Source organism: Mustela erminea, chromosome 11 (assembly GCF_009829155.1).
Source record: "Mustela erminea isolate mMusErm1 chromosome 11, mMusErm1.Pri, whole genome shotgun sequence".
Lineage (NCBI taxonomy): Eukaryota > Metazoa > Chordata > Mammalia > Carnivora > Mustelidae > Mustela > Mustela erminea.
This window is the reverse complement of record NC_045624.1, coordinates 23,225,883-23,287,462: the sequence shown is the minus strand read 5'-3', so window position 1 is coordinate 23,287,462 and position 61,580 is coordinate 23,225,883. Positions and strand designations below refer to the sequence as shown.

Genomic DNA, 61,580 nt, shown 5'->3' with positions numbered 1-61,580 from the left:
ACGTAGATGCGTATATCACACATATTCTCAGAGAATGAGACATCTGTCACACTATACAGTGCCTGTAACAGTGTGCAAATTACAGCTATTAAAGCACACGCAGACACAGATCATACACAATCATTCTTCCAATAAATATTTACTGAGCGCCTACTATGTGCCAGGCATTAGGGATAAAACTGGTGAGCTAAAACAAGACAAGATTCCCTACTCTCATGGAGAATGAAGTCTAGTGGGGGTAGACAGACATTCATTTTAAAAACTTACAAATAAATCATAGCAGGCACCCTACAGGATAACAGAACACACCCAAAGCAAACATAACATACACTGAATGCAGGTCCTCCCAGAAACAGGAGAAAACCTTCCCTCCGGTCAGCTTATCAGACAGACCCAAGGCTGAGGGATTTCACCCACCAGCAGGAGATCTGGGTGCTCCTGGAACCTGGAAGGCAGAGACCATTAGCCATTCCACTGGGTTCAGGAACTGACCTGGTGCAAGACTGAAGCACCCTGGAAGGGTTCCAGCTGAGAAAAGCTCCAATGCACTTTTTTATTTTAAAAGATTTTATTTATTTATTTGACAGAGAGCGAGAGAGAGAACACAAGTAGGCAGAGGCAGGCAGAGGGGGAGGAGGAAGTAGGCTCCCTGCTGAGCAGAGAGCCTGATTGGGGGTTCAATCCCAGGAGGCTGAGATCATGACCTTAGCTGAAGGCAGAGGCTTAACCCACTGAGCAACCCAGGCACCCCATCAATGCACTTTTAAAATAACTTCTCAATACTATAACCTGAAAATTCAGAAAGTACAAAAGGTACAGTGAAAAGTAAGTTTCCGCTTCTCTTCAAAACCCATTTGCTTTTGATACATTTGGATGGAAGGGATGGCTGGTTGACAGTAACGGGGGGGGGGCAGAACACAACATCAGATTTATGAAACCCTAGTCCAAGTATATAATGTATGCTCAAAAGAAAACACTAGTTATTTTTACACACATAACTCAAGAGAGCAAGTACTGAAATACAAAACAGATTTTTAAGGCTATGGGGTTAATCCTATCCAGGATAAACAGAGACAAGTAGACAAAGGAAGTGGGATGGGTCATTTGAATAAAGTCGGTTTGGGATTCCACATTCCTCCTCTTTTTTTCTCCTCCTCTCCTGCCCCCTCTCCACTTTAGAAATCAAAATTATATCCCCAAAGACTTAACTGCAAGCTTTGGGGCTCTAAGTATAGGCGGCCTTCCCAGTGCTGGGTGCAGCATATCCAGGAAAAGAACCCTAAGAATGCTGTTCCAACACCCCTTTGGGATGCCCCTACTCTGCTGTTTAAAATACGTCACTCAGACCTTCCTTAAAGAACAAAACAAAACTGTGTGCCTGTGCCCATCAGGGGGCAGCAGCCACCCACAATGCAGAGGAATTCTGTGCCCCTAGGAGTAGATAATAATGCTGCTGACCCTTTCTACACTTCCGGAGTTTCAGACCTGGGCGGGGGCGGGGGGGGGGGGGAGCGTGTGCATCTCAGACTCCCAACCTCAACCTCAGCCCTGTCCCCTCCTATCCCTGCACATCAGGGAGACCACATGGTGCTTCAGTCAGGAATATTTGCTCATCCATCTCCCCAGGACACACGCAGCGTTCTTTATTAAATAGCGGGAGTTGTGGTCCCCTGCACCACATCAGCAACGTGGCTTCCAGGGGAAATAAACTGTAGCCTTCTCCCTCATCCATCACTGTGCAGGAGCCCGGGAAGGAAGGAAGAGAGGCCTGGGCTGTGCTCTCTCCCAGCCAGCCTCTCCCAGGCCCCATTCCTCAAGTCCCACTCCCCCTTGCAAGTAAAACCTTCTTATTATACCACTTACTTCGTGTGCTTAGCACTTCTCACAGCTGTAGTTAGTGCTATTGTAATTATTTATATGATTTGTTCTTTTTTTTTTTAAGATTTTATTTTTAAGTTGGGGCACCTGGGTGGCTCAGTGGGTTAAGATTTTATTTTCTTTTTTAAAGATTTTTTATTTATTTATTTGGCAGAAAGAGAGAGATCACAAGTAGGCAGAGAGGCAGGTAGAGAGAGAGGGGAAAGCAGGCTCCCCACTGAGCAGAGAGCCCCATGCGGGGCTTGATCTCAAGACCCTGAGATCAAGCGGAAGGCAGAGGCTTAACCCACTGAGCCACCCAGGTGCCCCAAGATTTTATTTTTAAGTTATTTCTAGACCCAACATGGGGCTCGAACTTACAACCTCAAAACCAAGAGTCATATGCTCTACCGACTGAGCTAGCCTGGTGCCCCTACTTGATTAGTGCTTCAGTGTCTGCCTTCCCCCCAAAGACCTTCAAATTCATACATTCAGGGCTGGTGTCTGCCTCGTTCACCTCTCTCTGCTCAGCACCTAGCATATGGTAAGCATTCCATAAAATGTTTTAAAGAGATTGAGTGACTGTGGATGAATGACTTTGTCACTCCATCCCCTGAAGTACTAAGAACTGGGATTGAAGGGTGTGTGCATTAGGATATACCTGGGCTCCTCTGGGAAACCTGCTTCGGGTAAGGGCCAAGGCATGGGACAAAAAGGAAGGGTTGTTTCACCAAAGTCTTGGCCTCTTTATAGTCAAAGTGCTGAAGTAATCCTTGCAGAGGAAAACCAAAGAAGTGTTGGAGTTGGTGAGCACTGAGTTGTCTTCCTCTCCCCACACTTCCCCGTCTCATCAGCCCCATTCACAGCTTCTAGACAGAAAAGGAGTTTGTGTATGAGTGTGCGTGTGAGGGAGAGAGAGACAGACACACACGCCGACAGACTGACTCAGGGCATGTGGGGCTTGGACTGCCCTGTTGTGCATGAAGCCAGGTCCCCTGGTGAGGAAAACGAATGAGCCAGCTGATAAGCATTAGGGCGAGGAAGAGGGGGCCAAGAGGAGTTGGGTGTGAGCAGAGGCAGATGGAAGGGTTGGTGGGGGGAGAAAAGGAACCATTTTTTCCAAGCAGCAAGAATCCCTTCCATGATACAAAGCAGCTCCAATGCTGGGTCTGCTACAGCCACTATGACACCAGTGAGAAATGCCTATAATTAGGAGGCTGGCAGTTCCCTGGGCCTCAGCCCAGAGTGACGATGCAGCAAGAATTTCTGAGCCAGGCTGAGCCAGGTGATGGAGGAGACACAGTCAAAAAACCACTCCAGTTCCATTCCTCAGTGGCTCCTGTCTCACTGAGCTCCCTACCATGACCCTCACTCTCTCCAAACATCACTGACTCTTCCTCCTTCCGAGGTCCAAGACCCTGGACCATCTTCTCAGGCAAGACAGATCTTCACGTGCAAGGAGAACAGTGCTCTAATTCTTCCACTAGTGCATGGACCTAGCCTGGTGAGGCCCCACCCCTCGGGTCCTCCCTGCCTGCTTTCCTCTTGACTCCCCCTGCCTCCCTTCTCCAATCCCCATGAGCTGATGGGAAGACTTGGGAGAAAAACCACTTCTATTCCTGTTTTTTCATTTCAAGCCTGGGATGTTGGGCCCCTGTCGGTTTTCCTGTGACATGCAAGACATCTGCCAAAACACTGCCAAATTTTTATTTCCAAACCTAATCTACAACCCTGTTTTAGTGCCATTCTGAACTTAATTGCATTTTAGCCAAATGACGAATGCACACCCCAGAGCTCAGAGCCAAATGCTCTGGACAAGGGAGAGGTTCCAAGGTCCCCGGAGGCCTGGGTCTCTGCATTGTGAACTCTGCTTTGGTGGGTAGATTGGGGCCAGGGTTTGGGGGAAGATAGGCTCCCGTTAGGGAGATGAGTGCAGGGAAAGAGGGCTTGTAAGTCCAACCTTGAAGAGGCCTTGTTGGTAGGCGGAGTAGGTAGTGTCCTCTGTGAGTTCCTCTGGGAACATGGCAGGGGAGTTGTTGGGGATTCCAGCTCAAAGTGATCAAGCCCTTGATGTGTGTATCAACATTTCCACAGAGGACTTCACCATGGACTCACTCATCCCTAGCCAGCTGTCCCCCACAACCTGCAGCCAGGCTCCTAGGAATGCAGAGGTTTCTACCAATGGGTGTAGAGGTCCCGCCTCACTTCCCAGGGCCTGCTTCACCTCTGACAAGGCACTTCCCAGAGAGTCAGAGGGTTTTCACAGGGTCACTCCCAGGGCCCTCACTCATGCCAGCTGTAGGACAACAAGGCTCCTTGCAATCGGGAGTACAGGTCACCCAGGTGTGAGATGAAGCCTCCCCACCCAAACACGGCTTGTCTTCCAGTTCTGATGGAATGGCTGCTGCTGTGGGCTGATCTAAGCTTTTCCAAGAAGATTAGACCTTTCTCTGAAAATATTTTATTGATAAATTAACTCTGGAAGCACTCACCTCCCACCCAAGACTCCTGTGGAGTCTCCTGGATGGGCCATGGACCCTTCTACAGGGAAGGATCGTGTGGAGGACAGGGAGTCTCACTCACACAGGAATGGGATTCCTGGACATGGCACAGGTGGGTGTGGGGACTGAAGCCAGTCTCGAGGTCCTTGGAGGACAGCCCCTCTCACTCAGCACCGGAGTGGGGAGTTGGTGGTCAGGAGTGGAGCACCTTGGAGCTTTATTGCTGGTGAATGCCAAGGCAAGTGGAACCCCTGCCAGCCTAGAATTGCAGCAGAGGGCATCCGTGCCCAGGGCTCCAGGGGAGGTGGCACTAACCCCAATCAACAGAGCCTGGCTGCTGACCCACCCACCCAGCGACCCCTGGATGGGGAAGAAGCCAGGAGCGGTATCTGAGCCAGGCAGGATTGGGAAAGGGCTACAGTGTGCAGGTCTCAGGCAGAGCAGGCGCCAGGAGGGGGCGTAGGCTGGGGCCGCCAGGGGGCCGCCTCTTCACAGGTCTATGGTGTCGCTGCCCACACTCAGCTCGTCGATCTGTCGACAGGCGTCCAGAAATTGCTCCTGCAGCAAAGCCTCTGCGGCCTGCAGCTCAGGAGTAGGCTCTGGGGAGTCGCGGGAGGGTGGGGACAGGGCCTGGTAGGAGCCTGAGCCCGGGAGGCTAGGGCTGCTCCCCGAGGGTCGCGGGGGACTGAGGACGCAGACCAGCGGACAGCGTGGGGGCCTGTCGGGGCTGGAGCACAGTAGCATGGACGAGCTGTCCCGCGAAAGTCCGCACAGTGAGCCCGAAGAGGCGCTGCTGCCCATGGGCCAGGCCCGAGGAGAAGGGAGCTCCAAGGGCACAGGGGAGCCAGGGGCCTCCTCAGACTTCCCCTTGGGCCCGACCCCCATCTTCGCCACCAGCGAGGTGGTGCGGTAAAGGCCGAGCCCAGGCGCGGTTTCCCCGAAAGCAGGGCCCTGGAAGAGGCCGGGCGTGAGCAGCGCCTCGCTGCAGAGGGCCTCCTCAATGCTGCGCCTCAGGTTGATTGGGGAGGGCGGGCGGAAGTCCACGGTGTAGTCGCTGCAGGGGGAGGAGGCCGGAGAAGGGGCCGGGTTGGCCGCCGCGCCATCGAAGCCCCGGCAGCCGCCTCCCTGGAGCAGGAGGTCGGGGCCAGGCCCTGCCAGGGCGCACAGCTGCAGCAGCTCCGCGTCGCCACGCGCGATGGCGCCACCCAGGGGCTCCTTGTCCGGGGGCCCGGTGACCCAGCTCCCGGGCAGCAGTGGGGCTGCGTGGCCCGGCGACAAGCGGAAGAGCTTGGCCCAGCAGCGCGGCGGCACACGGTGGCTGCTGAGCGCCGGGTAGAGGCCCAGCAGCGCCAACGGGATCGCGACGCCCACCTCGCCCAAGCGCAGGCCTAGCTGGAAGGCCCACCAGGGCCAGGGTCCCTCCAGGCCAGGCTGGCCGCCATAGCCCAAGGCGTGCAGCACCTCGTAGCCCTGCAGGGCTCCGCTCAGCAGCCCGAAGGTCCCCGCCACTGGAGCTGTGCGGGCCGCGCGCCGCCAGGATTCGCGCGGGGCGAAGGGGCTGCGCGCCTGCGGGAGCGGGGTGGCGCCCTTGAAGCCCGACCCTCCCAGGGGCGCTCCGGCCCGCCGCCGCCGTCCTCCCCAACAGGAGAGCGCCAGTAGGAGCCCGGAGAGGAGGGCGGCGAGGAAGGCGTGCAGCCCGCGGGAGGCGAGACGCAGAGGCCGCAGCGGGCGGTGGGCTGCGCTCCCAACGGCGGCGGCGGCCGCCAGCCCCAGCCCCAGGAGCAGCAGCGCGGCCAGCCCAGCGGGACACCGCGGCGGGCGCGGCCGGGCCAGCAGCAGGCAGGCCAGGCCCAGGCCGGCAGCCAGGCAGGGCAGCGGAAGGTCCTGCAGCAGCAGCCAGGCGAGCGGGGGCAGCCGATCGCGGTGCCCGTAGGCGTCGTAGAAGAGCGGGAAGGCCCGCGTGGTCCCGGCCGAGAGCAGGAGCAGGTCTAGCAGCGCCAGGCAGGGGGCGCCCGGCGGGCAGCGCCAGGGCAAGAGGGCTAGGGCCAGCAGCGCCAGCACGGCCACCAGGCCGAAGAGCGCGCCTACCCCGTATACGTGGGCCTCCCAGGCCAGCCCCCAGCGAGCTCTGGCCTCTGCCCAGTTGGCTTCCAGGGTCAGGAAGAAGAGGGGCAGCGGAGCCACAGGAGGCGGCCCTTCGGGTTCAGGCAGTTCTCCCATGTGGCAGGACCCTGACCCACACTCTGGCTCCACCGAAGGCTTCCCAAGGCTGGCAGGAGAGGAGTCATCTGGGCCAAAGGTGGGGATGGTGGGGTCTGTGGGCAAAGAACATTCGTCTGAGGCAATTGTACAGCCTTCCCCTCCCTTCCCCACAGCCAGTAGCCTGTGTACCAGAGAGTCTTCATAACATCTAGGACACACGTGTCTCCCCCACCCCCCACCTTCAGGGAACCTGATGCGGGATTCGATCCCAGTGGGATCATGACCTGAGCCAAAGGCCAGAGGCTTAACCAACTGAGCCACCAGGTGCCCCACACTTGCCTTTAGTAGAGATTCACCGGTCTCTCATCCCCTTGTCTTCCCCTCCCCATCAAACTCTTCAACTCTCATCCCTCCGACATCCCTAACCCACCCTTAGCTCTCTGCTGTTTATTTCCGCTCATCACTCTGCGATTCTACTGAAAAGGGGTTTTCTTTTTATATGTATTTTATTTATTTATTTATTTGAGAGAGAGAGTGCGCATACAAGCTGGGGGAGGGGAATTGGGAGAGGAAGAAGCAGACTGCCCGCTGAACAGGCAGCCCCATGTGGGAGTCTATCCCAGGACTCTGGGATCACGACCCCAGCTGAAGGCAGATGTTTAAACGACTGAGCCACCTAGGCGCTCTGAAAAGGGTTTTTCTTAAGAAGCTACAGAATTTTACTGAGGGAACTGGAGAAGGTCCCTCTAGTTCAATCCTCCCACCACAAAGTAAGCTTCATAAGAACAAAGATATCGGTCTGTTCTGCTTACATCTGAATTTCCATGCCCAAAATGGGGCCTGGCTCAGAGCGGGCACTGAGCAGATATTTGTTGAATAAATGAATCCTCTTGTTTCTCCAGTGAAGACACTGAGGCTCTACAGAGAGGCAAAGCGACTTGTCCAAGGTTACAAATCGGCAGATCTCAGAATCCAGATCTGAGTACTGGTCTGAGCCCCTTCTCACAATTCCAGAGTTTTTTCATAAGACTAGTTTGCTTATCTCTCATACTGCACCCCTAACTCCCAATTCCCACGTTGGTGCTAGGAAAAACATCCCCTGCCCTTTTTCATCTGCTTCCTCCTTCCCCCATCTCTTCAGAAAAAGCCCCTACACTCACATGTGGACACATGCAGCAGCGGGGGTTGGGGGGGAGAGTTAAGACACTCCCTTCCCAGCATCTGAAGAGAACACAACCTTTCCTGATCACTGGCCTTCCTGTCTACCACACCCCCAACCCTTAGCTTACCCATGGCCATGGTGCCCATCCCAACTCAGTCACAAAGTCATTCATCCAAGGCTCTTAAGGTACATAGCCCCTTGAGTTCTCACTCCACTTTACAGAAGTTGACATTGAAATGGACTCCGCTGGGTCTCGAGGCTACCCTTGAACTCTCCAGAAGGAATTACTGGGGTGAGCACAGCAGGATAGATGCCTTCTTAGTGAATGAGCTCCTCAGGTGCTCTATGATTTGCTAACTTAAGCTCCCAGCCCCGGTGTGGGCTCCAAGACCTTCCCCACATCCCTTCGGAAAAGGGAAGTCACAGGGCACCAGAGGTGGCTCAGTCAGTTGGGTGTCTGACTCTTGGTTTCTGCTTGGGTCATGATCTTGGAGTCATGGGATTGAGTCTGCTTGAGATTCTCTCTCCTCTGCCCCTCCACCACTACGCTCACTCTCTCTCTCTCTCTCTCTGCCCGCTCTCTCTCTCTAAAATAAATAAATACATCTTTAAAGGTAGGGGAGGGGGGAGTCAAGTAAAAGAGGATGAGGAGTAAGATCCCTAATTTACTTTCCTGGAGCAAGAGAAGAGCTAAAAAGAGATCCAAGGATTCTTCCCATGGCCAGGCAGCAAAGGAAGATGCTTCCGGCTCAACCTCTCCCTCCTCCACCTAGCAAGCTCAGCAGATCTGCAGCTGCAAAGGAGTATGAAGGGAGAAAGATGGTGGGGAAGAATGGAGACACCCTGGTGAGGGTGGAGAGGGGCACAGAAGGCAGACATAGGATGAGGAAGGGAGGGTCTCCTGACAGCGAGACTCCTACCCCAACCGCCTGGCCGCACTCCTGCCTGGTGTCAGGCACACACTACAGGAAGACCCCAGATGCACTCCTCACCCAGGTCATGCCAGTTCCTGCTAGGAGCATGCAAAACAGCAATCCCCAGTACCAGACAAAGGGGTGTGGAGGGGTGTGCAGAAAGCGGCTCTGGAGAGAAGGGGGGGAAGACAGAATCAGACATCTGGGGAGGGCAGAGAGGGAGCAGCCAAAAAATTAAGTCTACACAGCTCACTGCCTCTTACAAATGGAAGCATGGGCCCTGCTTCCCCTTCCATCGCCTTCCCCAAGTCTGAGATGGGAAGAGTCCCTTCTGCCTAAGGCTGTTAAGAGGATAAATGTTCGACGTGGACAGAGCTCTTCAGAGTGCCTGGTGCGTAATAAGCTTTTGGTATGTGTTTGGTGTTGGTATCATCATTATTGGATAATGTGTATCACTGATCAATCCTCAACTTGTGTTTATGCGACAGTGACTATTTCTGGCCTCAAACTAGTTCTTGATATAATCAACAAAAGATTGTTGTCTCTGGGGGTGCCTGGGTGGCTCAGCCAGTTAAGCGCCTGCTTTCAGCTCAGGTCATGATCCCAGCGTCCTGGGATCAAGCCCTTTGTGGGGGGCTCTCTGCTCAGCGAGGAGTCTCCTTCTCCCTCTGCCTGCTGCTCCCCCTGCTTGTGTGCTGTGTGTGTGTGAAATAAATAAATTAAATCTTTTAAATAAATAAATAAATAAAATCTTAAAAAAAAAAAAAAGACTGTTGTTTCTTAGCCCATACTAATCTTGCTTAGAAAGGCAACACATTGTTTCACCTTGTGAACCCTATTTAAAAAACACCCTTTAGTTGGACTGACTACCCCTGAACACTTAAGGAAGACACAGCCATGAGTTAAATGAGGTTCATTCAGCTGGGATAGCTTGTTGATCAGGGGTGGGTATCAGTCTGATGTTAGCAGCATCAAAAACTTGCAACCCCTCTATCAGCTTCATTCCTTTGCCCCTCTGGAGCTCTGGCCCAACCCACTTCAGCAAAGTGGATGACTTTGCTTGGCTTTTCCTCAGCGTTGGCGGGCTCTGCAGAAAGGCAATGGGACCGTGCCCAGGAGGACTATGGCTGGAGCCAGACTGCCACCCTTCACAGCCTCCTCTGAGCCTCACAGCCTCACTGAGCAGACAAGCACAACTCTCAGAGATTTGCTCTGCCTTGCCTTCTTCCAGCTCCACTTCTTACCCGAGGGCCACAAGAAACCCCATCTCTCACCTCTGTCCCCCAAGCACTACGGCAACTAGAACAAATTTTTAATGTGACTAAGAAGCCAGGAATAAAAGAGGAAACCCAGAAAACAGACAAAGCACAGGCAGAGCTAAGGGAGGTGGGCCTGCCCTGTGGACCCAGGGCTGGGCCATGTCATGGATGGGGACAGGCAGAGAAGACCCAGCTTCTTCAGCCTTAGAAGAATCCACTTGACCTCATTCCCCTATCTCCCCACTTGAGGCTTCCCCAGAAGGAGCCCTCAGTCTCCCCCCAGAAGATGGTAAGTTCCTCCGATCCCTCTCCTGAGCAGCTCTCTCTTACAAGGTGATCCCCCTCTGGCCCCGTGGCCCCTCTTGACCTCAGAGGCAAGAAAGGAGGTAGGATGTCAATGTGAGGGATTGGTGAGGTCATAGCTGGCCAGGGAGGAGTCAGGGAGCAGGGCCTGCTAGATTTATGGAAAAGTCAGGCCTGATTATGTACCAGCTGCCCAGATCAAAGGGCTGGGAAATCACTCTCCCAGTAGAAGTGGTAGCCCATGCAGCTGCCTGGCCCCATTCCTCTTCCCCACCCCCTCCTCTAGGATCATGGAAGATTGATCCTCTCTGTAAGGGTAACTGACATTCGAAATATTTAACCACTAAAAATGGCACAGACGGCAGCCAATCAGAACAGATGTCACCAAGGGTGGTCTAGTAGAGGGGAGGGCTCAGGGGGCTAAGGCCAGTGGGCACTTATCAACCGGGTTGAAAGTCTTTCAATATGTAAATGACCAGCCCAACTTCTCCTGCGGTGTACTGGCTGCATACTAGCTGTGCCCCAGGTGATGGGAGCTAATGCAAGAGAAGAGACCTAGATTCAAAGCTTAAACACACCTAGGTTAGAAAGATCCTAGAAGAGACACACAGAGGCTCCCTTTGTCCCCTAACTGCCTCACACTACCCTCTACACATACTGCTGGCTAGAGCAAGGCCCTGGACCTTCTGGCCAAGGGGCCTGTAGCCCTCCTGGGTTTATCTGAGAGAAAGAGCCAGGAAGTGGCTGAGTTCCTGCAGCCATCAGTGAGGAGGGGGGAGGGGTGGGGCAATGAGCTGGACTTCCTCTGATACTGTCCAGACTCATTAAACCTGCCTGGCCAGCACTGTCACCAAGGCTGACAGACTGCCAGCCAACATCCTTCCCCAGGGACCACAGAGCACCCCCCCCCCAGCAGATCCGGTCACTACTACACACTGGGCTGAGGGGGGAAGGGTCAGCAGCTCCCCCCGCCCCCCCCCCCACAAGCCCAGGAGTACAGCGACTGCTTGGGAGGGAGCTAGAGTCAGGTTCTGTGTTAAGTCTGGAACTGGAAGAAGCTAGGAGATCAGCTCCACTGCTGAGCTGGTTCCTACTGTGAAGTGGCCAGAGAGGCTTCGCAACAGTATAAAGGCTTTGCAGAACAAAACTGGGCCTAGTGGTTCCTCTCCATGGCTCCCTTGGCCTCACCTACTAGAGACTCTCCCTGAGTGTGCCCCCTGCCCTGTGGGTTGGGCTGGTTGGCCTTGGGGCCAAGGGTACGGTGTTAGGTAGGGTCTGGAAGTGAACTTGGGAAAAACCAAGGTTAACAGCTCACCCTTAATAAACTTCTACTTCATGCCCAGCCTCCTGCCAGGAGCTTGCATTATCTGGAAGCTTCATGATAACAAGATAGGTACTAATATTAAGCCCTAGGTAGATGAGAAAATTCAGCCTTGGGAAGGTTAAATAACTTGCCCAAGTTCACCCAGCCAGTTAGTAAGTGAACTGGGATTCCAAACCAAGTCTCAAGATTCCAGAGGCCCTGCTCTTTCCTCTGCATCACCAGCTGTCCATGCACATATTCGGAAAGGTTTCCTTGAATAAAGATGGCATCTGTCTATTCAAAGTCTTGTCTTCAATGTCTTCCCAATGAGGGGCCCAGCTCTGCTCCTAACTGACAACATGTCGTGTCAGATCAGACAGCAAAAGAGAGAGCCCCCAAGGTGGAGGGAGAGGGGTGGAAAGGCAGGCCAGGCAGACTGGCGTGAAGGGTGAAGTTGGTACTGAGGCTGTGGGAACCAGGAGGGAGTTCCTGTATCTGTCAGCCTCTCATACATCTGTCTACATCCTGCTTTGCCTGGGATTACAAATCTCTCGGAGGACTGTTACTTAACTCTGTGTGGGACTGCCCCCAGTGACACTTGTTCTCAGACCGTTAATATATATCTCCATGGTGGTGATGAAGAGAATGGTGATTATGATGATGAGGACAAGGAAAGAAAAGAGTCCCAGAATGCAGATGAGTGGCTAGCACGGAGTAAGTGCTAAATAAACGTCAAGTTCAAATGAATCATACACTTACCTACTGATGCTGTTGCCATCGTGGCAGAGTTTAGGGAGGCGGCTGGGTCCCACGGGCCTGTGCTTGGGAGCTTTCTCTCCAGGGGGGATGGGGGCGGGGACAGAGTGGTGCCAAAGAACCCTGCAAAGGGAGCATGTGGGGTTCAAGGGCCATCCTACCAGCCAGCCTTGGCCTCTGGGGCTTTGGAGAAAATCCTGTCCTTCCCCCAGGGCTTACGCTGAGAGAGCCAATGTACACCAAACAGGCATTTCCCCATGGGAGCAGTGGCCCGTGTCCCAGGCCCTGGGAGCAGCAACACAGAGTCAAAAGAGAAAGGGAGGTGCTGATTAGGCCCACAGCACAGTGCCTGGCACATAGGAGTGTTCCCTAAGTTTTTGTTGCAGTGAAATCAACACTCACCTGGAGAATCTGAAACTCTAGACGAAGAGCTTGGGGATGGAGTTGGGCCTGGAGGGCTTGGGCCTGAGAAGTTCCGCAGTGGGGACAAAGTAGTGCCAAAGAAGCCTGCAAAAGGAGCCCAGGCTGAAGCTTCCTCCTACCTGCCAGGCTGCCCAGCAGGGACTCTCCTCCAGATGGGGTGGGTACTCACCAAATGGTCCCAGGCGCCCTGCAATCTCTGCCAGACTGGCCCGCAGGCTGGGCAGCAGGGGCAGGGTCCGATGCCCAAGCGTGGGGGCTGCGCCTGCCCTCAGCGCCATGTCAAACTTCAGCTCCAGCTCACTCTGGCGGAGCCTGGGAGCACTGGACAGAGGTGCTGTGGCTGTCAGAGCAGTGTCCCAGGTCACAGTGCCCATCCTGGGCTGATAGGGAGCAGTGGGCCGGTCAGTGGGCCCAGAGAGGGGGGAGGTGGACTCTGGAGATAGGGAGGAGGCCCAGGGAGTAGAGCTGCCTTCAGCAGAGCCCCACTCTGGGGGGGAGTTCCCAAGGGAGCCCACCAGCAGTTCCCAAAGGGGATCAGTCCTCAGCCCACTGGCCACCTCTTCCTCCGGCTCCCGGCTTGGCCCAGGAGAGAGCGGCTGGGTCTCCGTGACTGAGATCCCCCAGGCGGCAGCAGGTCCCCGAAGGTGGAATTTGAAGTTCAGTCCCAGGTTGAGAGACAGCATAGAGGCCTCACTCTGAGGTGGTGGGGTCAGAGTGGTGAGAGGGACACCTGGGACGGAGGATGCAGGCTGGGGGCCCACTGGAACAGCAAGCAGGACCCAGCAGAACAGCCCCAGCCCCAGGCAGCCCTGCCCTGCCATGGCCCCACCTGGCCTCAGGTGGCCACAGTGGGCAGGGCGCTCAGTTCTTCGGCACTTTTTGAGCCCGAAGGTCCTGGAGAGAGGAGAGGCGCTGTGAGCCCTGGCTGCCTGGGGTCGGATGCCCCCCGGAGAGAGACTGCTGATCACCAAGGAGCAGGTGGTGGGGGCGGGATGCAAAGGGCTCTGCCCAGGGAGAGTTGCCAGCTCCTTCCTCCATTCAGGCCCCAAACCACATGTCTCACCCGCAGCCCTCCTTCTCTTCCAGCTAAAGCCCCTTTCCCTAAACCCCTGCCTCCCCTACCTGCTCACTCTGGGGACTGGGGTCTGAAGGAGACCAGCTGCCCCTATCCTCTCCCAACAGCTGAGGGGGTGGACTCAGGTTCCCAGACTCAGATCGCTTCCTTTCCTCACTTCTCTCCACCCCCCACCCCCCCCACCCCCCCACCCCCCCACCCCTCCACCCCCCAGCCACCTTCAGATATTTACTGAGGCCTACTATGTGCCAAGCACCCTTCTGCTGATACAACTGTGAACAAGCAAACCCTCACAGAGGAACGTGGCCTGCTTCCACCCCCACTCCGCTCCAACCTAAGGTGCTGGCCCTCTGTCTCCCACTCAGACCCCAGGGAATGCAGTCCCCGGGAGGGGCAAAGCACAGCGCTGCGTGATCTGGCCCAGCGGGAAAAGGCAGCCAGCCAGGCTCCAGCCAGAGAAGCAGGGTGGGCTGGTCTGGCAGAAGCTGGCCCATGCAGCCTGCCCCCTTTTTCCTGGGGCTTGGCCCTGCTCCCTTCCCCTTAACCCTAGAAGTATTGGGGGGAGGGGCCTCTTGGCCATCGCGGGCTTCCTGGGGATGATGGCCAGGCAGACAAGCCCGGCGCGGGGCTGCTGCAGTGGAGTCCGACCTCCCCCCTGAACACCCCCTCCACGCACACGCATCTGGTGGGGGAAGGGGAGGGTAAGCCAGGGGCACACGTGCACCCGGCACCCTTACATCACACACACAGCCACACCTAGCACCCGAGACACACTCACCCACTCACCCTTCACACACCCTGCACACACACACGTGTACACACACACACATCCGATTCTGCCGAGCCCCCTCCCTCTTACTCGGGTTCAGATCCAAGCTCTGTGAGCTCCCAGCCTTCTCTCTCTCTCTCTCTCTCTCTCACACACACACACACACACGCCCCTCACAGACACGCACAGTATAGACAGTCACACGGAGGCACACACACCCCTACACACACCTTCACACACTCCGTACAGACACATCACACACCTTCGTCGCCCTACACACCCACCCACCCCTCGAATGCTCGCTGGCTCTCTCGCTCCCGCTGGCTCTCACTCTCTCCCTCTCTCCCCCTGCCCGGCCCCGCCGACCTGCTCCTCCGGCTCCCTCTCGCAGGCGGGTCTCCTCTGCCAAGTCCCCCGAGAACCGAAGGTCGCGGCGGCCCAGGCGCTCAGCTGGACAACGCTCCGGCGACTGTCGCCGGTTCTCTCGGTCGCGCCCGACGACCCCCTCGGCACGTCCCGGCGACCGCGGCTACGCCGCCACGCCGCCCCGGGTCTGGCCCGCAGCGCTGTCCCCCGCGGCCGGCCGGGTCCGGCTCGCAGCCCCGCACTCCCTCCCCGCGGCGCCGCCTCCTGGCTGCGCGCCCCGCTCCCCGGCAGAGGCGCCCGCGCCGGGCTCCGCGGCAGCAGCGCTCTGACCGCCCGCCCTCCCTCCCCGCCTGCCTCCCTCCCGCCCGCCCCTCCCTCCCTCTCCCCTCCCCCTCCCACCCGCGGCCCGCCCCCCACCCGGGCAGGCGGCGGGCGCGCACCGCAGCACCCCGCGCCGCCGCCTCTGTGCTCGTCGCCCCGACGCGCGCTCATTCACCCCGCGCTGCCCATCCGCCGCGGGTGCGGGCGTCTCGCTCGCAGCCGGGCGCAGGCAGCCGCGCACTCCCTTGGCGGCCGGTCACGCGCATCCACGCGCCCTCCTTCCCTGGGAAACACAGCCGTGGGCCGGAGTCCCGCGCGCGCACACGCCTGCACACACCCGCGCGCGCGCGCGACCCCGGCAGCTGGCCCCGGGACGGCACCCTAGGCAAGAAGAGCCGCCGAGAGCAGAAGTGTAATGGCTCATTAGTCCTCTCCACAGTCCTCTGGGTGTCCACATTTCACAGGTAGGTAAAGTGAGGCTCGGAGAAGTCCCAAATTTGCCCAAGATTACGCAGCTTGGCAGGGACTTGTACCCAGTCTATGTGCTGCCCGCTCCACAACCTGGTGGCTTCCAACAGTTGTACCGCTACGCGGAAGGGCCTGCAACACTTCACAGTTGAACAGCAGAATACCCATCAGTGTGTAACTTTTTTTTTTTTTTTTTTTTTTTTTTTTACTAAAACTGATCTTTGAAAAATACTCAGAGTTTCAGAAATGTCTGCCAGGAAGAATGAATGGTGATCTTCAGCTGCGTGTGAGAGGTGGATTATAACCTGTCTCCAGGAACAGAGGAATCAAAGAATGTGCAGCTTCAGGAATATAGGAGAGCCCAGACCAAGGCTAACCCGGGGTTAAAGATGACAAAGGAGCAGGGAGGTCACTGTGGATACTCTATGGACCCTGTTGGGCTGTCCCAGTGACTGGTTTAAGTGGTTCCAGCTCATCTGTGTTATCTCAAATCTCTAAATCCCTTCAAGCATTCCTGCAAAAATGCTGATATTTAAACGTATAGGGAGAACATAAGACAGGAAGCTCCCCCAGATAAAGCTGTCCCTCAAAATCTAGACACCCTGCTGTGTGCCAAGCTTCGTGCTAGATGCTTTAGGAATATCCTCACTTATTCCTCATCACAAGCCACAGAGAGAAAAATTATTGTCACTGAGTGATGGCGTTGGATGTACCCCTGACCCCGGCTCCATCTTCACCTTTCTTGCTGCTCTGTGAAGTTGGGGGTAGCTATGTTGAAAGAGTTACTGAGGGCAGATTCTGTCTCAGTCACAGAGAGTTTGCAAAAGGGGCTCACAGAGTCGTAGAAATTTCACGTAGAGAGATGCCCTGGGTAGGGGCTCAGTGAATATCAGATAAGTGAATAATGACACCAACAAAAAAAAAAGATGAATTCTGGGCTCCAAGTGGGCAGTGGGATCTGTTTCAGAAAGGCATCAAGGATTCATCTTTTTTTTTTTTTTTTTAATCACAGAATTCCTTCAACTGATGTAAGATAAAATCAGGCAACAACTGATCCTCTCTCCTGGGAGTGTCAGTGATGAACTCTGGTATGTATTCTGGGTCCCTAAACAAAACATTACAAAGGGCATTCCTGGGATGCACCCTCTGGGATCACTATAGGATCTCTCTCCTAGTAGGGAACTCCCTCAAATCCTCTAGGGGCTGCCTGAAGCCTGCTTACTGGGACCCAGCCTCTGGTTTTCTCTCATATACTTAATAAGCATTATCCTGCTAGAGACATTTCCCTTGAATCCTCCTCATAGAAAGGCTCATTTCCTGCTAATCATGTTCACTTAAAGACTTTAAATGGGAAACCAGAAATAAACGTACCCCAATACATTAAAACAGCAATCTTCCATGACCACGTAGAGTTAGTTATTCCCAGGGATTATATATATTTTTAAATATATTGGAAAGGGGAGTTAGGGTTCTGAATTAAGATGATGATTAAATACGTATATCTAATTTCACTTCCTCCTAAAACCCCACTAAACAACTTCAATAAAGAGATTTTGAAATCAAGAGATAAATCCTCAAGGATGGAGAAAACAGGAAAACAGACAACAGCCACAGAATTTTTGAAGCAGGATGGCAAACGGCCATGCGGTTACTGACTTATCAGCCCTGAGGAAAAAAAGACATCTCAACTGGCAGTGGGGAAAATGGAGAGCCGATTTGATTTACACTGCAGGGTTCTCAGAAGACATAGGAACTGGCAAGCCAAGGGCCCTCTGGAACTGTGGAAGAGGTTGTTAAGATTAGGGCCAGGATAAAAAGCAGTTAGATCTCTAGATTTCTACCCTAACTCCAAGCCAGTGGACTACAAGTTCCTCGCCCAGCCCAGCCCAGAGTCTGGAAGATTTTCCCCTGAGGAAGGTAAGGTAGAGGGTATCTGGATTAAAGAAGCTCCAAACGCAGTTGTGAACAGAGATACTTTACTGAAAATGCTGGAAACAGGGGGATTAAGTGACCACCTCACATGGGATGCTGAATGCGGAGGCCCCTAGCCTTCTCCTACTATTGGGCTCCCAAACAGCTGGGAGTAGGACCTTTGCCCTTTGGGCAGGAAACTGGAAGACTCCACCCTAAGGTATTTCACAAGCCCAAGAGGAAAGACCTAAAGATACTGACATACAGGTTTCCCTCAAAACAACCCAACTAAATCAACCCTACAGTGGCGAATCCAACCTGTGAGTTGACTCAGGGTTTTTGACTAGCCGTCTCACCTTCCACAACCTTAATCATGGCCAAAAGTTACCAGACATCCGGAAAATTTCTTTTCTTTCCTTTTTTTTTTTTAATATTTTATTTATTTATTTGTCAGAGAGAGAGAGAGAGCTCGAGCATGCACAAGCAGGGGGAGTGGCAGGCAGAGGGAGAACCAGGCTCCCCACGGAGCAAGGAGCCCAGTGCAAAGCTTGATCCCAGGACTCTGGGATCATGACCTGAGCTGAAGGCAGATGTTTAAACGGGAAATTTTCTAATGCAAAGAGAGACAAAACAAACAGCAAAAAGTAACTTGCAGGAAACAGGTTATATAGAGTTTGAGGAGTGTCAAAAGCCCATTACTAATGTTAGAGAAGTAAGACAAGTTAGTACATCCATAAAGCAAGAACAAGATTGTATATAAAGGATCAACCAGAACATAGCAACAGCGGGAATTATGTCTTGAAAAATAAAATCGTAAAAAAAAAAAAAAAAAGAAAAGAAAAGAAAAATAAAATCGTGACAGCGGCAACAAAACATCAGTAGAAAGATGGGAAGATAAAACTGATTAAGTCCCCTTAGGAAGTAAAGCAAGAATACTTGCTTTACTTCCTAAGTAAGAAAATATAAGATTATACAAATGTATATATAAAGACAAAAGATAAGAACATTCGAGGACAGCTGCAAGAGTTTGACGCTAAGTTAACAGAAGCCAATAAGGAACACATACCCACACACCCACACCCACCCACCCACACACAAACCAGAGGAAAATGCAAGGGAGGAAATCCTCACTAAACTAATTTGAGGACATTTTCCAGAACCAAAGGACATGAGTTGCCAGCTCATTAAAGGTGTGTCCAGCCCTGTAGATGAAAATAAACTCACACCAAGGAAAATTAAAGAGAAGTGTCTAGAAACTTCCAAAACAAATTAACACATAAAAGGTTTGTATACAAAATAACATCCAGAAAGGTTTTGGATTTCTCAGCGGCAAGGACAGAAGTTCAAAGCAATGCTTTCAAAATACTGAAGAAAATTTACTTACTTTTTTTTTAATTTCTTTTTTTTTTTTAAGATTTTATTTATTTATTTGACAGACAGAGACCACAAGTAGGCAAAGAGGCAGGCAGAGAGCGAGGAGGAAGCAGGCTCCCTGCTGAGTAGAGAGCCCCATGTGGGGCTCCATCCCAAGACACTGGGATCATGACCTGAGCCGAAGGCAGAGGCTTTAACCCGCTGAGGCACCCAGGCGCCCCAAAGAAAATTTACTTTCAACCTAGAATTTATATCCGTTCAAGCTCTCAGTGAGGTAGAAAGACAGGATATATCAATTTTCAGACATAGAACATTTCAAAATGTTTACCTCTCTTGTACAGTTTCTGGAAAAGCTACTAGCGAGAGTGTTCTATGCAAAACCAGAAAGTAAACCAAGAAAGCAGAAAACGTGGGGTGCAGAACACGGGATATCCACCACAGGAGAGAGGCAAAGGGGCTCACTTGGGAGACAATGAAGGGAGACCCAGGAGGTCAGCTGTGCCCCACAAGGGAGTTCCGATTGGAGCCTTGTGACCAACACAGAAGACATGCTGACAGCTGTCATCACCAAGATCTTCGATGCCGGTGTGCCATCTTTGGAACCTTGGGTCAGAACTGTGTAGGTGAGCCTAGCGCAGTTCCTCTGTGGCCTTGCCTTGTCTTGGCCACGCGCAATGAAGCTCCTGTTCTCCCCTCCACACCCCTCTGCCCACTCAGGAAGTGTTCCACTTTGCCCCGCTCCTGAGAGGAGAGAGGAGTGAGCTCAGAAGCAGAGAGCACAGAGCTCTGAGGGCTGGGGGGACACACTAGCCTCTAACCCACTGCTCTGGGTTTCCCAGGACCCCGTTGTGACCCTGCCCACGGGCTTTTCCAGAAAAGGTTCTTGTAATTCTCCGAGGAGCCAAAGCCATACCAAGAACCAGGGGCTCTGCTCAGCCTCCCTTCTCCAGGAAGTCTCTGCCTAGTACAAGACCATCCTTTCCTTTCCCAGTTAGGTTATTCTTGCTCCTTGCCCTTGTTTATGAATACACACAATGTGGGGAAACCGTACGTAAAAGCTCTGTGGGACAGTTCTCCCCCAGGAGGTCAAAGCATCCTCTCAGGGTCCAGAAGGCTGGTGCCGGCAGGTGACTGCCTGTTGTCTATAAGAGAAATGAAGGAAAATGGAAAGGAACAGGAAGCAGAGCAGGGAGGGCAAGAAGAGCTGGGGAATGGAGATGGGGACCAAGGAGTCCTACTTTGCTCTGCTCCCCATCCTTCTTCCCTCCTGCTGCTGGCTCCTAGGGTCAGGGAGCTGGGGCGAGCTGGTGGAGGGTCCCTCCAGTGAGTCCCTGCATTTCATCTCTTTGTGATTTTAGCTCTTGGGGATTCGGGTGGATAGGGCTGGGGTCAGGGAGGTCTGTTGCACACATTATTTTGTAATTAAAAAGAACAAAACAAAACAGTGTTTTAATCTTTTGACAACGACAGCTGTTCCCTAGTGTCCGCTTGGTGGGTCTGTGTCTCCCTGTTTCTTCAGCCCTTAGACTTAACGCAACCCTATTGTTTGCCAGCCTATCAGATTCCTCATTTGTAAAATGGGGATAATAATGGTCCTTCCTTCATAAACTTTCTGAGACGGCTAAATCAGTTAGTTATGTATCAGTTATGTATGACGTGCTTTGAACACTGAAATACCATGCCAGGGCTTACTACCGTGTTCCAGAAGGGACGAAATGAAGCTGCTGCAGGGAATGAGGACCTGGGGGAAGTTGGGGGGCAGTGGACAGAATAGATTGGTGGGGGCTGCGGGAACAGGAGTGTGGTGGGGACAAGTGGGAGATGAGAGTGGCTCCGGGAGGAGGCTTCCTTCCAGGGGCTGGGCTGCAAGATCCCCGCTGGCCAGCAGAGAGAGGTAAAGAGGTTGGGGCCGGTAGGAGCTAGGATGCCATCTGCAAGGTTGATCTGTTTAAGTTTTATAGGGCAGAGGAGGCCCCAGGGAAAAGTGTCCTGGTTCTCACATCCCTGTGAAAAAGCAGACTCGCTGCTTAGGAGCCGCAGTCCCCTCCTCTGGACCACCCAGGCACAAGATGGGGGTGGCCGTGAGGGGACAGGTCCCCGGCTGGGCCACAAGCCCCTCCTCCCACACAAATGCACTGGAGCAAACTCAGCTGGGCTTTGGCTTTTGACAGCCTGAAGGCTTCCCACAAGTGCCCCAGAGAACTCAGCTGTTCCCCCTGGCAGCGGCGTGGAGACCCATAACCCTGAGCCACTTCTGCCCATGACCCTCCCCTCCCCACTCCTCCCAGGCTTGGAGGACAGGTGGGACAGGTGGGAGCATCGGAGAGGCGTGCAGGGCTGAGGCGGGACAATGGAGCTACTAGGTTGACACCCCGTGAGGCCTGATCAGGGTGTCAGCGGAGGGAGCACCACCCCCCTTTAGGCCAGAAGAGGAGCCAGCAGCCCCAGCCCAGGTCCCATTCCCCTAGCTCTCCTTGGCAGGCTGTCCTCATCCCTGCTTCCACCTCCAAGGGCTGGGGAGGAAGCTTAGACCAATCTTTGCTCCTCATCTCAGCCCTCCTCCCCTGCTTCCTGAGACTCGATGCCTTGGTTATGTAAACGGCAGGATCAGGATCGCTAAATGGCGAAGTTGATGCTGGGGACACTCAAATCTCACCTCCCAGAGGGCCTGGGCTGGGCAGGGAGTGAGGGAGGGGACCTTCTATGTGGCTGAGCTGCTGAGAGAAAAGAGACGAACTCTTCTGGATGCCCTTGGGTCGTTTCTCTTTCCCTCGCCCGCCTCTCCTGTCCTCTCTCTTGGGCAGTGGGTGGGGAGTTCACTGTACAGCGGGGACCCACTATATACTTCACATCTATACTGTGGGGATCCACGCCCACCTCCGAGGAACGGTGCGAGATAATATTGACAGGGTTCTGCATGGAGCAGAGCGAGGCTCCTGGTAAATGTTGCGTACATACCCCCTTAGCTATGGAGGCAGTGAGCATAGGCAGCAGGCTGTGGGTGCACCGACTGGTGTTCTGTTTCTGCACCCTGTGCCCTGCTCCTGGCACAGGCTTGTTCCCTGGTCAGCTGCCTGGAGGAGGGAAAATGGAGGAACTCCTTTGCGAAACCTCTAGGAAGAAGGGCGCAAGTGAAGAGGGCAAACCAGCAAATTCCGTTGCTTCCAGTTCGTAGAGCAGATTGCTTAAAATACACTGGTTGTTTTACAAGGTGAAATGAGGCATTCATCAAACTCCATCCCCAGTTTTGAGATCCTCACAATGCATCTGAAGCTGTCTTACGGGGGAGCCAGGAGACCTGTGTTCCAGTCCCGTTGCCAGCGCTGTGAAGAGTGCTCCACCCCTTCTCTCGGGGCTGGGCCAGGGCTGATAGGAGGGTGAAGTCATGTCTGCAAGGGCAGTGACAGGAAAAGCTTGGAGGATGGGGCTGCTGGGAGACTCAGGGCAGGCAGGGACTTGGAAGGTGATAAGGGAAACCAGGGGTGAGGAAAGCCTGCTTCATCCTGGTCTCCTGGGGAGGACTGTGCGCCTTCCTGAAGCGCCAGACTCTGCCAAGAACAGAGCAGAGCAGGAACGTGTCCTCCCAACCAGTGTGCCTGTAGGGGACCGGGGCGAGGTTGAGGGGTCAGTAACATGGGAGGGAGGGCAGACAATGGTATATTATAAGATCGAAAGAATATGGAATCACTGAATGGGTACAGAGGAGAAGAGTGAAGGTGAGTCCTTGCGAACCATGCTGTTCTGCGTTTCCCACGGACCAGCCCCGCATCCCAGCACCCCCCCATAGCTTCCCCTGGCCCTGGCCGCTGGGGCTGAGTGAACCCTGGCATTGAGCTGGTTCAGAGAAGGAAGCCTGGGAAGGGGAAGCAGGAGCAGACCCTCTAGCAGGCCTTCTTAATCCTCGGAGAGAATTAAGCCCTTTCTGAGAATTAAGCCCTTTCTGAGAATCTGGTGGGAATTTTGCTCCGTCTGCCTAGAAAAATGGACAGACACAGAACCTTACACACCCATGACGGGGGTCATAGATCCTGCAGAGCCCGTCCCTGAAGCCCAGTCCACAAATCCCATCTTTCCTTCTAACTCAACATTGCCCACGTCCCTCCTGTGTCCCACACCAGGGCCCTGAGGGTCTCAAGGTGCTTCCAGGCCAGACCAGGATGCAACCCCCAGGTCTTGGAGCCAAAGCAAAGGGCTTCCTGGAGGAAGCAGCTCATTTCCAGTCTGAGGAGGCAGCCTTGGGATGGAGGCAAGCCCGCAGGCTCTGGAGTTGGCTGGGCTCTTCACCTATACTGTGGGGATCCATGCCCACCTCCGAGGAACGGTGAGATAATACTGATGGGGTTCAGCATGGAGTAGAGTGAGGCCTTGGTAAACGTGCTATAAATACCCCCTCAGCTGTGGAGGCAGTGAGCATCCTCACTGGGTCCTAGAAAGTTGGATAATGGACCTCCAAACACGTCCACATCCTAATCCCTACAATCTGTAGATATGTTACCTTGCATGGCAAAGGGGACTTTGCAGGTGTGGATCCGTCAAGGGTTTGAGATGGGGAGATAATCCCCGTGGGCCCAGTGTCATCATAAGTGTCCTTATAAGAGGGAGACAGGAGGGTCGGGGTCAGAGCAGACGTGCAAACGGAAGCAGAGGTCAGAAAGACAAGGGGATTAGAAGACGCTGAGCTGTCGGCTTTGAAGAGGGAGGAAGTCGCCACCAGCCAAAGAATTCAGGTGGCCTCTAGAAGCTGGACGAGATAAAGGACTGTCCTCTCCAGCCTCCAGAAGGAGTGCAGACTGGAGGATCTGCTTCAGATTTCCAGCCTCCGGAAATGTAAGTTAATAAACATGTGCTGTTTTAAGCCGTTCTGTTTGCAGTGATTTGTTACAGCAGCAACAGTAAACTCATACAAGACGCCTTGCCAGGAGGGATCAGAGCCCACGGGGGCAAAGCTTTGATGCAGGAGGGAGTTTGGAGAGGAGTTTTTGCAGTTGGGCAGGGCAAGGAGTGGGCCTGTGATGAGAGAGAAGGGCTGGGTATGGAGTGCTCAGCCCGTGACCTCACCCTTGGCCAGCCACAGCTGCCCTGGCATCCGGACGCCTGTCAGCCCGGGCTTACATGCCTCACTGGGCCAGAAAGGGATCCCTGTGTAGCCAGGCCCCAGGCAAGGGTGGGGGTGTGGCAAAGAAGGCTGGTGCCAGGGGAGGGAGCCCAATCAGCCCTGGGGCTGTAGAGGCCACAGGAGTGGAGGGAGGAGGCCGGTAGGGGCTGGCAAGGTTCCTGTCACCCAGGGCCCCACCAGCTCAGCCCTACTCTATCTCTCTGCAGAGGGGGCAGGAGCATTCCTTTCCTCTTCTTTTTCCTTCTTTGGCCCTGGGCTCTCCTGGGCTCCCCTGGGAGAGAGGGAGGGATACAGAGTTTGGGGTCAGAGAGCAAATGGCTGGGTCACAATTGTCTCAGTGGTGGAGTAGCTGAGCTGCCTTGGGCAAGTCACTTCCCCTCTCTGAGCCTGCTTTCTCCTCCAGAAAAGAGGATGGTAATAAGCCTCTAGGACATGCGGCAGTATTAAATGATCTAATGCATGAAACACAGTGCCCAGCGTAGCATCAACCCTGTCTTTGCCGCCTCTGCTTGCGGTACTCGCATTAGGTGACGAACATGAGTTCTATGTTTTCATTCATTCTATTCAACAGGTATTTCGGAGCAAGGCTGTTTTCCATGATGAAGACATTACAAAGGAAAACAGATCCCATATATGCAAACACAGAGTATGTTTGTGATGTGTTATGGAAAAAAACAGAAAAGGAAAAGGAAGTGCTCGGGATGGAGGTAGGGGAGTGGTGTGCTGTTCTGTGCATGGGGTCAGGGAAGGTCTGTCCAACCAGTTGCTGGAGCGGACGCCCAAAGGCAGTGAAGGAGTGAGTCGTGTGGATATCTGGGGGACCCAGAAGGAACAGGCCTGGTGGAAGCATTTGAGGTCAGCAAGGAGGCCGGCGTCGTTAGAACAGAACTAGCAAGGGGAAACAGATGGAAAGCAAGGTCTGCTAAAGGGGACTAAATGGTGAAGGGCCTTGTACACTGGATTTTACTTTCACCCCTGGGGAAGCCACCAGATGGTGTTGAGAAGAAGCATGAAAAGAACCACCCAGGCCATTATGTTGGAAGTCTCTGTAGGGAGGCAACACCGGGGGCTAGGCAATGCAAGAGACCAATGCAAGAGACGACAGTGGCCCGGACTGCCATTGCTGGGGGACAGACTGGAAGAAGTGACCAGACCGAGGACACATTATGGAAGCTCGCCAACAAGATTTGCTGATGGATTTAACACAAACGTGAGAGAAAGAGGAGTGCAGGGTGGCTCCACGATTTTTGTTTTTTATCTCGGCAACCAGAAGAAGAGAATTGCTATTTTCTGAAATGGGGTCGATTTAAGGAGGATCAGGTCCAGGACGATGGTGAGGACGTGTGGTGATTTATTTTATGTGCTCACTCGACTGGGCCACAGGGTGCCCAAATGGTTAGTCAAACATTATTCTGGATGTGTCTGTGGGGGTGTTTCTGGGTAAGATTAACATTTGAATCTGTAGACTGAGTAAAGCTGATTTCCCTCCCCAATGTGAGTGGGCCTCATCCAATCTATTGAAGGTCTGAATAGAACAGAAAGGCTGAGTAAGAGAGAATTTGCTCTCCCTGCCTGTCTTCGAGCTGGGACACTGGCCTTCCCCTGCTGTTGGACATAGACTCCGACTGGATTGTTCTGGTTCGCAGGTATCGGTGCTCGTTCATGATTATGTTCAGGGCGAGATCCTATTCGATATCCTGACGGACATGTGCAGCAAGCAGGTGAATGCCAGCACAACACTGTGAGAGTAGATCAGATCTTTGAACTGAATTTGAATCTTCCAGATCTGTCCCTTGACCCAGTTGAAGCCGGCTTTCTCTGTACAACTGCTGACACGGAATCCATTCCTGCACAGTCCTGGACGCCAGCTTCGTCCTTCTCAGACCACTTGCCTGTCCTCGGTTTCCCTAGAAAGTTCACAGAAGCTCCAGAATTCCTAAATCCCCTCCCCTCCACCTCTGTGGGCTTCAGACCGAGGGGAGCCTCAGTGTAAGGTCAGGGGAACCCTGAGCAGAGGGGTGCCCCACGCAGGCTGGGCCAAGGTAGCAGCCCTGTCGTAAAGGGCAGATTCGTCTTCAGCTCTCTTCACCCACGCCTACTGCTCCCGGTCCCCAGCCCCCTCCTGCCAGCTTCCTTGAGGGACTTGGGACACCATGCTCCCCAGGAGGTAGGGCGGAATGGAAGGGAGGACACCTGGGCAGGCCCTGCTTCCTAACTGAGCTCACGTCTTGCCGTCTGGCGACTTGGGAAGTCGCTGTCTCCCCAGGCCTTATTTTCCCCGTCGGTAATCAAGGAATATGTGCTGCTCCCACCTCGTGGGATTGCTGAGGATAAGATGCACCCACCACAGAGACTGCTGCTTGGTCATACATGGCGGCGGAAAGCAGGCCTTTTAGACTCCTCTCCGCCCCCCACTACCCCCCCCCCACACCCAGCTTCTCTCCTTTCTGAGAGATTACTTTACTCCCGTGCTCCTCCTGTCCTTCAGAAACCAAATTTTACTGGGGACGCTGGCAACCAGGGAATGGTTGCCAAGGGCAGGGCTTTCAGAAAGGCTGCCTGTTGCCTAGGAAACTGCCCCACTCCAGGGTCCCCGAGGTCTCACAGGTCGGCGGGTCCTGGCGCCACCTGCTGGACGCAGTGCCACACTGCTCCTAAGGCCCGCGGAACCGGGATTCCTGCTTCCTTTCCCAAGCAGGGAAGGCGACGGCCTCCGCTCTTCTACCCCCAACATCTCCACCGTAAAAAGTCCTTTTCTCCTTTATGTCCCTAGATATTCCCAGAGGCAAGAGCCATGGAAAGGAGTTAGAGGTACTGTGGACCATCCTTACCCACATAGAAGGACGGAGGGGGGCAGGGTTCCTGGTGGCGTCAAGTCCAAATGAAGTTCCTCCTCTTGATTCCCTGAAGCCCAGAACACGTTTTGTTCCCCCACCCCCAGCCCGTTTCGCAGGGAAGGAGCAGTAAGGAGGAAGACATCAGAGTTGGGAGTGGGAGAGTGACAGGCTCACATCACAGTGACAAGGACCTCACATCACAGCCACCTCTGGCTCCCTTCTTCCTTCCCCGCCTCTCCACCCCGGGTGAGCCTCGTCCTGGCCTCCCTTCTCCTGGCTTTCCCTGAGAATCCTCCCACCCACCCTGACAGCTTGTCAGAGAAAGCTCTGGTTGCCTCAGATGATCCTGCCTCAGACCAACCCCAGGGGGCAGAAAAGAGAGAGAAGCAGAAAACTACTCTGAGAGACCAGGTCTCCTGAGTTAGTCTGCCACCTGAGGCAGCCCCCACCTGCCCTTGGCCACTCTGAGATGACCCTGCCCTGAGAGGTGAAGGGTGAAGTGGACCCAATGTGCGGAGTCAAGAAACAGGAAGCCGTTGAGATGCCTGACGTGCAGGGGGTGGGGGTCTTCCTTCCCTAAGAGAACAGAAACTGAGGCACCTTTTCCCTCTTCCTAAGTAGAGAAACTGAGGCACCTAGAGAGGGAAAGGCTGGTCTCTACCTGTCCCAGGCTAATACAGCACCCTGTCACCCACCTGCCTCCTTCCGACTAGCTGGGCTGGGGAGCACGGCTCACTTGGGAGCCAGACACCAAGCTCTCAGCCCAGCGACTGCTGTTGCCAATGGCCTTGAGAAGGGGTGGGGCAGAAGGTTGGGACCAAGGTCTCTCCGGTGCCTGACCCTGCCTATCTTCCGTCTGGAACTGACCTGGGAGGAAGGTACAGGAGGCTGGTGAAAGTGACTCCCACACTCTGCAGGGGAGGGGCCCCATCCCGGGGACAACAGGTATGGGGAGCAGGGTTTGGGAGCTGGGGCCTGGTCAGTGCCGTTGGGGTTGCGGGGTGGTGGACAGAATTGCTCCTAGCCCCTGAGTAAGGAGGGGTCCATGTATAAAGTTGTGGGGAGAGGCACGGACCCAGAGAGGCTGGGGTCGGAGTGCGGCTCTCAGACGCCAGGAGGAATTCTGAAGGAACAAAAAAGCTTAGTTCGAGGTTGGAGGGAGGAACTGTGTGCCCCCCTTCTCCCCAGGGCTGGCCCCTCTTCCTCTCTAGATCCCACTCCTGGATGTAAGGAGATGGGGTGGAGGAAGAATTGAGGGTGGCGGAGTCGTACACAGCTGGGGTGCTGACCCCTCTCCTGGATGGCTGCCTGCCCACTTCCTGATCAGCACTGGAAGCACAGAAGCTGAAAGAGCCCTCAGAGGGCTAGTGCAGCTCCTCCTGAGCTACCTACGAGTGAAGCTGTCTGAGAGCCCTGCCCTCCGCTGGCAGATGTGAGGGGGAAGGTAGAGCCGAGGGCTACCCACCACTCTTCCATCTGTCCTCCAGGGTGGGCCAGCCACAGCCGCACGGCTACCCCCCAGCTCTCGGGCTCTGTTCACCTGCACTGCAAGCCGCACCTCCCCTGGGCCCCCGCCAGCTGCTGCTGCTTCTGCTCCTGCCCCAGCCAGAACAAGAAACTGCTGCTCTCCCTGGCCCGTGGCTTCAAGGTGCAGGCCACGGAGAGTGTGCCAAGCCACTTCCTGTGCCAGCACCAGAGCCCAAGGTGAGTCACCTGGGTGCTGGTGTCGCTGTGGACCACTGGGACCCTGGCCAGCTCACTGCACAGATGCAACTGCTCATGAGGCAAGACCTGGGGTGCCATAGCAGCGAGTCCTGGGGCCTGTGCAGCCACATCTTCCACAGCCTGGTGGCAGGCACCCTGGGCCGCACAGAGCTGGGCGAGGGTGCCAGGTCTAGGTGAGGGGACACCTGCACCTCACGAACCAGTCTGGACTGCGGGTGGACACATCCTGCTGACTGTGGGGTCTGTGATCTGCATCTGTCCCAAATGTGGCTCTGGACCACCTCGGAGTGTCCATATGATGTGGCCTTCCTCCCTAGAGCAACTGTCCCCTTGTCCCACCTGGGCCTGAGTGTACTGTCCGGGCCAGCCTGGCATGCGTTCATCTCTAGCCTCTGTTCCTTTGCAGAAGGGGAGGGCAAATAGGGTGTGCTAAGACTAATTTACAGAGCGCCCAGAACCTTCCACACATTCTCTCACATTGCTACAATGAGGTCACGAAGTGGGTGCCGTGTCATCTGAAGGCCTCATGGCACATGATTTGGCAAGGCTCAGAAATCACGGAAACTGGATTCTCCAATTTCTTACAACAGTGATTCTCAAGCTTGGGAATGTGTCAGAATCTCCAGGGACTGAGTGATAACTCAGAGGCCCAGACCCTGTCCAACCTCAGGGAGCCCAGGCTTCGGGGTTTGTTCTTAGCTTTCCGGTGGGGTTGGATATGCACCAAAATTTAAGGACCACCATGCCTGAATTCCCTCTAGGAGTGCCGAAGTAAGGCTAACACACCTCAAGTAACAGAAAAGTCATCGATCCGAGGTAACCCATTCTCCTGGTCAGCTCCAATGGACCGCCGGGGTCTAGCACAGAAGGAAAATTCTCCCTTTGAACCACTCACACCCTTGATGCCGAGTGACTCCAGAGTTCTCTAAAAACCCTTAGATCTGGCCAAGCCGATTCCTGTACGGTTTTTGTAAACTGACGTGTAGGACAAACTATGAGACACGGCCTCGTTTTGGTCCATCCCTCGCAGCTTCTACCATCCCCTGGTATCCGTGAATCCTTCTCCCACATAGCTGGGTCACCTTGGACTCTTAGGTGCTCACTGAGGCCACAGACTCCAGGGTTCGAGGCCTCTGCGGACTCTCAGTGACCCAGTCACTTCGCAGCAACTCAACTGACTCTGAACAGCACCTCCCCCCGCGACAGTCCTGCCCAGCAGCTCTTTCTTTCTCACCCCTGAAGAAGCCACCATGAAAGGTTAGCCCCCCACCACCACCACCAAGAGGCTCTTTCCGGAAAGGTCGGAGGGCCGGCAGGTCCTGAGGCAGCCCCTCCCCGACAGTCAGGGGAATGTTTCCAGCTGTTCACGAGCCACAAACTGGGTTTTGTTTCTACAGCCTTTGCTCGTTCCTGCCCCTGGAGCACTCGGGCCATCTTCTTGGCTTACACGCCTCAGTGGTGTCTGTACCTGGGTGGCTTGGCTGTGAGACCAATTCCCAGTTGCAACAGAGGCAGAGGAAGGCAAGGGGAACGCCCCAGGACCCCTGCTGCCCCCAGGAGATGCAGCAGCCCACGCCTAGGTGCCGTCCCCACAGGGCGGGGTTTGAGGCTGGTACGCAGGGTCTGAGAGCAGACCAACCGTGGGAGCTGGGCCCCTCCAACCGGTACCCACACATGGGTCTCTGCAGATGAAGGTGCCGGTCAGGGCTGCAGCCCCACTCTGCGCCCACCTGTGTCCGGGCTGCACCGTTTGGTGGTCGCGAGGCCGCAGTGGGGACTTGTGGTCGGCCACCAGGGAGACTCCTGACATTTGTCTTCTGCGACCTCGGTGGCCCCAGGCAGCAGGGGCATATGCCGGCGTAGGCCCAGGCCTGGGAGACCCCTCTGCCTGGCCATGTGGCCCAATTGTGCCAACGCCCCCCTAGAGTCCCACAATGCCCTCCTCCCCTTCCTGGGGAGGCTGGGCCTGGTGTCCCCCAACCATACCCCAGCCCTGCACAACCCCACCCCAGCCCGGCTCTGATGGGGGCTTGGAGCTACCAGGATGGGGGCCAACTGCCCAGTGGACAAGAGGCAGAGACAGGATGGAGAGGTATTAAGACCTCTTGATTTATTCCGATTATTTAATATACAATGACGTAACTGTGACCCCAAAGTGTGCAAAGTTAAAGCCTTCGACTGCAGCTGAGAGGAGAGGGCAGGAATGGTACACCTGGGGATGACGGTGAGTCAGGAATGAAGGGCAGCCTCCTCCCCAGGGCCAGGGCCAGGGGTGGGGGTGGGGGCAGCGGCCTGAGGAGCCGGGCCCGGGTAGCCTAGGGCCAGGGGAAGGGGGCAGAGACCTCCCTCTGGCCTAGGTCAGGAGCCCAGAAGTGCCACATGGCTGAGGGGGCAGCAGCCCAAGAAAGGCCAGAGGCAGGGCCAGGAGAGCACCATTTCCGGGGTGGGGGGTGGGGAGGGAGGTGCCCTACGGAAGCCAGGAGGGGCCACCTGCCCCAGGGGTGGGCGCCAGGCCGGAGCAGGCTGCAGCGAGAAAGACCTGAGGCAGGCACACGGCCTGAGAGCCCAGGCTGGCTAGGCTCAGGGGGACTGAAGGAGGGGGAACCTAGGAGGACCCCCAGGGCAGCCGAGCCCTGGGAGCAGTCCGAACTCTGCAGGGGTTGGCCAGGAGGGGGCCACAGACCCTCAAGGGCTTCCCTCCTCTCTCCCTGGAAAGGAGCTGCGGAATCCGTAGTGCAAATCTATGGACCACTCAGTTATGGAGGGAGGCGGTGCTCAAAGGGGCACCCTGGGGTGCACCCCCTCCACTGCCCCGGCTTCCACCACCATCCTCAGTACAGCCGCTTCTCGTAACTGTAGGGACAAGGCAAGAGGGAAGCCAAGAGTGGGTTTCTGGACCCTGCTCCCTTCCCAGATCCCCTTGCCTTTAGGCCTTGGGCTGCCAGGGCACCCCCACATGGGGGGTGTGGGGGAGGAAAGAGCAGGCCCTGTGCCTCTGTGTTCCCCAGGCCAAGGCTCCTGAAAGAACCATGCCAGGTCCAGAGACAGCCATGCTCCTTCTGGCCACAGCCACGGCCAAGCGGACTGTCCTCAGTGCTGGGGGCGGAGATGCAGCTATGGAGCTATGAAGACACAGTCCATCCTCACGAGCGAGCTCAGACCGAGCTGCACCTCCGCCGCCCACATCTCCACCCCACCCCTGCACACACAGCGGCCTAGGCCTAGGTGGTCACTGGGTCCAGTCCAAGACAGGGTAGCCGCGGCCTGTGGTCAGGGACATGGGTCTGCACCCCAGAAGGGGTGGTTTCCACTGGAGGAGAGGCCACGGTTGGCTGTCCCCAGCTCAGTGCTGGTCCTAGGGTCCATGTCCCCTGCTGACACCCCAGGGCCACCCCCGACCCAGCAGCCCCTGCCCCCAACCCAGGTCCCACCCAGACTGCCCCTGCTCTACTCTACGCTTGGCCCGGGCAGCGCGGTTACTTACACGGCAGAAAGGTATAGCTATGGGAGGGTGGGGCAGAAAGAGACACAGGTTAGACGCCCGCCGGTGTCTGGGGGGGGTAGGCCCTCTCGACCAGGGCAGGGACGCATGCCTCTGCGACTACCGCTGCCAACTAGCACTGCCCCCACCCACGGCCGCCCCAGCTCTGGCCCTGGCATCTGTCGCTCTGCCCTTGTCACCGCCAGAGGGCGTGTGCCGCCAGCCTTGGCCTGCCTGCCTGATGCTGCCACCAGCAAGAGCCCGGCGCCACCAGCCCCTGCCACCAGCCACCAAGCTGCTGAGCAAGCGAGGGACTGGGAGCCCAGGAGGGGTCAGCGGCCACAGCCTCCCATGTCCTGCTCGGGGAGGCGCCCGAGGGGAGCAGAAGGGCCTGACTCACTGGGGGCTAAAGGACAGGGTCCCACAGTGGGCCCAGCCCTGGAGGGAGATGGGCTCCTCCTGCGGCAGCACCGTCCCTGGAGCAGATGGTCCACGGGTTCCCTGAGACCTCAGCCTGGCCTCAGAACCATGGCCCCACCTGCCCGACCCGGTGCCCGCCAGCTGGGGCGAGGAGGCTGCCACACTTACGAGTGCAGGCCATGGACGCCGCCCTCGATCTGAGCCGACATGGTCCGCTTCTCGAACTTGAGCTCTCCTGAGTACATCATGGACCTGTGGGCAGGTAGGTGGAGAGTGTCAGGGACACCGAGGACAGAGAGAGAGAGAGGAAGCAGGAAGGAGCCGGGAGCCTCCCAGGGACCCCTACCTGTGCCCCCAACCAACGGCCCCAGCCCCAGTCGCAGGACTCACCGCAGGACGGACAGGCTCCGGGCGCCGATATCCTGGCAGCCATGTTGGATCCCCGCTATGAGGTAGGGCACGAACTTCTGAATGGAGCCTTTGTCCTGGATGGAGCCCGAGACACCCTGTGCGATCTTCACCTTATCCCCCTCACTGCGTGGAGGTCAAAGACACTAAGCCAAGCGGCCCCCTGGCTCGGGGGAGCCCACCCTGCCTCTTGAGGGAACCAGCAGAGGGGACACCATGCAGAAGGCCCCCAAGAGCAGCCCCTCCCTGGGTTCTGAGTCAGACGGCCCAGGGACCATCCCAGGTCCACTACTTGTACCCTGTGCTTTGTTTCCAGAACTATCATGTGGGGACCGGGCACCACATGGGGAAGTCACAGGTGGTGGGGACGCAGGAGGGTTGTGGCTGGTCTGCCCAGGGCCGGGATTCCACAGTGGGGCACCTGAAGTATCGTTTCTGGCTGCTGCTGCTCTTCTCCATGGCGTCCAAGGAGCCCATGCCCCGGTACTTCTTGAGCCTCACCCCATCGGAGAAGAAGTACTCGCCAGGGGCCTCCGTGGTGGCGGCAAGCAGGGAGCCCATCATCACTGCGACAGTTGAGGGGTCAGTGTGTCTAGGCCCACAGACCTCCTATTGCCCTTGCCCACCTCCCGGCCACCCACCCCTCCACGCGCCGACCCCAGGAGAGCCCCCTCACCTGTGGAGGCTCCCAGGGCCAAGGCCTTGACCACATGCCCCACGGTCTGGATGCCACCATCCGCTATGACTGGCACTCCAAAGCGCCGGGCATACTCAGCCACCTTGTAGACAGCAGTGCCCTGGGGCCGACCACACGCCATCACTGTGTGTTGGAGGGGATACCCATCAGAGCTCCAGCAGCAACACAGGGAGAAGCCCCCTTCTCCGTGTGCCCCACCTCCGCGTGGGGAAAGGGACCAGGCTAGGTGGTATTTCCGAGGCACAAGAGAGATGGCAGCAAAGAACACTAGGGGCAACAGCACCCCAGGGACCTGGCCCACTTCACCCAGAACATTCGCACCTTGCAGGATTCTGGTGGCCTTCAGAGTAGAGCGCCCCCACCCCCAGACCGGGGCACATGGGTCTGGGGGAGGGGGTTCCCAGGCTCAAGGTCTCTCTCTCGACCTCTGTGATTTGCGAAGCCTGTTCCCAGGGTGAGGTACTCACAGCCTCCTTTGGGATACAGGTGCGCGTTTCTCTGAGTTTAATTGTCCAGGGTCTCTAAGTATGAGGTTTTAAGTGGGAAGTCTAAGGAACTAGCATGTACCTGGGGATGGAGGTGAAGTGGGGTACAGTGGAGAAGAGGCCTTCTCGGGAAGTACCTGTGGTTGATTTGGTCCCTATTGCCTCCCAAGAGTTAGAACAGTGCCTGACACACAGCAGGTGCTCAGTTTGTCAAGTCACCGAGGGAAGGCCCCCATTTTACCAGGGTGGTCAGCTAAGACAAAGGCTCAAAACTTAAAAGCAGAGGCTCTGAAGACCAAAAGGAGGAGACGTTCTGGGCAGAAAAGACCAAGACCAAATGGGTCACTTGGTGGTGTGGAGAAATGACCTTCCCTCGAGGGGCCAGATACATCCCCTCAGGCCAAGCCAGGACCTACAAGTCAGACCCCAGCCTCCAGGGAGCACCCCTCAACCACACGGAGATACACAGCAGGGTCTCCCCCACTTCATGGGTAGGAGCACACCCCGAAAAAGGGCTTTGTGACTGAGCCGGATCCCCGTCCCCCATTATTGCCACACGGTGATAAGCTCCTATGTCCTTACACACTCAGGGACATGCTATCTCCACATCCCCAAGTTCCTGCCTTGTCACAAAGCTGATCCCAGCTCTGAGCTGGGTTCCAGAGAGCCCCTCAGAGAAGGATTCACACCAGCCCTGGTCCTCTGGACTGGGCCTCCTGGACCAGAATCTGAGAAGCAGGCTGGCACATACCCCAAAACTCACAGTAACCTGATCTCACACCTGCCTCCCCCAAGTCAGTGGGCCAAAGAGACAGAGTTGGAGCCCAAGTCACCCCTGAAGCACCCCTCATCCTGGGAAGAGGCCTGGTACAGCGAGCATTCAGCACGCATCTGTGGGACATGAGTGGGTTCCCAGAGCCTGCAGAAGGCCCGGGGGGCATTCTTGTTGGCATCGCTCTCCTGACACCTACCTTCCTGGGTGATGCAGATGGAGCCACAGCCCATGCCCACGCGCAGCCCGTCCACACCGGCATCAATCAGGTTCTTGGCCTGAGCCGCTGTCACCACTGAAGGGGTGGGGACAAGGGATTGGAGAAGCAGGGAAAGAGAAACACTGTGAGGATGGGATGCCCTTGCCTTGTTCTGGGGCTGCCTGGGACCCCAGTCTAGTCCTCCTCACCACCCCCCACCGACCAAGCCCATTCATTCAGCCTTCTGCCCCCACGCAGGAGCAATGCCATCACCTAGAGAGGCTGAAGGACAGAGGGAAAGTTACACAACGAGGGAACAAGGGCTGGGGGCTGACGGGGACCCTGCACTCACCATTCCCCCCAATCACCTGGAGGTGGGGGTATTTCTGCTTGATGTAGTGCACCATGGCGATCTGATACACAGAGTTCCCTTGGGAGGAGTCCTGCGAGAAGGGGGACAGGAAAGCTCAGGCTTCAGTGGCCGAGTCCTCATAGGAGGAAGGGGGTCATGAGCAAACAAACTCCTGAAACTGTATGAAAAGTGTTAGGAGAAAGCTCTTTCTTCTTCTCCCTGGGCAAACAGCTTGACAGCTCTCAGCAGACTGAGTCTCCAAGAGGCCTGCTTTCCCCCAAAGGTTGAACGCCACCAATTTATGGTCTCAGAGCAGAGAGGGTCCAGGCATAGCCACTGTATAGACTGGTCCTCACAGCAAGCAGGTGTTGCCTGGGGCCATGGCCTGTTCCCACCAACTCACTACCAGATGAAACCACTGCATTCCTTCCACCCCGGGGTTCCTCCTCTGACAGGTGGGCGTGGTCTTGACCCTCCGGGAGTTGTGGTGAGAACCAAATGAGTTCATCCACATAAAGGTCTCAGTGCAGGACCTGGCGAGCGGGAGGTTCTCGAAGAATATGAGCTCTGAGTGTTAGGGTGCGGAGGGCCTGAGCTGTCAGAGGACCAGTGACCCTGCCAATCCCGGCTTCAGGCGTCATTGGAGGCAAACCCGGGTGTCCGTGAGCCTCTCCTCTCCTGAACCACCGTGCCCCCCGCGGTGCCCGTACCAGCACTATGACGTCGGCGCCTGCCTGGGTGAGCAGGTCCAGGCGGTATTTGTCATCCTCCCGGGTGCCCACGGCCGCCCCACACAGCAGCTGCTTGTGGGAATCCTTAGAGGCCAGAGGGTAATCCCTGTTCTTCTTCAGGTCAGTGCGGGCAATGATGGCCACCAGTTCATCACGATCGTTGACAATGGGCAGCTTCCCTGATGAGTAATGCAAACGTTCGGTAAAGGAGCAGGCCTCTTGGGGCCGGAGTGGGACTGGGGGACTGGGGGACTGGGGGACCTCGAGGAGGAAACAGAGCCAGGTCAGAGATTCTACTGAAGTACCCAAAATAGCCACTAGGTGACAGCACCCACCCAGGAAATGCTCCTAGGGACCTGGCCCTCTTCCCAGGAACAGGAAGCAAAGAAACCTCCTAGCCAAGTGGGTTCCGGAGCTCTTCCTGCCCTGTGGCCTAACCAGGCTGGGTGGGTGGCCCCTGAGCACTGGCAGCCTTTCACCTGCTAGGCCACAGGCCACAGTGGTCGAAAACCCCTAGCCAGGGCACAAATGTAAGGCTGTCTTGCAGGAAGGAACACATACCCTCTCCAACATCACCCCCAGAAAATAACCCAGTAGGAGCCAGGTAGGCATTGCTAATGTCTCCCATAAGGACCTACAATGTCAAATAAACTTAACTGCAGGATTTCTCAGGGCCTTTAATAAGTGGACATACAATTTTTTTAATGGAATGTGGGAGATAGAAAGCAGCATGTTCCAGACTTTTTTGTGTTTGTGATGAGCATTTTACAGGACGAGCATTATGGGGAGACATAGTGTGAAGATGTTGAATAAGAACAGGTTTTCCTATGCCAGGAAAAGGACCTCAGGATTCATGCTCTAACCTGGCATTGCTCAAACCTTCCCTAAGGCCCGGCCAGTTTGGTTGCTGGGACAAGACAATGGTCTGCAGCAAGAGCTGGCCTGGGGTACCAGGAGCCAGACTGGGGGGATCTGGAGCTTTCTGCCCATGCCCGCGTACCTTTCTTGCTGCGCTGCAGGATCTCATTTGCCTCTTTCAAGGTTACACCGGCAGGAGCCACCACCAGCTCGTTCCGTGGCGTCATCACCTGTGGAGCCAGGAACATTTGCCTGCAGGTTGGCAGGTGAGAGAGAAGGGAGCCAGGCCTCCCTCTGGTCCCTGGTCACAGGCACCAGCCTGAGGCCCCAGGATGTGAGGTCCTCCCTTCCCCCTGCAGGTACCTCGCTAAGGAGGGTGGTGTGGTCCTTCTCGGCAAGAAAGTCAATGTCTCGGGAGGTGACAATGCCCACCAGCTTACTGCCCATGGTGCCTGTCTCTGTGATGGGGATGCCAGAGAAGCCATGCCGGATCTTGGCCTCCAACACGTCACCCACAGTATGTGAAGGGCTTAGCACCACGGGGTCCGTGATGAAGCCCTGTTCAAATTTCTGTGGGGAGAGATGGGGAAGGAGAAGGCTAGAAGAAGGATGGAGGCGGCATACAGCCAAGCCACAGGGGAGCCTGGGCTCTCAATGGGGAGAGGGGGCAATGGGCAAACGAGGACTGGGCCCCGTATGCCCAGTGTGGGGAAGGGCAGACAAGACCCCACGGCAGTCAGCCAGGGGATGCACCAGCCTGCAGGGATGGCAAAGGAGGGGGCGGCTGGGTCACATATTCTTTCCGGGGACAGGCCTAGTACTTGCCTTGACCTTCCGCACCTCGTTGGCCTGGAACTCCGGGGTGCAGTTGTGGTGAATGAAACCAATACCGCCCATCAGCTGGGGTGGAAGGGAAGCACGATCAGAGTGAGGGCTCAGCCCTCTTGCTCTGCAAACCCCACTTCTGAATCCAGCCTCCCATTCAGCCCACCCACCCCAGGGACGCCACCCTGATGCCTGACTCACAGCCATGGCAATGGCCATGTCGGCTTCTGTCACAGTGTCCATCGGGGAGGAGATCAGTGGCGTCTTCAGGGTGATCTTCCGAGTTAGGGCTGAAGTCAGGTCCTGAGAATAGAGGCACGGTCTAGGTGAAGAGTTTTACTATTCACTCAACGAACATTTACTGAGCTCCCATGGGTCCCCGACACCAGGATGGGCCTGCAGACACAGCAGTGGACAAGGCAGGTAAGGTCCCTGCTGTCCCTCCTGGAGGTTACAATCTACTTGGAAAGATAACAAACATGAAAACAACATGTATGAGATTATTTCAGTCAAGATAAAGGCTCCAAAGAGAGACAACAAAGCCAAGTCACCATGGCAAGAAGGATGTGGTGGTCAGGAAAAGATCCTTCCTTGGGACGTGGCAAGTGGGAACTAGTCGAGTCAGAGTCTGAGGGACTGTCGTGTCAGGCAGAGGGAGCTGTGAGTGTGAACCTGGCCTCTGTTCCCAGTCTTCCTGAGGTGTATTTAAGACAGGAAAAGGCTAGCACGGTAGAAAGGGCGACAGCAGGGGATGAGGGGCAAGAGGCAGGCCGGGGGGGTGGGTGGGCAGTGAGCGTGTGTCGTCTTGAAGGCCACGGAGAGGAGAGGAACTTAGATATGTCTCTAAGATGAGAAGCCACAGGAAGGTCTCAGGCAGAGGAGAGACATGCTCTGCTTCATGTTTTAAAGAGGTCACTCAGGCTCTGATGTGGAGAATGGACTCTACATAACAAGGCCTGAGGCAGGGAGGCCACCGAGCAGGCGGCTGAGCCGGGCCAGGCGGGAGAGGCTGTGACCAGGAGGAGGCGGCACAGGAAGGAGTCTATCAGACATCCGTGGAAGTAGGGAACCAAGGGGCTGCCACTCAGGGGAAAGGTCAGGGAGGCAAACACACACTGGGGAGGAATCTGCCTCTGAGATTCAGGCCAACGGCTCGTGGATTCTAGCCTCCCAAGCTCTCACAGACTTTGGTATAGAATTTTTGGAGATTCATAGGCCCCTGAAGTCCATCTCACAGACCCTGGTTCAGAACCATGGCCCTGCAGTCTAGAAAACCCCACCTTCTTCTCTCCCATCATGCCACAGAAGAAGAGCCACACAGCCTTCCTGACCTAGGCCACAGGACAAGGAGACCCTTGATGGCTGGGAGGGAACCGTTTCATCCCTTTCTTCTTTGCACCCTGCCCAGGGTCCGGCATCAAGCCAGAGGGCTTGGTAAACTTTGTTAAACTGAACAGCTGAACCAAGACATCCTGGTCGCCATCGCCAGGTGCATGTTCAGAATAGCTCAAATTTTCCCCCCAACTCTGTCCGCATCAGCACTGGCTACACAGGCTAGACAGGAGTCTCCCAGATGTAAGACTGATTCAGGCACACTCTGGCCTTTGGTCTTTCTTGAGGATCAGACCTGAATAAACATCGGTAACAGCAACAACAACAACAAAAAAAAAAAACGATTTCTTTAACGTGCATGAATTCATTATGGAATAATTTAACTTGGGGCACCTGACTGGCTCAGTGGGTTAAAAGCGTCTGCCTTTGGCTTGGGTTATGATCTCAGAGTCCTGGGATCAAGTCCCCCATCCGGCTTCTTGCTTAGCGGGGAGCCTGCTTCTCCCTCTGCCTGCCACTCCCCCTGCTTGTGCTCTCTCTCTGACAAATAAATAAATAAAATCTTAAAAAAAAAAAAAAAAGAATAATCTAACTTTTCCATGAAACAACTTATACTCATCAGCACCTACCCCTTGGCTTCTATGAGCTTGTCATATCTTAATTGTGTAAAGAACACTGTCCATTCTCTTGGCTCATTGCTGAGCCCCTCCAATAAAGCGAGGCACCAAGTTTCCTTGTATCTGTCCAAAATCTAATTCTTTCAAATCCTCTTGCCAATTCCTTTGCATTATGGATCCACAAACAAGTCTGTCCACCTCATCCAAAGTCTCCAGAATTTTATTGGCTTGTGTCATGTCCTTGCTCAGCATTTCAGACAAAACCCAATCCTTCCCTGCAATGGTAAGAGGGCTACCGCACCCATGCCCATGCCCCCAGGGTCTTTTTGAACCTCACCTCGAGCTCCGTCAGCGACAGCCCTCCTGCCCCGTGTTAGGCGCACTGCTCAGCATACCCCTGAGTCCCCGCAGCTGCCTCTGCCCCATTAGACATGACCCACTACTCTGTGCCAGTTTCTCTGGCAGCAATAAAGGCTACATGCCCAAGATAAGTCTCTCCCACACCCTGCCCTTGAACAAGAAGCCAGCCTCTTCTACCACATACATGGTCCCTCTCCCCTCAGGTCAGCAGAAGAGGTACTCACCACCTCATCAGCTATGAAGTCTATGAATCCTGGGAGAATCAGGAAATCGCTGTGGAGACAGAAAAGTGAGTGTTATGGGGTAGGGTGGGGTCCCCAAAAGGGGCAGGTCCTACCATGCCTAGGGGAGGCAGCCTGTGGGTGGGAGGAGGGGCAAAGATTGGAGCCCTCTGATCCACGTCGTTCCCTGGTCAGGGCTGAAGCAACCCCCTGCCCTCCCAACCAGCATCTGGTGGACTCCAGCCCAGAAACCTCAAGCCAAAGCCAGCGGAAGGTCTGTGGACTGGGGCGCCACCAAGGCGGTTGGCCCCAGATGCCCACTGCCTTCAGGACTCAGAGTTCATCGAGGGACACAGAAGTCCCTGTAATGACACACAGAGTACATACAGTGCCTACCCTCGAACACTTCTCCATCTTGATAGGGGGAGACAGTCAGCAAACGCGGAATGAACCTGAAAACCATTTAGTAGCACAGCATGGCATAAACACCTCAAAGCACAGGACAAGTGGCTCAGCCCAGGGCCGGGGCTGCTGAGTCACGCGGGTTCAGAGCAGCATGGAGGGACCCCAGGGCACTGAGCGTGGGGCGTGTTCGGACAGAGCAGGGACTCCACTCCGGTTGGAGTGGGGTACACCACAGACACGGCCTGGGACAGAAAAGGGGAGGAAGGGGGTTTCCCAGCAGTTTAGGACCAGGACACCTGGTCAGAGCGTGGCAGCTGCCCACACTAGGGTGGGCCCTGGTCACAGCAAACCCGAGAAGGAGCGTGTACACCTGCAGGGGTATGGCACAGAAAAGTGCTATAGCCACCACCCCACCCCCACCACGGGCTAGACTGCCTGAAATCACAGGGCCTTGGTGGACACACCCAAAAGCAAATGCTCCATACTTCAGGAACACTCCCAACAGGACTAAGCAAAGCAGCCGGCACCCACCCCAGTGCAGGAAGGAAAAGCTCCAGGGTGGCTCGGAGAGGTGGGGTCTTTAACCTGCCCCAGACCTAGAGAAACTCCTAGCAATTTCCCTAGTGAGTTTTCCTAGAAGACTCCAGCGAACAATATATCAAAGAGATACTTTCTCCCCCTTCATCAAAGACCCCCAGACAAATCAAGAACCTCCCTGCTCCCTTGGCAGCCCTTCTGTACAGTGAAGAGGCCTCTGTGGTTCATGGAGAGGCGGGAGGAGAAATGCTGGAGTCTGGGCCCCCGGACATTGTCTCGGCATTATCTACATCTCTCACCTGACCCACACCCCAGCTGTGGCCAGGCAAGGGGGCCACACAGGAATGACTGGGAATCCTGGTGTCTAGGGAAACTGCCTGCCAAGCAAGAATGCTTCCAGGGGAAGGCAGGGACTGGCAGGTGACAGGACTGGGGTTCTTCTGACTTGCCAGCATCCCCACTCCTCCCAGCCCCAGGTTTTGATGCTCTTTGCTGGCATGGACACAATCCTGCAGCCCGTAGAGGAGCTAGTGCCAGGCCTGCAGCCCACAGGACAACTGGCCCAGGGCCCATGGAAAAGCAAACTAAGCCAGAGGCAAACGGTGAGGTCTCATCCTCCTCCAAAATCCCGTGTGGGGTGGGCTTGGGATGGTAGTCACAAAATACCCACGCCCAGGGGGCACGAGTGCTAACCAGTGGGCGGGCAGGGCACAGGTGGAAGTAAGGCTGGACAGATCTGTGGGGAAAAGGAGCCATCCCAACTGCCCAGCCGGGCCTCTCCTGGAGGCAACACCCAAGCAGCTGCCTTAGCTGGACTCCAGGGTCCCTTCTACCCTCTTGGGAGCTGGGAGCGAGAGGGTGTCCTGGACCAAGGTCTGGAAAAAGTCTCTCCATAACTCCCACATCTCCACTTCCCACCCGTCCCAAGGCCCCTCCATGGGGTCAAAATGCCCACGAGAGGAGAAAGGGGGCAGGCCGACCCCGGATCCGGCCATAAACGGGGCACAGCACGGAGGGCCCGCTATGTCGCTGTGCCACGTCCGTCTGCTCTCAGCGCGGGCCTCCTTCCTGCCTTTGCCCGGTCCCCCCACCCCCACCCCAAGTCACTCGAATCGGGGCCGGAGAACGCGGGCGTCGCAGAGGGGGCAACGGTGCACGTGCAGGGCCCCGGGCTGGGGGAATCGCGGCGCAGGGGTGGGCGCGCCGACCCCCTCCCCCCGCTTCCCCCTCTCCCCGGCGCTTACTTGTAAGTGAGGCCATCGGCGTTGGCAAAGAGCTGCTGCGCGGTGAGCCCATCCTCTGGCACGTAGCCGGTGCCGCCGCTGATCAGGTAGTCCGCCATGCTGCTGGGAGACACCGCGACCCGACATAAACACCCGCGCGGGCCGCCCCGCTGCTGTTGCTGCTGTCGCTGCTGTCGCCGCTGCTGTGCTGACGCCGCGCCGCGGCCACGCTGCCGCCGCGGGCCAGGCTGGCCGGGGGCGGGGGCTGCGGCAGCGGCGAGGCGGGCCCGGGGCGCCGCCCTCTCCTCCCGCTCCTCCCCGGGGAGGTCGCCGCCTCCGCCCCGCGCCGCACAAAGGCCCCGCGGAGCCCGGCCCAGCCGCCGCCTGCAGTGGCACAGCAGCCCCGCGTACGGGGCGGGGGAGGGAGTGTGGATCCAGTGGGGGGAGGGAACTGAACCTGGCCGGGACACGCCCCCTCCACCAGTTGTGGTCCCGCCTCCTAGCACCCCCTTCCCCTGCCCTGCAACGCGCCCCTCGGTTCACTCCCAACCTGGGTGGCCCCAATCTGGGCTCCCCCAGCCATCGGGTCCTCGTCTCCTCTTGTCCTAACTCCCCAGCCCAGGGATACCTCTAACATGGTTTGCCTTTACCCAAGACCAAAGGAAGGGCTCTCTGATGGGTACTTGGAGCCCTGAGGAACTGGTGTGGGCTCACCTCTCCCCAACATACTGGAGTTTGTGATTGTAGGCTCCCCATCTCCCCCAACATCATGCCTAGGGGGCAGGCAATCTCAACAATGACGTTCCCTGACCTTTGGGCGGCCTTGAAGCCCTCTGCAATTTACAAGGCATTTTTCATAAATGATCACATTTACTCTACAGTCCCTCAGCTGCCAACTATTAGATAGCCCCACTTTACAGATGCAAAACCTTCAGTTCAGGAAGCCAGGGAGGATGGGTACTGCCTTGGCTTCCTGATCCAATGCTTCTGTCCGACATCCCTGTCCCCAGCTCAGAAAGTGGTGTATAATCATCAGGGTTTTAACCCCAGAGGGGAAAGTTTGTTTTTATTTGGGAGGATAGTGCCCTAGGAAGGTGAGGGAGGATCACAGGTCTGGCTTAGGCAACTATGCATACAAATTAGGACAAGCTAGGGAAGTTCTGAGGATTTCCCCAAAGAGAAGTTTGGTGGTTCTGTGGGCCCAGCAAGACCCGGATTTCTACATGGGGGCACTAACATTTGGTAGCAAACTGATTCACATGAGGACAGGTGGGGTAGCAGGGGGCAGACTCTCTCTCTGTATGACCAGCACAGCTAATGCTACTTCCTGATCAAAAGTTAGAGAGCAAATTCCCCCCTGACCCCCAAACTCCATGGTCTCTTGTGGTCCCCACAGCTCACTCCTTGGTAAGGGGAGAAAAAGGCAGGGCAGGGACACAGTCCTCTTCCTGGCAAGGTGGCTGGCTGGCTGTGGTGCTCCTCCCCCCCACCCCCCCACCCCCAGCCCTGGGAGGCTGCGTTTGTTTACTGCGCCACAGTTTGGTGGCAGCCAGGCCCAGGGGAGGCTCACTGGGATGCCCAGCCTCCCCCAGTGACACCCCAGGACCCTGCCAGATTGTTCCATCTGTGTGCAGATGGGAGGGGGACCTTCCCACAGAGCTAAGTGATGAGACCCGTGAGGAGTGCTGGAAGAGACTCAGACAATCAGTGCCCTCTTTCCTCTTACTGTGAGTGATGGGAACATCACAGACCACCATATGGGGGAGTGAGGGTATCCTGAGGAGCACAGAACTAAGACCTGCCACTGGCCACCTGGAGGCAGAACAGTGAGACCTGCCAGAGAAATGACCCTGGCCACCCAGAGCTGCTCTGGGGGCACCTTTGTAGCCATAGGATAGGGCTGGAATGGCATTGCAGGCAAAGAGCAGCTGAGACTGCTAGATCTCTCTAGATCTCTAAGGGTCTCTCTAGATCTCTAAGGGACATGCTCTGGGGCACTATCTCCTAAGGAAAGGGTCAGAAATGGGTAGGGTACTAGTCAGGATTCCACCAGACCTGGGGCACAGGACAGCAGCTGGATTCTGGTATCTCAAATGAAATGAATGTGACATCTGCCCCAGACTAGAACTTGGACCCAGGAGAGGAGGCTGCTAGGCTGAGTGATGGGGAGGGTCACTTTCCCAGTGATGACAGAATGGCCCTATGCCCCTTCTCCAGCTCCCCCACACCCCCTCCAGCTCTGACCTGTCTGGGCTCCTCATTACTCTAAGCTCCTGGGCTCAGCCCTGGGTTAGGCTGTCCTTTTCCAGAGCCCGTTAATCCATCCCCGTGGCTTTCCTCCTCCCTCTTCCTGATCTTCCCCAGCTGCTTCCTCCATGGGGAGGAGACTCCGAGGCAACCAGTGGGCCTCCTCAGCCAGAGGAAGGGCTGTTGGTCCCCTGAGGCTCCCCACCTAGCAGCTGTGAAGGCAGCAGGGCAGAGGAACAGGCCTAAGCACCTTCTTCAGGGTCTCGGGTCACAGGGTAACAGTGCCAGGCAGGGAGCCAGAGGTCTCCCTCTGCCTGGTCTGGGGCCCTTTGAAGGGACAAGATTTCAAAACACTTTTGAGGGGAGGGTGGGGATGGGGAGAAGAGGTAACACAAACATTGGCATTGAGCTGGAACAAGGAACATGGTCACACAAGTTCAAGCCAGAGAACAGTAACACTAGCCTCAAACCCAGGACCCAGGCTTTCTATGCAACCCTGTCGTCTTCCCACAGCTCTAAGCCAGTGAGAGCAGATGGAGGTCTAGCGAGCAGGTTTGGAATCTCATTACACCACCTGGCTGGGGCTCAGGTTTGACACAGGTTCTTCAGGGACGGGTGGGGGGTGGGGATGCCCCTTTGTGCAGAAGTACAAGGAGGAAAAGGAATTCTTCTTCATGGCCCCGGTCTGAGCTCTGAAATGATACTTTTGCAATACCTGCGTAACCCGCATCAAGCCTGCAAGTGCCCCAGCCTGCTCCCTCTCCTCCTCTGGCCTCTCCCTTTATAACCCTGGACCCTGAGCCCCACGAGCTGGATTTCTAGGATGGGAGGAAGTAGGGCTGCCAATCCTGAGTCAATTCTAGAGAGGCAGCCTGCCAAGGGTGGGGGGGGGCAGGCTTCACCCAGCAGCCCCTTAAGCCTTTAAAAGTTCTTACATAAGCTGCCAGCCCCTGTGCAGAGCTTCGGGGCTAATTCCCCCAGGCCACCCCCACACACACACACAAAACTCAGCTTCCAGGTCACCTCCCCAGGCTGCTGAGCACCAACAGATGGGGCAGAGAAAGAAGTCCAAATCCTCTGGACCAGGACAGCGGGTTTGCATTTCAAGCTGTGATACAATCCAGAGATTAGCCACTGTCTCCTTTGCAGCCAGTACCCCTGGGGCCCAGCTCAACACCCCCACTCTTCCTCCAGTGACTCTTACAGACCCCAGCAGGCTACGGGCAAGAGGGCGTCTTGAAGGTTAGGAGAAAAACCCTGAGGTGAGCTGCACTGGCGGCCTCATCAGACCTCAGTGAATGAGTGAATGGTGAGGAGGGGGCGGTGTCCTCACGGGCGCTCTGAGGAAGCATCCATCCGGACACTGACACCTGCCAGGAAGATTCTGGAGATAGTTCTAGGAGGAAACGGCTACAGGAGGAGCAAACAAAGTTGGACAGGGACTCCAGCAAGCACTGTCTCCACCCCCAGAAGCTGGAGCCGCTTGGACCAGGTACCGTCGGGTGTGTAACCGAAATCCGACACAGGGCTAAGATTTCAGGGAGCATTTTTCTACCCCGCTCCCAGACGCGGCGCAGCACCGAACCGTTGGCCCAGTGCCTGCCTGCATCCCCCAACCAAAGCCAGGTGCTTGGCGTCTGAGCCCGGTTTCAGGAAGTTAGGGGTTGAGGCAGTTAGAGGGCAAGGGTGCTAGGGCCTGCCCTTCCCCTCCCCCGCAGCGTCGCCCGGTTCCCGGAGCCACCGCGCCCGCCCCGGATGCGCCCCGCGCGCTCTGCCCTGGGCGTCACCTCTCGGGCTCGTAGCCGGCCTGCAGCAGACGGGCGCTGTACCGCTGCGCCGCCGTCTCGTGTCCGGGGTGTTGCCGGGCTCCGGGCTCCGGAACGGCGGCGGCTCCGCCTCCCCGAAGCGGCGGCGGTGGCGGCAGCGGCCCCGACCCCGTTAGTGGAGCAAGCGGCCCCTCCATGCGGAGGCCGCTGCTCAGGGCGGGCGGGAGCCGCTCCGCCTGGAGGCTCCCCGGGCCCCCGCTGGGGAGTGAGCGCAGCCCAGTCGGGGGCCGGGGAAGGGGCGGGGCCTGAGGGCCGGGGTGGGGCTTGAGGGTAGGGGGCGGGGCATCAAGGGATGAAGGCTCGGTCTTGGCACTGCGCTCCGCCCAGCCCGGTAAGCGGGTGTTCGGACTCAGCCCGTCTCTGGCGTCCCGGGATCAGTGAGCGGATACCAGGAGATGGAGGTGGAACTGCAAAGGAACGCCACACCACCCACCCACCCCCGCCCCATCACCTTCCCCTCAGTCTAGACCTTCCAGTTTGTCCTGGCTCCTTCTTAGGAAAAGCAGAAAAGAAAAGGAGCCGAGCGCTTAGGAAGACTGATGGAATGGTCCTCTGGAGCGCCTCCTACGGGCCAGCCGCAGACCTACTTCAACTAGGACAAGATGGGCGGGGAGATAATCCATCTCCCTTTGCCTACTGCCTCCTCCCTTTACCTATTCAACAGACTCCCTTAGACCAGAGGAAAATAAGTCTCCTCAGCTTTTAACTGTCACTACCTGAGGAAGGAACAGATAAGGCTGCAGGATCCTTAAGGAAAAAGGCCTTGTCTGCCTTCTTTTGGGGGTACCCCATAACCACGTAGTGGGGCTGAGCACGCAGGTGCTCAAACTTGTTCATTTACTGGTTAGAAGGCATAACTCTTCCTATTTCACCACTGTTATTATTCTTGTCAACAATGAACGCGCACATAGCAAAGATGGCAAAGAAAAGAGTCCCTTGCCTTCAGGCAATTTCTTTGAGGAGACAGAGTAGACAGAAAATAAACACTTGACAATTCTTATACTGTATAGTTAAAAAAAAATCTGACAATTCAAGAGAGCAAATGGTAAACATTGAATGACTGGGGGAGTTAAGATGTATTTCAAGAAGGCAGAGTTGTGGATCAGACTTTTCAGCAACCATCTCACAAAGGAAATTGAATTTTTGCAGTGGTAGGATCTTGCATTTTATCCTGTCTGGTATCTTTTCCTATACATGTGCACACCCACTCCCCAGATTTAGGATTAAAGCACGGTTTCTCTGATTCTTGGCCACACATGAAAATCTTGTTACCATGAATGCCATTATAGACAATATTTTTGCTATTGAGTGAATGTTTGTGTCCCCTCAAAAGTCATATATTGAAATCTAATCCTCATGGTGATGGTATTTGGAGGTGGGAACTTTGGGAGGTGATTAGGTCATGGGATTAGTGTCCTTATAAAAGATACCCCAATAAGCACCCCAACCCCTTCTGCCACAAAAGGACACAGTATCTATGAACCAGGAAAAAATTTCTCACCAGACATCAAATCTGCCAGTGTCTTGATCTTAAACTTCTCAGCCTCCAGATTGTGAGGAATAAACTGCTGTTGGTGTTTTGTTTTGTTTCTTCTTTTTTAAGATTTTACTTATTTGTCAGAGAGAAAGAGAGCACAAGCAGGGAGAACAGCAGACAGAGGGAGAAGCAGATTCCCCATTGAGCAAGCAGCCAGGACCCTGGGATCATGACCTGAACCAAAGGCAGACACCTAACCAACTGAGCCACCCTAAACTGTTGTTTAAGCCACGCAGTCTATGGTACTTTTGTTATAGTGGCCCAAAGGGACTAAGACAATTTTGTATAACAAGATTATTTCCATGGTCCTGCAGATCTCTCAGAGAAGCAAGGTAGTCTGATTTTTTTAAAAGATTTTATTTATTAAACAAAAAAAAGATTTTATTTATTTACTTGACAGAGAGAGAAAAACGGCGAGAGAGGGAACACAAGCAGGGGGAGTGGGAGAGTGAGAAGCAGGCTCCCCACCAAGCAGGGAACCAGAAGCAGGGCTCCATCCCAGGATCCTGGGATCATGACCTAAGCCAAAGGCAGACGCCTAACAACTGCACCACCCAGGTGCCCCAAGGTAGACCGATCTTAACTGTACACAATGATTACAGTCATTTCTCTGGTAGCTAATCATGAACTAATCATTCTTTTCACAGAAAGAGCCAACACACAGGTTTACGACTGTAGACAGGAGCATTAATATATCAGAGAGGACTAGGACTAGGACTGGCTATTCGGTGAGCCTAGGTCCACATATGGACTTCTTACTATATAATCCCTGAAGTCATAAACTCTCTCTGAACCAATTTCTTCATCTTTCAAATGGGGTTAGTAGTATCTACCTTTTAACGTTGATTTGCTATTAGGGAGAAAAAACATATAAAGTTCCTGGCTTGTGGTAGGTTTTTGTTTGTTTGTTTTTAAGATTTTATTTCAGAGAGAGAGAGAGCATGGGTACGTGGGCACATGAGTAGGGGGAGAGGCAGGGGGAGAGGGGAAGGGGGAGGAGCAGAGGGAAAGAAGCAGACTCCCTGCTGAGGTTTGATTCCAGGACCCTGAGATCATGACCCTGAGCCACAGTCAGACTCTTACCCAACTGAGCCACCCAAGCCCCCTTCTGGTGAGTTCTTAATAAACATAAGCAATGGTTATTGTAAACGAAGCAAGTTGTAGCTAAACTTTTGACTCACAGCTAAGTGCAACATATTATAATTTCTATGGCACCGTTCCTTCAACAAATGTTTATTGGGCACTTCCCAAGTGCCAATTACATGGTCATTGTCTCTGCAGCGGTGGCCCTTACAGGCCACTGGGGCAGACAGATAGACAGGCAGGGAGAGTACAGTTTGAGAGGGGCTCTGACAGAGAGGAGACCCTTCTCCACAGCCAGACTCCTGGGCAGCACACAGAACATAGCAACTTGTTCAGAGAAGAACATAAGTCAGGCTCCATCTCAAAGTCCACTGGAAGTAGGCAGGGTGATAAATAAATGACACACGTATGGAATAAGTGACTCTGAGCAGTGATTGAGACCTGGCGCTGGCTGCAGAGTGGTTCTGTCTTTTCTCCAGAGCTTGCCGTCTACAAATGAAATTTGCTGGCAAACTATTCATTAAAACAATCACATTTTGATGGGATAACCCGAGGGCCGCAGCATTTCATACGAAGGGATCTTACCTTCAGTAATGTCTGGGCCAGTGGTTCATTCTCCCCGGGACGTTTGGCAATGTGTAGGGACATTTTTGATTGTTCAGACAAAGGGAGAAGAGGGTGGATTCATTAAAACAATCACATTTTGATGGGATAACCCAAGGGCCGCAGCATTTCATACGAAGGGATCTTACCTTCAGTAATGTCTGGGCCAGTGGTTCGTTCTCCCCGGGACATTTGGCAATGTGTAGGGACATTTTTGATTGTTCAGACAAAGGGAGAAGAGGGTGGATTACTGGCATCTAGTGGGTAGAGGCCAGAGTGCCATTAAACGTCCTCAAGGGCACAGGACAGCCCTTCACAACAAAGAGTCAGTCAGTCCCAAGGTCAATAGGGCTGATGTTGAGAAACGCTGGTCTAGAGGAACTATTTGAAGAAGCCGTAAGGAAAGCAAAATGACTTAATCTTCCTAAGCCAGCAGGACAAAGGACTTTTTCAGTTGTTTGTACCTGAAAGAGCTATGTATCCATATCCCCACTGGGACTGTTTTCCTCGGCTGAGAAATGAGAGTATTGGGTCAGATCTTGTGGAAAGCCTTTTCTAGCTCAAAACAAAGTATACGAGTCAAATACATGTATAAGATTAGGACACAACTAACATGGGGCTACCTATTGAGGGGGGTGGTCATCCCAGGTGCTGATGGGTCTGTACTCCCTCATCTCCTAGACTTCCTGAAGTTGAGTGCATAGTCCATTCATCAAAAATGCATGGAGTATCATGGGGCGCCTGGGTGGCTCAGTGGGTTAAAGCCTCTGCCTTCGGCTTAGGTCATGGTCCCCAGGTCCTGGGATCGAGCCCCGCATCATCGGGCTCTCTGCTCAGCAGGGAGCCTGCTTCCCTTCCTCTCTCTCTTCCTGCCTTTCTGCCTACTTGTGATCTCTGTCTGTCAAATAAATAAAATCTTTAAAAAAAAAAAAAAAAGGTATGGAGTATCGCTCTCAACATTTTTTTTAAAAAGTGTGGTGTGCTACTATGGGCAAAGCATTGTGCTCAGGTGTCAGAGGGGTACACAGAGGAATTAGATACAGCACTTGCCCTTGAATTAGAGAAGACCAACATTGAGTTTATATGAACCAGACACTACATTAAGCCTATACTTTTCTCAGCAATCCTGCTTCCCATCATTTGTGTCTATTTCTCAGGCAAGGAAACTTGACGCTCAGGAAGGTGAAGCAGTCTGTCCGCAGAGAGAAAGTGACAACTGGTGGAGCTCCGTAAGACCCGCGGCTTGTTTCCTCCAACCCTTGAGCCCTTAAATATTGTCCTAGTAACTCTCATCTGCTCTCCACTCCCACAGAACCGGACACCATTAGCAGAGAATCTAATACAAGGTACGGGCCCCTTGCAGTGAACTTCAAAGGATGGTTCCAATTCTTTTGTGATCCAGATTTTGATCTAAGGAAGTTTTACTTGAAATAAGTGGAGTTCAGGGCGCCTGGGTGGCTCAGTCCGTTAAGCATCTGGCTTTGACTCAGGTCATGATCCCAGCACCCTAGGCTTGAGCCGCCATCAGGCTCCCTGCTCAGCAGGGAGTCTGCTTCTCCCTCTGCCCCTCCTCCTGCTCATGCTCTCTCTCTCTTTCTCCAAAATAAAATAAAATAAAATCTTAAAGATAAAAAAAGAAGAAAGAAGTAGAGTTTAGCTTGGAAATATTTTTGTTATGGGTCCCACTAGTAAATTTCTATAGTAGACATCACAAAGTTTCTTGCTAACGGTTGTTCCTCAAGATCTGATTGCGGGAAGAGAGTGGACTGACTTTTAGGGGCAAATGTGAATGTCTCTACCCCATAAAAGTGTACCTAGGCTTATAGGAAGCTGTAATAATCACTTCTACTCACACTTCTTGCATTTGAGAAAGCATGTTAACTGGAGCACATGGCGTGTAACAGAGTGCCTGGCATAGTAGGGCATACAAAGGAATCTTGCTGGGAAAATGAAATGTTAAAAGCTAATTAACAGGGGCACCTGGGTGGCTCAGTGGGTTAAAGCCTCTGCCTTCAGCTCAGGTCATGATCTCAGGGTCCTGGGATAGAGCCCTGCGTTGGGATCTTTGCTCCACAGGAAGCCTGCTTCCTCCTCTCCCTCTTTCTGCCTGCCTCTCTGTCTACTGGTGATCTCTGTCAAATAAATAAATAAAACCTTTAAAAATAAATAAATAGGAATTATTTTTTAAAAAGCTAAATAACAGGGGCGCCTGGGTGGCTCAGTGGGTTAAGCCGCTGCCTTCAGCTCAGGTCGTGATCTCAGGGTCCTGGGATCGAGTCCCGCGTCGGGCTCTCTGCTCGGCAGGGAGCCTGCTTCCCTCTCTCTCTCTCTCTGCCTCTCCATCTACTTGTGATTTCTCTCTGTCAAATAAATAAATAAAATCTTTAAAAAAAAAAAAAAAAGCTAAATAACAATATAAGGTAATGGCTCTCAACTGGGGCGGGACAGGGGGGTTGATTCCGCCCCCCCCCCGGGGGTTCACTTGGTGATCTCTGGAGGCATTGGTGGTTGTTCTATCTGGAGGAGTGCCGCTGGCATCTACTGAGAACGGGCCAGAGATGCTGCTAACTGTCCTAAAATGAACAGGAGAATCGTTCACAGCAAATAATTATCCAGCTCAATATGTCAATAGCGGTGAGGTTGAGAGTCCCCGATATAAGGCAATTTACCTGCTCCTTTTAATGCCAGCTCTGAGGGTTACAGAGGGTGGAAGGAGAAACCCAACACCATCAGCAGGAATCATCGGAGATTTCGCAGAAGGAAAAGGACCAGCCTGGGTTTCTGAAGCTATGATTTAGGAAAAGAGGGCCCCCGGAGGAGACATTCCAAAAAGGGAACATGGCATGGGCGAAAGTGCTGACAGGGAGTGAGCAGGCCAGCCTGGAGGGAGCGTTATCTCTACCCCACAGTCTGAGGGTTGGGTCAGGCAGGTGGTGGTAAGGCCCTGCGACTCCTGAGGAAACCAAAGCATAGAAAAGCTTAAGAGAGGATCCTGTGATGTCCCCTGAGCTGGGGGGAGCAGCCAGGCCTCCCATCCTCGGGCCCTGGGCTTTCCCCACGGCAGTGCGGCTCCCCTGAGCCAGGGCCCCACCTAGTACTGACGTATCTTCTACCGGGAGCCAAATGGAATTTGGGGGGACATCACCCAAACCAAGGCTTCCTTCTGTCCTGAATCCCACTGGTCTTCTGGAATATCACCGCCTCTTTCTTTGAAAGGACACCTGTAGAAATGTAAGCACACGCACTCACACGTTTATCAAATCAGAGAAGGAGGCTGGTAGAAATAGAATCACATTCTGCAGAGCACAAAACACACAATTACTAGTTTGTCCACAGACAAACCAAGGGAAGAGAAGCCAGCTGGTCAGTAGACGCTTCTGGTCAGCTGTGGCATGGTCACCAGGCCACCCTAAAAGAAGGAGCCAACAAGCACAGCACAGTGGGGGAAGGAGGAAGATGCTGGGTTCTCAGGGTTGTGGGAGCAGGTGAAATGGGACGGGGAGGGGGTGGGAATCTCAGGTGGTGGAGGGAAAGGGAGAACCAGGAGTTTCCCACCTGGATCATCAAAAGAGACATAGGGCAAAGGTGCCAGGAGGGCAGAGGTTCTCCTGACTGCCTGGTGCCTCTCTCCTCTCCAGTTTCCATTTAGAGGAGAAGGGACTGGAGGCAAAGCATGGAGGAGCGGGGTCAGAACAGGATGGAGAGACGCTTTAGCTTGGAGGACAGGAGGCAGAGCCTGGGATTTGAGGAAAGGTCCCAAGTGCATTGCCAGAGGCTGCCCACCAGCTCCTCAGAGGCAAGGAGTCACTCATCTGTGCCCCGGACACCGAGGACTCAAGCAAGGTCAGGTGAGAGGGAGCCGCCTGTGGAGATCAGCATTTGGAGGTGCTGCAGGAGCTGGAGCCCCAGACCTGCCAACCACCAGCCAAATCCAAGCCATGGGGGTTGACGGGAGGAAGCAGGACCCACGTGCTAGCCTTACGACTCTTCTCCCACACCCTTCCTAGTCCCGGCCCTGGCCTCCAGGGCTTATGTAACCTGACAGCTTGGCCGCACGTCACCCAGATAGGGCAGGCTTTTGCATCCCCAGTGAAGACAAGGCTGGCATTAGGCAGGCTGGTGTAGAGGTGAGGGTGGAGAGGGGTGGTGGCTGGAGGTCACCAGTTCAGGAAAGATCTATGTCAAGTCCACAGCAACGCCTTGGGCCCCTCAGCATCCTCTGGCCTGGATGCCCCCTGTGAGGCCCTTCGCTTCATCCCCCAAGGGGCACAGACTAGGGACCGTCTTCCCACTCTCTCTCATTTTTGTTTCCCAGCTTTTCTCAGCCCAGCTTTGTAAGAAAAATGTAAGCAATGTGCAAAGTGCACTTTTCTCTTGCCTGGGAGGCCCTGACATTATCACAGCCACAACAAACCCCGGCCTTCACCCCAACCCACTCCTGCCTCTGGCCCGAGGCTGGAAAGCAAAGGGATACAGGTCAATGGTGGTGCCAGTGTGGGCCCAGGGCACCAGGGCCAGCCCCCACCCTGGTCACAGCACTGGCTGGCCCGGGGAGTGGCTACTGCGGTGCTTTCAGTTCCCTGCGAAGCCAGGAGGGCAGGAAGGGGAAAGTGTCCCTGTCCAGGCCAGCAGGGCAATTGGGCCAGGTTCCAAAAGCACCCTCCTTTCCTCCCCGCCTGCCTCGGCCCCTGCCTCCTCCTGCCTCCTGCCAGGTCACAGTGGGCAGGCAGGACGGAGGGCAGGGTGAGAGCCGTGAAGGGGGGCCTCTGTCTCGGGGGTGAAGGCCTGGCTGCTAGTGGGGAAGAAGGACAGTCCCCAGAGTGATGGTCCCCGGCCCACCTCATCCCCACAACCATTGCCTGCCACCTGTCTTATCTGTCCAAGGGCACATCTGGGGGTGCTACCTCTCTACCCTGCTCTCACCCTGTGGGATCCCACACTGTATTCTCTCCTGCCCCATCCACTCACTGCCCGGCACCATTCAGACAGGTATGAGAGGAACGATGGGTTCTCCTATTTCCACCCCTCCCCCAAAGACTCCAGCTTGGATCACAGCTCAGTCCTCAGGGTGGATGTGAGGGCTGCCCAGGGTTTCCTGCTGGAGACTCGGGCCTCTTGGCAGATCCCCAGGGCCCCAGGCGGGCCTCCAGCCCCACCTGGTTACCTACAGGCGGGCACTGTATCCACAGCACCGCTTTCCCCTCCCTTCGGTGCCTCAGCCCAGAGCCACTGGGGAGGGCATCAGCACCCAATTACCAGAAAGGGCAATCTTGGGGATAAGACCAGGGAGGCAATACCTCTACTCCCTTGAAGGTACAAAGGTGGGCCTGATGACCACAGGCCAGAGTGAGACCTCGCTGGAATACGATGCCCCCTTCTCTCTCCTTATCACCCTTCACTGTAGGCCATACACAGTCTCCACTCTCCCCTACCAGAGCTTCAGAACCCTTGCCACAATCCCACCCACTTCCAGACAGGTCTATGAATGTGTGTGTACCTGTGAGAGACAGACAGACAGGGAGACAGAGTTAGAAAGAGAGACAGAGACAGAAAAAGAAAAAGAAAAAGAGAGAGCAAGAGGAAAAGAGAGGCTGCCCTAGGGCTCCTTCTCTCTATATCCAGTGAAGATAGGAAAAAGGGCTTCTTACTTGCCTATAGGCCCCAAAATGCTGGAAGACCTCGCTGTTTCACTTCTAGCCAATGAAACCAAGAATGCTCTCAAGACTGAGAGCAGATTTAGGAAGCAGCTTGGAAAACTGACATCAACACCGACCTGCACCAGAGTGGGTTTTTGTGGTCCCTGGAAACCTGAGGCTCCCGGGGGAGGGGCAACGGAGTGGGGCATCCATGACCAGCCCACTGAGAGCCCCAGCAGCTCTGTCACCATCCCTGAAGCGCTGGCTTGGAGGAGGTGGGGAGTGAGCCCTGGCACCCGGCCCTGACCTTGGGGCCATGTGCTCCAAACAGTGTGAGCAGGTGGGACCTTCAGCAGCAGCTCTGAACCAGGGTCCCTGGGCCCAAGTCTGTGTTGGCTCCCAGCCAAGCACGAAGCCTCTGCCTCCTGCTGGTTCATCGCTCCTTCTTCTGAAGCTTGACCATCAGACGCCAGGTGAGGTCACAAATGAGCTAAGTTCCTCGGGGGGGTCTTTGAGAAATGCCGAGAACCATGTGGACACAAATTCTTGTTCTGGGGTTTCGTCAAACAAGGAGTACTGTACGGGTCTTTGCCAGTCTGGGGTGGGGACAGGAATCTGAGAGTTCGTGGAATCCAGCTCTTTTCTTTCGCAAATGGAAAATGGTAGTCTCAGGGAAGCAAACTGGTTCCCCCAGAGCCATGCAGAGTGGTTAAGCAAGAACAGGAATCCTGGGGGCTCCTGGGTGGCTCAGTGGGTTAAGCCTCTGCCTTTGGCTCAGGTCATGATCCCAGGGTCCTGGGATCGAGCCCCACATCAGGCTCCCTGCTTCCCACCCCCTCTCTCTGCCTACTTGTGATCTCTCTCTCTCTGTCAAATAAATAAAAAATAAATACTTTTTTTAAATAAATAAATAAATAAAATCTTAAAAAAAAAAAAAAAAAGGGGGAATCCCAGAAGGCAGTGGTCATGAACATCTGGGGAGAACATGGCTGTGGTTTTATGGACATGAAACCCATTCCACACAACCTGTCAACTAGGAATATTTCACAGATGAGGAACCTAGCTGAGAAAGGTTTCTTTTTGTTTTTGTTTTTTTAATTCACTTTTCCAAATTGAGATACCTTTCACAGAGCATAAAACTCCACCAGTTAAAAATGTACAATTCCCCCCAAAAATGTACAATTCAGTCTTTCTAGTGTAGCCACAAGGTTCTACACCTATCAGTGGTATCTAATTCCAGAACATTTTTCTCACCCCGAGAAGCCCTCCACCCGAGCCCATTTGCAGTCACTCCCCATTTTTCCATCACCCCAGCTCTGGCAACCGCCAAATTACTTTGTTAGTATGAATTTGCCTGTTCTAAACTTTTCACATACATAGAATCAGACAATGCATGGCCTTTTCTGTCTAGTTCTTCACTCACTTTAAAATGTTCACTTACCAAAAAAAAAAAAAAAAAATATATATATATATATATATATATATATATATATATATGTTCACTTACATAAGGGAAAATTCACACTTTTTGAGATGCAGTTCTGAGTTTCGACCATGATTAGAGTCATGGAACCCTCAACGCAATCGAGATACTGAACAGTTCTCCTTTGTAGCTGACAGACCCCTTCCCCATCAGCACCCCTGGTCCCTTGCAGCCCCCAATCTGTTTTCTGTTCCTGTCATTTTGCCCTTTCCAGAATGTCCTAAAGGTGGAGTCACACAGGACGTAGCTCTTTGAGTCTGGCTTCTTTCCCGTAGCAGGAGATCCATCCACATTGTTGCCCGTGTCCCGTGTTGGTCGCTCCTTCGTCTCCTTTGCTCAGTAGCATTCCATTGTGTGGCCGGGTCACAGGCTGCTCACCCACTCACGACCGAACCCCATTTGGCAGTTATGAGTAAAGCCTCTATAAACATTCACGCACAGGCTTTTGTGTAAATATACGGCTTCGTTTCTCTTGCCAGAATGGGATTGATGGGACAAGAGTCTGCATGCAATCTTTTAAGAAACTGTTAAATTAATTTCTAAAGTAGCCAAGCCATTTCCCATCCCAGTCCTAATCTCTCTGCATCCTTACCAGCATCTGGTATGGGCAGGGGTTTTGTTGGTCTTTTTGTCATTTTAATAAGCATGTAGGAAAAGCATTTTTAAACTTGCTTCAAGGGGATCCTGGGTGGCTCAGTCAGTTAAGGGTTTGCCCTGAGTTCCAGTCACGATCACGGGGTCCTGGGATTGAGTCCCACATCGGGCTCCCTGCTCAGTGGAGAGTCTCTGCTCTTCCCCGCCGCTCGTGCTCTCTCTTCACTCCCTCTCTCTTAACTAAATCAATAGAATCTTTAAAAAAATAAAAAATAAATAAGGCACCATTATTTTAAAAATTTATTTATTAAAAAAATAAAATAAATTTGCTTCAAATCCCACATATACTGAGCGGCAGAGCTGAAGTTTCACTGTAATCTACCTATGTCCAAAACCCATCCCCTCTCTTCTGCACATACTGCCCCTTGAACAATTCATTTACGACCACCACCACCACCCTCGCCCCCCGACCCAGAGCGCAGTGATGGGGAGCTGGCGCACACCCTTTCCCAGCGAGAGCAACCCAGGTTATATTGCACTAAGAACAGCAACAACAAAACCCAGCTTCCGGGGACTTCAAATAACAAAGCTTTCTTTCTCATTTATTCTGCATGTCCACTGGGTCAGATGGAGCCTTTCCTCCACGTTCTGCTCACTCCAAACCCGGGCTGACAGAGGAGCCTCTACCTTGGAGCATTGCCACTTGCTACCAGGAGGAGAGCTCTGAAGCGCTTACAAAGACATTTAAGCACTGGAGGCCAGAAGCGATGCTACCATTTCCCTTTCGTCTCCTTGACCATAACCAGTCCACAGCCACACCAGTCCGCGGGGACCAGAGACCAGGCAGTGCAATCCTACCATGGGCCAGAAAGCAGAGACGAGGAAATTTTTGGTGAATGGCTTTAATATCTACTGTATGTTTTAGAGACAATTGCTGCTTATTTAGAAGGTATAGGATAACACTAAGTGAAAGGAGTTCTTATAAAACATTGCATGTTTCTAAAGAGTAGTCCCTTCCAGGATTTTCCACACCCTCTTCACAGTTACCACAGAAAGCCTTGGCTGGGGGCAGGGCCCCTGGGACTAGAGAGACAGGCCCCCTAGCTGCCCTTCTTTCCAGATTCAGGAAGAGCCCGCATGGCTTATAAACATCGTTTCCATTAAGGTCCAACAATGGACTGAAAATTCAACCCTTCTGCCCCTTATTTCATTCCTCAGATTCATATTGTTCTGCTAGCCATGTCCTAACTTCCTTTGATTTGTGACTGTGGGCAAGGCCCTTTCTCCTGGGGTGGGGTATGTGTATATGTGTGTGTTGGTGGGGGGTGCCAGGCCCCATCTGAGCCTCAGGGTCTTAAAGCTACAGGGCGGCACGTACTGGATAGACCAGGAAATTGCAGGGAAAGACACTTCCTTTACACAGTCCTGCCAGCGACCTTGGACTCGGTGTAGGAGAGAGTCTTCAAGCCAAAGCCACGTGGACTAGAACAGCTGGGTCGTGTAGTGAATTGCCAAGAGCTTGGCTGACAGAAGGCCTCCCCCGATTTCCCCCATATCAGCTGTGGGACTGTGGGCAGAAACTCTCTGAGTTGTTTCTTCATCTGGAAAATGAGGGTGATCATAACTTCTGTTCTGCTATGAGGAATAGCGGTTTGCAACGGAAGCACCTGGCACATAGTAGCTGCTCAATAGATAGTAGCTATTATTATGACACTTGGAGCTAAATGAAAGTCCTGTGCATTTTCATACAAATCTGCAGAGAGTGAGTTCTGGGGTTTTATTTTCCCTTGATCTTTGGCTTCGGAATGAAAGGATGAAGGTATTATTATTCATTGGTTAAAACTAGTCCTTTGTCTCTTATAGAAATAATTCTTTCATTGTTATCGTTTTCATTATATGGGCACACCTCTTCTGCCTGGCTGAAATATAAACCTAGTACCAAAAGGATGTAATTATCAAAAGTCCAAATGGTGATTAAAAACAAATCTACAGAAAACTTTTGCTAAGATCTACTGCCAAAAAGCCTTAAGCAAGAAACAATCAGCTTTCATTTCTTTTAGTTTTTACATTTTGTTCTTGTTTTAGTTCTTGAGTTTGTAATTACTTGATGTGTTATTGTACAATGGACAATACAGATAAATAACATCTAGAAGTTTAAACTTTTATTCACTTAAACTTTTTCAAAACAAATTGGTTTGAATGGTTAGACTCAAACCCGTGTCTGGGATTGGGACAAGGGTGCCCCCTTCTGGCACTTTCTAGTACTGCAGTGCCTCTAAAAAAGGCTGTTGGCTTCCCATAGCTGAGAAGGACGCCCTGGTGAACCCCACTATTTGCATCTATTTGCATCTTCTCAGCGGTGGGTCTGTGGCCCACACATTGACAGAGGGCGGCGGCCCTCAAGTTTTCTGGGGTTTTGTTACTCTTTGGGATCTCATTTTCTAGTGCCCAGCAGTGCCTTCCTTCTACAGAGTGCCACATAGTTTAAATAACAGTTTCACACACATGTTACCTCGCAATAACCCTGTGATTTAAGACTGAACACACTTATTATCCTCCATTTTACATGGAATAATAGAGGTCAAGAGACAGCAAGTGATTGGCCCAAGACACACAGCCCCTAAACGGAAAAAAAGTTCCAGAACCCAGGCCTTCTGGGTTTGTGTTCTCTCTGCCTGACCATAATGACAATATTATTTTTATTTTTTAAATAGCCTATTCACTATGTGCTAGGTCAGTGAATCTCAGTTCAGGCCACACATTAAAATCTCATGGGTTACTTTAAAAAAGTCACTCTTATGCCTGCGCTCCCCCCATCCCTACTCAATTACATCAGAATCTGTGGGTAGGGTTCCAGGCATCTCTAATTTTTATTAACTTGCTCATGTGATTCAAATGTAGAGCATAAGGGCTTTACAAACACCTCTTGCCAACCTCATCACAAACCCATCAGCTAGGTGTTATTCCCCAGGCTGCAGGTGAAGAAAACAAGGCACAGAAAAGTAAATTGCCCAGCTGATCCCGATGCTGTCTAATACCACAATTCTCAGACTGTGTGCCAATGTTCTCCAAATTGCCACAGAGAGGTTCTGCAGAATATCTGAAATTTTTCAAGAATGGGGAGGGGGAAGGCACTTGGATGGCTCAGTGGGTTGGGTGACTGCCTTCAGCTCAGGTTGTGTTCCCTGCTCAGCAAGGCTCCCTGCTCAGAGAGATGTCTGCTTCTCCAACTCCCTCTGCCCCTCCCACCCCAACTTGTGTTCTCTCTCTCTCTTTCTCTCTCTCTCTCTCTCTCAAATAAATAAAGAAAAGGAAAAAAAAATTCAAGACCAGTTAATCCTCGACATCTGTCAACATTCCTGTGAGCTACTAGGTCAAGGCAGTTCACTCTTTCTACAGTAGGTGGCACTACATTCCTTTCAGTGACTTATTTGGCAAAGCCAAACATTTCTACCTGAAGTACGTGTGAAACATAAATTGAGTGTAGTCGTGTTCAATCTGATTCCAAAGTTAGAGAAGCAAAGCAACACCCAAAAGTCACAGTTTCCATTAGTAATTGTGGCAATCTAAGAATTAATTAAAATATTTTTTTTCTTGGGGGACGTCTAGGCGGCTGGGTCAGGTAAGTGTCTGCCTTCAGCTGAGGTCATGATCTCAAGGTCCTGGGATTGAGTCCTGCATCTGGTTTCTTGCTCAGCGGCAAGCCTGCTTCTCCCTCTGCCTACCACTTCCCCTGCTTGTGCTCTCTCTTTCTCTGACAAATAAATAAATAAAATCTTTAAAAAGGAAATATTTTTCTTTTAATTTATGTTATTATTTTTTCAAATGTCTGCATTATTAGGATATAAATATTTACAAGTTGTTTGGACCTGACTACTTAATAAAGGGAAATTTCTGGCATTTTAAAAAAGGTACCGATACACTGAGGTCTCCACGCAAATGCCAAGGTCACACAGTAAATGTGCAGAGGTAGGATTTGAATTTAGTCAGTCTGACCCCAGAGTCT

At 54.1% G+C, this 61,580-nt stretch overlaps 2 protein-coding genes across 3 annotated transcripts; both read right to left on the bottom strand.

Moving 5' to 3' along the window:
* Window positions 1–4,304: 4,304 nt before the first annotated feature.
* Window positions 4,305–15,200, bottom strand: PRRT4 (proline rich transmembrane protein 4). Its single transcript, XM_032305624.1, has 5 exons — window positions 14,891–15,200; window positions 12,850–13,574; window positions 12,660–12,764; window positions 12,261–12,380; window positions 4,305–6,673 (listed from the first exon to the last, which is right to left on the bottom strand). Exons 2-5 carry the CDS (start codon window positions 13,499–13,501, stop codon window positions 4,848–4,850), a joined length of 2,703 nt encoding a protein of 900 aa, XP_032161515.1. The 5' UTR covers window positions 13,502–13,574; window positions 14,891–15,200; the 3' UTR covers window positions 4,305–4,847.
* Window positions 15,201–30,729: 15,529 nt separating this feature from the next.
* IMPDH1 (inosine monophosphate dehydrogenase 1) lies at window positions 30,730–46,863 on the bottom strand. Of its 2 annotated transcripts, none has more exons than XM_032305336.1 (15): window positions 46,600–46,863; window positions 42,587–42,688; window positions 40,404–40,452; window positions 38,072–38,173; window positions 37,871–37,945; window positions 37,409–37,615; window positions 37,188–37,275; window positions 36,167–36,366; window positions 35,457–35,547; window positions 35,105–35,200; window positions 33,628–33,771; window positions 33,373–33,517; window positions 32,934–33,077; window positions 32,712–32,795; window positions 30,730–31,495 (listed from the first exon to the last, which is right to left on the bottom strand). In XM_032305336.1, the coding sequence occupies exons 1-15, from the start codon at window positions 46,773–46,775 to the stop codon at window positions 31,474–31,476; spliced, it is 1,725 nt and encodes a 574-aa protein (XP_032161227.1). In that variant the 5' UTR covers window positions 46,776–46,863; the 3' UTR covers window positions 30,730–31,473. The 2 variants fall into 2 exon arrangements, with proteins under 2 accessions (XP_032161227.1, XP_032161228.1); XM_032305337.1 differs by having other exon boundaries at window positions 42,587–42,685.
* Window positions 46,864–61,580: the final 14,717 nt, after the last annotated feature.

Coding starts and splice junctions, on each gene's coding strand:
- PRRT4 (XM_032305624.1), bottom strand. CDS start 13,501: ATGGCAGGGCAGGGCTGCCTGGGGCTGGGGCTGTTCTGCTGGGTCCTG. Junction 12,381..12,659: donor TAGAGTTTCAGATTCTCCAG/GTGAGTGTTGAT, acceptor CTCCCTTTGCAG/GGTTCTTTGGCACCACTCTG. Junction 6,674..12,260: donor GATGGCAACAGCATCAGTAG/GTAAGTGTATGA, acceptor CTTTGCCCACAG/ACCCCACCATCCCCACCTTT.
- IMPDH1 (XM_032305336.1), bottom strand. CDS start 46,775: ATGGAGGGGCCGCTTGCTCCACTAACGGGGTCGGGGCCGCTGCCGCCA. Junction 35,548..36,166: donor GCGCCGACGTCATAGTGCTG/GTACGGGCACCG, acceptor CCCTTCTCGCAG/GACTCCTCCCAAGGGAACTC. Junction 33,078..33,372: donor AGCCAGAAACGATACTTCAG/GTGCCCCACTGT, acceptor ACCTCCACGCAG/TGAGGGGGATAAGGTGAAGA.